The following is a 72089-nucleotide window of genomic DNA, read 5'->3' as shown; positions in this document are numbered from 1 at the left end:
TAACCTAGTTTAGGCAACAGAAAGGAAATGTCCTGAACCCTCACGTTCACAAGGTACCCATAGCTGATCAAGACGACAAAGGGAACCTGTCCAGAACAGCCAAAGCAGTTCCGGGTCTGAGCCCGACCCCATGCCCATCAGTGATTCCACTTCTGCAAACAAAGGCTTTTCATGGCAAGGAATAAGGACAAATTCATCCCTGCTGACTTTCTTTAGGCAAAGCAGCTAAAGCAGGTTTGGTTCCAAATTTCCATTCTTATATGGGAAATGACGTACAATTTTAAGTCAGGCATCTCAACAAAGTGGCAGTAAAACGGATAGCTGCCTTTGTCCCTGCTACCGCGCTCCTTGTCATACACTCTTCTTGAAAAAGTTATTCAGCAGCTTTCTGACAATGGGTTCTGAAAAGAAATGTGTGATCTGAAGCAAACTGAACGGGGTGCTGTTCTTGTCAGAAAGGGATCAAATCCCACGTCAGTCAGAGCACAGCAAACTACCTTCCACTCTGTCAGCTACAATTTGCCTGTTTCCTTCCAGCCAACTGTCCTCAAAAAATAAACATCACCACACAAAAAGCAAATCAAGCTGCAGTACCGCATCAGATTTAGCTTATTCCCAAGTCACCTGTCCCAGATTCACTGGGCCAGATCACTGCATGCTGGATAATAAGGTAGATGAGAACACACACAAGCCACCACAGAGAAGATCATTGCATCCACACTGCCTACTGGAATGAAAAAAATTATATATGGCAAGTTTGTGACTCAAGAAATTCATTCTCTTTATTCGCTGACAAAATGGGTTGGACACTGTTTCTCTAAATTGCCTTCCAAATTAACTCATTTTGCAAATTACTTTTCTCCAGGTGGTCTACACATGGCTGATTTCAGAAATACACACATGCGGAATGGTCCTGTAGATTATAAGGCATTGTTTTTGTACAAACTTCCCTCTTGATGGAAAGAAACAAGAAAAGTCATGAGGGCTACTGAAAACTCTCAGCAGGAGAGAGCCAGAGCTGACAAAGACACTAAGACACATTTAAGGTTGCTAAACCTTCTGCTCTTAGGACAAGAGCGGACATGCCCAATTCACGAGTTATTCCTGGGACAATTAAGTAGAATTTATATTTTAATTCCTTGTTACCTTTACAACACCACAGTGGTTGTGCACAGACATAGTTCTAGTTGTGAGGTATGACATTTTTCCCAGTTTATTTAAGTGCTTCCATGCAGGGAGCGGGCGAAGAGCCTTGCAGACTCTGACCCTTCTGTGTCACGTAGCATCCCTTCAGAGTATAGCTAATGCTAGTACGAATACTGGAGTACAGAGGAGTACATGCAAATCCCAGCTTGCGGTCCTGGGAATGAAGTTCTCACATGTTTACAAGCAAAGTCATCAGCTTGAGGTTTTTTGTGTATCATTTTACATGCAAACATACATAACTAACTAGAGACGTGGAATGTAATAGTGACTCTTGCTGTTAGAAGACCGGCACATATATATTATTTGAGTGATTAACAGATCACAGAGAATGTGCCCCACTTTGACCTCTCCAAAACCGAGCTTTTTCAGTCCATTTCAGATGGCCATCCTATTGCTTTTATGATTAAGGGAGAATTCTGGTACGTTCAGTTCTACTAAAGATATCTAATTATCTACTCTGAATATATGTATAAACACAGTGCCAGTGCCCAAAGAGGATTCTGTTTGATGACTGTCCTGTAATTCACAGCCGTGTTTCGTGCATCATTGTTACAATTCAAGTAAGAATAAGTCTTCATGCAACATAAATACGTATATATTTATTACCTGGATTCCAATATTAGATATTGGAATGCTGAACTGTTTCTTGGTGGGATCTTGGTGCTCAGGAAGCCGGGACTTTGCCCATTCTCCGTGGGCACGAATTGGAGGAGACACCTGTCTCCTTACACCTGCCCGTTTAACTGGAGAGGTTCACAAAGCTGGCAATCGATCCCTGCAGTTCAAATTATTGCCAACAACATCAACAAGATGCTAAAAAGGCTACTCAGTGACCAATCTAACCTCTCTCGTTTGCTTTGTCATTCTCAGGTCCCGTCTTAAATGACTCAATATTTCTTCCATTATTCACATTTGGCAATGGTACTATACTGAATGGGAGTAAACTGCTATTTGTTTCAGCTCTACACTGTTATATCAAGCTAATTTCTCAAAGGTATTTGAAGAAATGTTCTTTTCCAAGATACTGAATATACTCAACTAACTGCGAGCAAAGACAATAAGGTATCTGAGTAGGTCAGCTATTTTACTCTTCCCCGCTACATTAAAAAAAACCCACAACACAATAAATGCTAAAGCTGAGTGCAAGGAGCAAGTTCAAAAGTGAAATGTTCCCAAAATCCAGTAGGTATCTGTAACAGCAGGTTTCACTTAAAGTGGATATCACTTTACTGGTTTTAACAAACTTCAAAGTAAGTGTCCTAATGCTACTCATTTTGTGTGTCTGTTTTACATCAGTCACAATTCTGTACCACGGTTTCACTTCTGCCTGATACTTATCATAAATTTTTGTAACTGGAAAGCACACTTAGTGTATGGATTAAATTAAGAATGGTTTTACAAAGCAGCATGATAGCAGACATTTATGTTATTAACTCACTTTTTTTTACATATCTGCTGATATGTTGTTAGAGCATGTTAAAATATGGTATGGTAATCCATACCACATACATCAGCAAGATAAATACTTTTAACTAAAATAGAATCAGAAATCGGTTTTATGGGGCTCAGTTTCAAGTCACTGAAATGTAGGGAAAATTTTCAAGTAAAACTATTAATTTTTAATTCATTATACCACTTTAATTCAATGGAAAATGACTAATTTTAATAAAACCAAGCGTCAATGCTGATGGTGAAATCTTATACACGCAGAAAGTTAGTCTCCTAGGAACGCAGCCTGGGAGCGATATCTTGGATACTGAAAAGATATTCCCCAACGTGGAAGTTTTACACTATTTGCCTGCAAATGGAGTGTCCTGGATGATGCATAGCCCTTGGTCTTTCTCACCTTGAGAAGCAAGACCACGTGCAATGTCTGCACATACAGGGCAGCTTAGGGGAGTTAAGCACACCCCTGCCAGTGAACTCCCACAGGCCCTGTGCACCAAAGTTCCTTTAGAAAAAGTCAATCCCAAAAGAAGTGTTGTGGGTCTATTTTCCATAAGGAAAAGTAAAGCAACAAATGAAGAAGATTTGGGTGTAGGGTACTGCCCTGATTCTCAGTTATAACTTGTAATTATGCTACCAAGTCCCCTCAGTCGTCTTCCAAAACTAACACTGTTGGGCTCCTCCAAAGACCTTACTGTTTTGGGGTAGAGAATGGCCAGTGCAAAGAGCGCAAACTGCATGTAAAGAGCTGTCATTAAAGGGACTTAGCACATCTGGTACACGAGGCACTTTGAGTTCAGACATAGCCTTGAAGACGTGATAACAACATAGCGACCAATGGGGAAAAGGCACACCATACGCTTTGCTAATGGGACACAAAACTGTCCCATTTTTTCAGTCACATTCCTTCAGGTGCCAGCATCCCTCAGTGCACTCAATCCAGCAGCAGGGCAGAGCAGCAGAAGTACATTTTGCTCCATTTCCTATGCCTTTGGTTCAGTCTGGGTAGGATATTCACTGCTGTCATTCAAAACTTCCCTTGTTTCATCCTGAAACCTAGTTTTTCCAAGGCTAAGGAGCATGTCACTAAGCGGTTGTTTGCAAAACATTTTTGACCTAGGGAACCTTTTTCCCCAACCACCTCCCAAAATGTCGACTCATTAACAGATCGTGTAATTAAATCTACTGTAAAGCCTGTAATTTTGCTAGAAATACTTGATTGTGCCTGGGCCAGCTACCCTGTGCCTCCTCTAGGATATGCACACAATTGCCAGTCACCAAGGATCAGGAGCAGTCACTTCTAGAAGAGAAGGTAGAAACCTTCTTGGTGATCTCAGAAGCAAATGGTCATACCAAGGCAAAATTAAATTGTTCCTTAAGGCTGTAACAGAAACCAGCCATCAGAGCTTATTTTAGGAGCATTTCGTTAATCTAACAGTATGAAAAAGAAAGGCTGAAATCCATTAGAAGGAAAAATTTTAGCAGGCACACGCATATTTGGGCTGCAGGACTGAAACCTGTTGCATTCCCCTCTCCTCTTCCCCCTCACTACGTGGGTCTCATCCCTGGAAGCAGGCAGAGGTCTCAGGAAGGCTGAGAGTCTCCTGTACAAACACATACATCATGCCACGGTGTCACATAGTCACCTGCCTTTATTGTAGCAGCTATGCCTCCAAGGACTTACGTGGAGGGACCTAATGAATAGCAGACTGCACCAAGGCTGCAGTGTTCAATGCCAGCTCTGCCACCGGCAGAACTTGACCACAGGCCAGTCGATCTCCCTCCTTCACGTGCAAAGAGAGGGGGAACAAAAAAAAAAAAAAAAGAAGAAAAAAAAAAAAAAAAAAGACTCTTCCTCCTTGCAGAGGTCCTAAGTGCTGCCAAGTCTCCTCTGCAGTACAGGCAAAACAAGGGACTTTGACTACAAAAAGCTAACAAAATATTTTAGGTAGCTATTACCACTCTTTGTCTCCATCCGACACCCTTTAAATGAAATTGCTGCTGGAGCACCAGCTGATGGTACAACAGGAATATAGCCACAGCATGAACATGCAGAATGCCCCATAGCAGGAATTGTAATTATTTTCCTGTGCCCTCCTCCAAGTACAGTATTTAAAACTGTCAGACATCAGCAGTTAGACACATCCAGAAGTCATAGCTGCCCCCATCCAGGAGGAATTATGATTTATTGTAAGTTTGAGATTATACAACAGTTATTTAGTCATTTTAGAGTACAAACAACTACTTTAATAAGCTTACAGATAAGTTATTAGTGCGGTAGAGAACTCCTTTGAAACAGTAATTTAATTACTCCCTCCCTTGAAAAATCTACAACATCTAGCACACATAAAAGGAGGCATCTCACGTACTAACTTGTCCGACAGTTATAAAAGTGTAGGGAGACATGAAAAGAAGATGCTGAAATATGTATAACCACAGAGTTCCACCATAATAGGAGTCAAAACGATAAGATATCAAGGATCTTCGCAGTCTTTAAATACCGCTAGAGGCCACATAAAAAAAACAAAACCAAAATTGTTTTCGACTGCCTGTATCAGTACTTTGACTCCTATTTAGACTACATGTTTTTCAGGGGCAGAATCATCTCTCTCAGACTCAGGCTGGTCCACATACCAGGCCCCTAACCCAGAACTAATGCCCCTAGATGAGTTACTGCAATATCTGTACCTATTGGTATCTATCTATATAAATAAAAGAATGCTAATAATAAAGAGAAATCAGTTGCAGGTCATACCCCCTTTCTGTACCAGCACATCTACACCACCAGCAGCACGCCTTCAACAGACAAAGCACCTAGATGTGGTGCCTCAAGGTGCAGTAGTGCAGGGCTCACCACACGCCAACCACCCGGTTTTACAGCCGGCTCAGACACAGCATTAGCAGAAGCCAGTGTGGCCATATCCACACCATGTGTCAGGCCAGCAGCTACAGAACCCCTTTTTCTGCTCGCCTTTGAGCTTTTGTTTCTGCCGCTTGTTCCTAGGAATGACTTTTTTCTGACCTGCAGAGCCACATGAACAGGTGGGGACATGAAGATACCGCAAGCCAGAAAACTTGCACGAGTGACGTAAGGTGTAAATTCAATTCAAAGAGTAAAGACAATGCTTTCAAAAGCAGAAGTTCATCCAGTCTGTTTTAAAATGGAACACCAATGCCAGACTTATTTATTTTACACACTGGTTTAGGCAGAAAGCAATTGTCATTGTCAGCATTTGAATCCATTCTAAGAGAAGTTTGAGATGTGCATCCCCTCAAATATGGGTGAGTTTCTCAGATACACCGTGTCTAGAACTGACAGACAAAATTGTATAGACAGTCCTGTGTTATATAGAACACAATTGATCCGAATGACCTCCCCAAAGGTTATATCCTGGTGCTACGCGTACAATAAAACATCATTTCCTGGCTCAGAGACTAGTTCTAGTGCCCATATGGCTTGTACTAACCAACCCACACAGAGAGACTTACTGTTTGGAGATACCTGCTTGCATGTGTAATTCATGCCGTATACACTACATCGGTAACAGTTAACATGTACTAAGTGCACTAACGCGTAACAAAGAAAAATACTGCTTTGTGCCCAATATGAGGGAAACAAACACTTTGAAAGCAGATACATTCCTCAAAGACAAAGCATGTTACAGTAAATATCTATTCCTATTAACTAGGAACGACTCCATTTATGCCTATGTTAGAATTCGGATAACTTATGTGCAAATTTATATTTTCTTTTAAAAATAGGAAACGTCATCATCATTCATCGCTAGGTCTTGAATAAAAACTACTGAGCATTTGGACCGCAACATCCTGCCTATCAGTATACATGAAGAGGAAGAGCAGTGCTAGACAAGAATTTAGCAGCCCCTGACTACACAATGCACCCTCACACTAAGCTCCTCATCCACAGACACCATAGCATACACAGTCCTTGGTTCTCCCATGGAAAGTCTCTGGGGAACAAGAACTGCTAGCTTTTAATAAAAGGAAGGGAAAGTGATGCAACTGTGAGACAGTAAACATCTTTGGCAACTGTCCCATATCATTTTCCCTGGGCTTTCATTGTCTTACAGTCTACAGAACTTACTTTCTTGTTCTTACTATCTGTGCATCCAACAGTCACCCAGAGCCCTGAAGGACTTCAGGTGACCAGCATGAGGCAATACAAACTGCTACATCTTTAGGGATAACCCTTGAATTCAGTCTCTATTTTGATCAGTGCACCAATAAACGATAAGTCTTACACTGACCACCATGACAAGCGCTCTAGCTGTACCAAATTCAGCATGTTACAAGCTTCATCGGATATTCAGTTGCTTTCCTTAATCAGCCATCACCAACTGGACCCCACTCAAATCAATCTTTCATTCATGACTCAGCTGACATCAGGTACTAGGGAAAGCAACAAGCTTTCACTGATTTGGTCAAAGTAATTGCCCACAACCCAATAATTTTATCATTGGAGATACTGTCACCAATTCTCTCAGGGGCCCTATAAACTTAAATGACTATTCAGGTAAGGATCAGCAGATTTCCACATGATGCAAACCTCACAGAGAAGCATCCTGGGAACGCCAGTAATCACAGTCACTCTCTTCCCATCTGTAGGCAAGGCAATACCACAAGGTACAGAGAACTGGGCAATAACGGCAAAAGTACTTCTTGCTCCAAACACTCATAAAATTACACATAAAAGAAAGGGAAGTCATCCAAAGAGAGGAAGATGTAGCAAATTCTTTCATTATATTTTTATATTTCAAGTTTATGGTGGCAAAATTGAGAGCTTATGCAATTCACTTGGATGTAGGGCCTCCATCTGTCCCAGAGACAAGAGCTCTGTCTCTAATTGTAAGATTAGGTACTTGCAATATTACTTCAAAGAAATTCTTGACAAATGTTTTGTCAACATTTCTGAACTCAATATTTGAATGAGCCTTCTGTAGAAATGATATATAAACAAACAAACCTGGTATGATGAGAACCTAATCTTAACACTCAAAAAAATAATTATATGAGGCAAGGAATTCTGGATTTGTTCTAAAAACTAAACATTTTTTAAAAGTAATCTACTTTTCAGGTGAATTTTACTGGAAATATTTTACAAATTTGCAGTTTTCAAAAGACAAACCAAATGCTGACTTACAGGATACAGTGAAAGACTGGATTCATTGGTGGAAGCTGAGCATTTGAGACACATTTTAGTGTCTTTTTTTAAATTCAAGTAGGATAGTTCACTGGCTGTGTAATAGTTCCTCCCAAGGTAATTTGCTATGATGCTAAAAATGGTCCCAGAATATCAGAGGCAAGATTTTATTTTACGATAAAACTAAAAAGCATATAAATTATGGTTGGCAAAATAACCAAGGATAACGCTAATTTATGTAAATATGTAGTATACAATACAAAGAAATATTCATTTTTGAGGAGCATATAATAAGATTAAAAATCCTGCTGATTAAAGGAAATAGCTTTTTTAATGCATTTTGGGTTAGATGCAGAATGTTTCCAACATGAAATAGAATTTTGCTAAATCCAAAATATAAATAAAAGAAAATTAAAGAATCAATTAGAAACAACAAGCTGTATTTCTGATCACAGCCAAGAACACAAATCAGATAAGATAAAAAGGAATTTTATATCAAGTATTGTCTATCACCCACCTCATCTGCCTGTGTGATCACAACTTCTGGGATGCTGCTGCTGCTGTCATCTTTTCATCTTCATGCTGAGCTGCTTCTGTTCCTCCATGAACCGATAGATCCGAAGAACCACAGTCTAGCACTTCACCAACACGCTCCTCATCTTCTGGAAAGCCAACGCTGACTGAAGTCTCAACGCTTTCTACAAAGGCTGACAGGGACTCTTTGTTAGCACCATGCGCACTGTCAGAGGTTACCTGAGCCTCGTCAAAGGTCTGGTGTCTCAGGATGACAAACTTTGTTCCCTGTTGAACAAAGAAAAGACAAGACATAAAAGGGCCTTTCAATAGGACAGTGACTTCTTTAGCTTTGCCATGAACTATTTTTGATACATAAGGGAGCCTAAGCATGTACGATGCCGGAGAGTATAACATTTCAAAGCTTGTACGGTATCTTTCTCAGGGAAAGGATTCTGCAAAACAAAATTATTACAGCAACATTCATCTATTTCCACAGAGAAATCCTTTACACACCAAGAAAAGAAACCCGCACACATTCTGTATCACATAAACAAGCAAGTCTCAGCAAGAGGAGGAATCTTTTGAACGCGCTCACTACTACCACAAGGCTCCGACTACGCTCCCAAGTGGGAGCATCGCAGGGATTTCCCCCCTCCCCCCGCAAACACCTGGTGCGGGCTGCTGCTCACAGCGGCAAACTGAGCTACACAGCTCCGTAATCCGCCAGGGAAACAGGTTCGGCTGTCGAGGAGGGACGTCAGAGAGGTATTGGCACTACACTTAAACTCATCTCATTAGCGTTGTGTTTATACACAAAATACAACACATTACGCATCCAAGTAATTCAAGCTCAGGGCAGTGTTATTAAACTCCTTCCTTTCCCACATATTTGATGTTCCTTCTCCCACCAAACTCCAAGTTTCGGCATTGGAAGGATTCTCATCTAGAGCGTGCAGCGTCCATCTCTTCTGTAACCTGCAAACATTTATTGCTGGACATGTGTGAAAAGGCGACCCTTTTATTTTTTAAAATGCAGTCCACAGATATGCTATGCAACCCTCTTATCCAACATTTGATTATAAAGAGAAATTATTTCATTACAATTATTACTCTGTTTCTGCTCTTAGCTTTTGACTAAAGTAACTTGACATTACTTTTTTTTTTTTCCCTCTCCAAAAAATTGGCAGAGTATGCCTTTCCAAATGACACAGGACATAATTTACTACAAAAGGGAAATGTTCTGTGACTAAAATGACATAATGTTGATTTCCATGCAAAGCATGGTCTCAAGGATTTACAGAAAAGACAAGAATGACCACATATAAGTCTAGAGTTTCACTTAATAAATCTGTGTAGCAGATTTACACCGGTCAGCTATGTACCCCAGTAAAGCCATGATGATTACTCTTCACTCAGAGACCAAAACTGACATCTGCATTTGGGGAGAGTTCAGCTCTTTGGGAACAGCAGAATAACCTCGAATGTGTGCAAAACTCATCCTGAGGGAGCGTCACCACAACACAATGAGCGAGTTCCCCTTCCATAACAGTAAGTTAGCGAGGTATAAATGTTCACTCCTTTATGTGTGCTGCCTAGCATTAAGGTTACTGCTTATAAAGCAGCTGTGCTGATTAAAATCTAAACACCGGGTACTGTTGATCTACTACATGTTTTCATGGTAAAACTTGCAATTACGTCAATCTTTACCCACAAAATCAGCATAAACTCAGATTAGATCCATCCAGTATTTCCTCAGGATGCTGCAGATGCCCAAGTGCTTCTGATACATTCAGAAAAGCAATGCACAAGTTGCAGGACCAGCTCAGTTTCTCAGAAACAGGTCCAGTTCAGTTCCCGCCATCCACCAACATAGATACTGGAGAGCAAGGCCTCCCTGGGCTGTGGTGTGCAATAGCAATGTTGTAGCTGTGACAGAGTAAGGCTATGAGTGAATAAAAGCTTGTAAGAAGCAGCATTGTCTTTTCCTAAGTAACTGATGCAGCAAGTTCTGAACTGGCAAGCTCCTGGTCACAGAAGTCCTCCTCCAGCTCTGGATCCAAAACGTCAAGCTGAAGACAGCGAGGAACTAATAGTCTGAAGGAAAAGCTTCCTGAGTCATCTAGGACTAACTAGGGCTGGGTTGCTACCAAAAGGTTTCCAGCTCTCCTCACTCTCAAGTTAAAAAAAAAACAACAAATCAATGAGGCAGGAAAGAAAAGAAGAAAGAAGATTTCACAGCAGAGAAAGAGGAGGAGAAAGAAACATTATGCCAGTTAGTTAAAAGCTCTCTCTGCTGAACACTCCCCATGGCCTGACTAGCAGCAAATAGCTGCTTGAGTGGAGTCCTTGGCTTTCCTGTCTCAGTCCGGGTGGTCTTGGAGCACCCTGGTGCACTGCACTTCACTGCAGAGCACCACCAGCTACCTGCTCATAGGCAATAACTGGCGCAAGACAGAGAAAAAGCCGCGGTTTCCTCTCTAATTAGAGACAAACTCCATGCATCAGGTTCAAAGGAGTGCGATGCCCGATAGATACTCTGCTTGCATACAGAACAACGGGCATCTGCCCAAAATCTCCCATTGCACAGGGGAGAAAGGAAAATATTGATTAAAACTGTGCTACATTGGGATCTTTCATCTTTAAAGAAATGTCTTGGCCTCAACACAATCAGGTAAGAGCTACGTCTTTGCATTTGACTGTAACTTTAGAACAAACTGGTAAAAGCATCACTGGGGAGACTTTTGTGGGTAACGTATTCATTTTTCAATGCCAAAACCCTAGACCGTCTTTTTTTTGTTCTAGATGCCAAAAATACTAAGCAGAACGTGCTTCTGTGTATGGACTTAATGTCACGCCTAACGACCTGCAACAAACAGCATCTTATTTTTAATCATCCTGGACAGAAGTCTCTTCAGACAGATAGCACCCTTTTCTTAAAGGCCTATTCAAACATACCAGAAAATGCCTTGGGTGCCTTAGATACATGGAGTAGTTTAAACTAAATTCCAGGCTTGTGTAAATGTATTATTTACACCGATTCCGATCATGTAATCTGTTTTGATGGGCAAGTTCACTGTTAAATACTAGCAAATCATATGCCCTTACATCTCCGTGAACGATCCCATTTGCTGTCAGTTGTGTAATACGGGCAACTTTCTTACTAGTCAAGCGGAAAAGACAGGGGGGGAAGAAATCCTGCGCACCCAGTGTGACACGGCACCGGAGGAGCGAGCATTAAATTAGAGTGAGAGGTTATAAGTCTGACAGAAACCTGATCTGTATTCCCTAATTATGGAGGCTCACTTGCACAAAACTGACACAAATGTTAAGCCAAATTAAATGTTGTCTAATTAACTATCATATACAAGACTTCAAAGTGGGATGTCTACATGTTATTTAGCGAAGTAACTGGAACACGAGGACTCGCGAATTATCAGTCAAGGCAGAGCTGCCATCCCAGCTAACTGTTACAAGGTTAAGCCATCTCATTCTCACGCATCCCTCCTGTAAGCGCGCTGCTTGTAATATTTACAGAAAAAGGCACGGCAGTAAACAGTGTCGCACAATGAGGTGGGGGAGTTGGTAGGGCACGATTCAATGGCACTGATCTCCCCAGTGAGCTGCCAGAAGCTGTTATGAATGGCCTGGCTGATGACCGATAAAAAGAGAAAAAAAAACAAGAAAACCCAAAACACCAGTGCTGGTAATTCATGAAAAACTACACACTGGCATGACAACTACAAGTGCCGAGTGACAGCTGTCAAGGTAAATGGATTTTGGGAATCCTTCTTTCTTAAAGGATCATCTACACACACGTCGTTTTGGGAGGAGGGCAGAATCTATTTGATTTTTCAGGTCTGTTCGCTCCCTTGGGATGGAGGGGAAAAAAAACTAATTTACAGTGCTCTTAATTTCAGTGTAATCATTCTGTATTTTGAATGGAAAAGACAGAAAAGTATTTACTCCCTTCAGTTCAGATCACTGTTCTCGTGCAGTGCCAAGACCTTCATGCGGCATCGACACGAGGAAGAGTCTCGGGCGCAGGGGAGGCTGTCTAACCAGCTGCGATATGGCATGGGAGAGCAGCAAGAGATGCCCTTCATGTGGGCTGCGTTATCTGCAAGGGAGACATCCATCCAGATTAGTCCCAGTGCTAATGGGTCCTTACCATAGTCTAGAACTGGGAGGAGCCAGGCAAGAGACAAAGCAACATCTCAGTGTGGGTCAGCAGGCCTTGGCACAACTGCTTTCCCACCGGAGGGGGGAAAAGCTCGGCTGCACCTCTGCGTGGGTAGCTGGGCTCAGCCAACATGGATCCGATTGATTTGAAGGGGTTTTGTTCGTATCACAGAAGGAAACAGCTGCAGCAGTCCGAGCAAATCAGCCACCATTTCCCATACAAATCACTTCTTATCCTGTCTTAGCTTCCCAAAAACATGATTTTGTTTGTTTAGGAGCAGCCACATTAAAATGCAATAGCCAGAGTACTGGAAAATTGATTTGTGAAAATTTTAGAAGATCTACATCCAGCCATGGTTTAATGGATAACACTGACCATACACAATACAACCACACAGAGCTCTACTGTTTACATGCTCTCAGAGCATGGTAGGAAAGGCATGTCACAAAAAAAAAAAAAAAAAAAAAAGAAAAAGGAAAATTGGGCAAGGAAAGTGTGAACAAAGCCCGCTATTAACATAATTCTCCCTAATTGTTTTACAACTGTTAAATTGACAGCATAAAAGGCTCTGCTATTATTACCAGCTGTAGTCTATCTCTGTCTATCCACCCTAAGCTTCCAAACACTCTAGTTCCTCAAAAACAAATTGAGCTAAACATTCAAGCTGAAGTCAAACAAAAAGGAGGATCTTGAAAGTTTAACACCCACCTACCCCCAGGAACAAATACAACCTTGCCAGGACCTATCTTTTCTGTTATCTCCAGTAACAAATCCATCCAGGCTGATTAAAGTTTCCATTGAGCGTTTTCTTGAACCGCAAGTCATAAAATTCCCGGGGCCTCATTCATAACAGATTGCAGCCACAGACAGACTTTCCACGTCACTGTCCCCAAGAGGTTGTGTGTTAGGAGCTCGTTCTCTATTCTCACTAACCATCCTGTAGTCTGATGAAAAACAACAGCGCTACAGGAGCCAACTTTAAGCATCTGGTCTCGCCCACCGGCCACTGCACTGCAGTCACATCCCCGCCTACGGCTGCTTCTCCAGCGAGGCAACCACAGGGCCGCATCCTGACTCTTGGCACTGGACAGGAGGGTGGTGTCCAAGTTCCACTGGTACCACACCATTACTTCACAAAACCATCATACATACTAAACATCAACGTTGAACACAAAGTGGTTGAGCACAAACTATTAAAATGGAGCCCAGTGGCTCCCCTCTATTTTTTACAAAAGATGAAGCTCGTCTCCCCTTCCCATCAAGGTTCAGAAGAGCTTCAAATGTCTGTCTAAGGAAACCTGTCTGAATGGGGGGCTGCTGACAGCACACGGGGGAGACTGTGGCTTGGGGAGCAGCTGAAGGGGTTTTTTCATTCCCTTATGCCACCCCAAATGGTTATTTCCCTATTGTTGATAACACGGGGATATAGAAGTGGTACAGGTCTGGGCATTTTAATATACGCTACTGCAGCTTTCTGTTTCTCAACACATCACGCTTACCAAAAATAAATAGAGAAAAAAATTAAAGCCACTTTTGTTTTTAAATAGATATTCTAAAAAACAATATCTGACTGCACAGAGTGGAGCAAGACAGGAACAAGGAGAAGACACCTGTTTGGGGAAGTGAAAAAAGAACGGAGAAACAGACAGCATTAAAAAGGAAAACAGGGGTCCATTTTTTGAGCCAGGCTGCAGTTTGCCTCCACTCTCACAGCTCCAAGACTTCCAAGATCAACACAAACACGCAAGCTTCTAACACCTGAGTATCAGCATACATGACCTGACTTGTCAAACAAAAGAAACATTAACAAAAATAAAAGCATTTTCTCAAGGGAATCAAACACACCCTGTTTCCCCTCCCACCGCAGCCCTACGCTTGACTTCAGGGCCTCCCCATAGGGACCTCTCCCTCCCCCTTCTCACACACACCTCCTCCTTCCCCTCCACCACCCCGCGAGACCTGCATCTTCTGCCTGCCCCCCCACACCATCCCATGGCCAACAGCCCGTCCCGGGGGTGCACATCCTCACCCTCCCTCACCCAAAATCCACGGGTCTAAAAATCTTCCTCTGTTGTGTGTTTCCTGACCATGCCAACCACCTCAACCCTGTGAAGGCAGGGACAGCAAACACTCACCCACTGTTCCCTCCCCCCGGCTCGAGATCCTCCATCTACATTGTATTGGAATAACTCAGGAGAATGACAGATAACACATGACTAATAATGGCATAATCCAATATCCAAAGCACAGAGAGAGCAGACCACTGACAACTCTCAAAATCTCTCCTAACACGACTGAAAACACTGTTTGCAGCCCAATGGGCAACTTACTGACATTTGGGGTTCCCCGACTGCTCTTTCTTTTCCTACACCAGAAATTTTTATCCAGGCAGAGTTTATGGGCTTTCTAGCTTTCTCTGGATATCTGGCAACCTGGTCAGGACCCAAACCAGATCAATCGGGTTTGGATCAACTCTCCTGTGTCCCCATAGTCCCCAGGGCTTTCGGGAAATGCTCTGCTCATTGATAATGTTCCTTGACAAAACAAGTGGGAATTTTTCCATCTAGCACGCTACAAACAAATGTGGCAACCCACTGCCGAGGTCCCCAAACGGGTCCCTTCTCCATTTGTAGCTAGTATATTCTCAATGATACCCAAGTTTAAAATATCCTTTCTATTTGGATTAGGGATTCAATGCAAAATTAGTAATAAGATATTTGGAAGATACCGCATGACGACTCAAGTTGTGTTACAAGAGACTGTGAGAGAAGAAAAGCAGGTCATCTAATTATTCAAAAAAAAGTTTTTTAAACAAACAAACCCTTTAGAAATATGTAGCTGGGAATTTCTTTTTACCAGTGAACATTACAGAGGGGAAGCTGAACAATTCCCGTGCATTTGACTACTTCATAAAGACACAGCAATCTACTGAAATGCTGAAACAACTTTACCAACCCAGTTTGCACAGACGATACCATAAACACATGCTTGTGAAGATCTAACAAACGTAGCACAGCATGTACAACAGAACTTTGTTAATATCTGTAGTATTACGAAAAACCCCGATGTTTGAAAGCCTTCCTACAGTGAGAAACTGCTAAGGTCACCAGCCACCAGAATTCACTCTGTAGAGGACAGAGGGGAAACACACCACAGCCAACAACCAGCTGTCCTCGTGCTAGTACTTGGTGGCTGAAATACTCTTTTTCTGTTGAAGCAAGAAGCAAATAAAGTGTGTCCCTTTTATCTGTGTCTTCATAGCATCATTGCCTTAGATTTTATGTCAAGGCAGCAACATTACGGTGAGATTTCCATATCCATGGGATCGCATTACAAAGGAAGCCCAAGGCCAAGTTCAAGGAAGGCTGTGCAGTGATCTCCTGTAAAAACATCCTTCCCAGCTTCAGCAGTTCTGCTAGTGGAGAGAATTCTGTACCCTGAGAACATGTTTTCCTAGTGGCCACGTAATCACCTCCCTTTTTGCCCCCTCCCTTCACCTTCTCCCTTTCTGCCCTAATCTCACTTTCTCAGTATTGTTCTGTGTAATTTTTTCCTCCTGTGAATGCTGCAAACACAACAGCCTAAGATTATCATATTTTTAAGGACACAGACTTATTTTGTTTGTTTTAGAGAAACACACCTCAGTGTTTAGAAACTAGTATTTTCAATTCATATTTCAGTTCTCCTTGGCTTGAACTCAGAATTTTTGTAGAGAATAACCTGCTAATCCATGCATTTTTCATTCTTGCGCAAATGATGTGCCTCTCCTTTTCCACACCAAAAAAAAGATTTAATAGCAATCTCAGCCACCCAAAGAAGTTTGTAACATTTCTGTTACAAACTTATTTCAACCTACAATTACCAAATAACTTAATTATCATAATTATATATGAAGCTTTACTGCAAATTAAGATTAAACTGGGTTGCTGAAATAAATGCTAATATATTTAATTGTGGAATGAATTATCTTGGCTTCATTGCTATTCCTCAACAGCAAGTCTTCCAAATAAGCATGACTGAACAATGTCTTTACATAGAGTTACCCAAGCTCACCATGCAACAAACAAAAGCAAATGTAGTGTTTCAAGCAGAGGGTACATTTTCCCTGGGTACCTTGACTTCTAGTGAGTAGCTACAAATTTCCACAGGAAGCTAAAGGTTCTTGATTTTTATTCTCAAAGTTTAAAATTAATCTGATAACGGTTGAAATTTGTTCTACCACGCTACTGGTGGACACAGAGATCCCCCTAGAAGCGTGGACTGAAGCAGAGAGATTGGAAGAGGGCAGGTCTGTTGCTAAAAATGAGAAGCTACAGCCCTAACAAAGCAAAAGGCAACAAGAAACAGTTATCAAACGCGCTTCTACCTCCACTCCACCTTGCCCAGCTCTGCAGCAGGCTGCCTGTTCCAGTATTTATCTTTCTCAAGCTGCAACTGAATTCTAATCAAAGTTAATAAAGGGCACGGGAAGAGGCGACTATCAAACCGCTTGTCCCTCATAACCTCTCTCAACATCAGAGTCCAGATCTCTGCCGCTGCAGTAACACTCTGTATTAGCCAGTGCCTGATCTATGCTGTAAGCTTGTTTAGTATATGTTAAAGGTAGGTATGGTAAATTTGATTTGCAACCCGTCTTGTCTCATTTACGTGATGAAGCCATTGCAATAAAATACTTCTGACACATTACACTGGCCTATGACATGATGCCAATGGAAAATGACATGCTCCACCATGCTGAATATGATAACGTTTATCTGAATAACTAACATCTCCTAACAATTCTAAATTTAGCCAGAAAACATAAGAAAATAAAATGTGGATTGAATAAAACTGCTCTTTTCTCAGCATCTTCCTCAACTTCCTTCAAAATCAGCACAGGGCTTAGCAGGTGGGGTCAAGACACTTTCAAAAGGCATTGGGAAGTTTTCATATGTCTTTTTTAAGTAAACGTACACACATAATTCATCATAAAATGGAAACATTTCAATATTTGTTTTCAATATTCTTTGGGAATTTCTTTTCTGGAAGTCCTGGAATAGCATAGAGTAGATTTAGGTCCATGATAAAAATGAACTTGTCAGCCACAGTCTTTATTTCAGCCATGGGGAGTCAAGGCCCAGGCCTCAGAAGTTGTACATGAATCAACGTTAAGACTTCACGGACATGCAGCATTTTCCTCTGAAAGACCTCAGAATACTTTATAAGCACTAATGAATTAAGTGTCCAGCACTTCTGTGAGATAGGGAAACACCATCCTTCTTTTACGGACAGTGGGCGGAAAGAGGTTAAGTGATTTGTACAGGGTCACAAAATAAATCTGTGTAAAGCAGAGCAAAACTAATGTATTCTGTCTCCAAGTCACGAGCTTTGGCGTGAGACCATTCCTCATCTCCACCTCGGTCATGTGAGGGCTGGTGCTAGAGTCACCAGGTGTTTGAGAGACAGAACCTCTCACACACACAATGCCTATCTCCTCCTAATTGCTCAGGTTTTAGAAATATTCACATTTTTACATATTTTTTGCCACGACAAAGTTTTACTAGCCTTAGAATTTGCAGAAAGGTCAAAGTAATTATGCGTAAATGTGTCACACACGTTATAACACCCTACAGAAACCAGTCAGGACTCTCAAAGGCCAAACTGATGAGGACTCTGTAGGAAACTGGAGAAGGCTCCATCAGAACCATTGTAACCCGGGTGTTGTCTGCAGACACTTCCCTTGGAGACGCGTGTGTTTGCAGACCGCTCAGCGGATCCTGAGAAAGCAGCAAACCCCGATTCTGAAAAATATTTTGTTTTTCCTTGCCAGCTCCAGTAACAAGATTAAATTAAAGAAAATTTTAAATTGAATACCCAGGGCAAGAAACCAACTTCCTGGTACTCCGATGTATTAAGCAACGTAATCTCCCAGAGGAAGCGGTAGAGCCCAGATTGCTCAGAGCGCTTAAAACCAGACAGGACCAAACAATCAGTTCCCTTGTCCTAACTGAGACAGACAATTTCTCACCTGCAAATGGGCATTTTTCCAGCAGACAAGCTCTGCCTTTAACAAGATAGGATTTTTTTTTTTCCCCTTTGTGCACTTACAAACATGACGAGGCAGGCACAGCCAGTGGAAGGGAATGTGGACTGCCAACAAGGATCCTGTTAGCTTCCCCAGCGCGCCCACTCCAGCACTTACCCCGAGCAGATAAGTTCACACACTGGGAGGTGGCACACACTTGTCGATAACAAAATTGATTACAGAAGCAAAGGAAGTCCACATAAACTGAAGTGAAAAAACTCATCTGTTAAGTGCCTCCGTGATCGCGTGCAACATAGTCAAGCGAGATTCTTTTAAACAATTTTTATTTAATGGAAAACATTTTCATTCATCCAGTTTCATTAAATCATCCATTATCTAGAAAAGGCCAGTTTAGACTTCAATTTCAGTTTGAAAGCACAGAAGAAATCTACTTTTGATATGCTAGAGCAAGCAAACCAGAAGAAAGAGTGACAAAAATCAGAAGGGGAAAGAAAAAACCAACCAAACTGATGCTACTTGTTCTCGCTCCTGGCAAACCCAATATGTTTAACACACATGCAGAAATTCAGAACTACTTACAAAATGGACTTGAGCTGATTCTGGTGAATATCAAATGAACTATGAATGGTTTTGCAGTATGTAAAAGACATACTGGGAGACTACTACGATCTGCCAGACAAAACCAGCCGTAGTAAACTGATCCCGAGAATCTCAGGGACCCAGCTGCAGCACTAAACCCACCGAGCGGTGTGGGTCCTGTTACACCCGGCTAAAAGGTTGCGGCTTCAGATGTTTGGTCTTGCACAAGATTTTAGAAACCTGAAAGAATTTCTCAGATGCTTTTTCTAACAAATGTTTGAGCTGGGAAGGAAAAGAAGGGAAAGCCATTTATGTGATGCTACTTGTTTAGTTGGTTCTTTTTTTTTTTTCCTAATTAAAAATGGTCACTGTGCATTATTTACTGTGAGTTTTCATCATAAAGTTTTGTCCCACCAATTGTTCTCAAGCCACAAGGATGCTTGCACCAAAGTAAATCTTTGCTGGGGAAACAAGCCTTGCCTGCGCTCCCACATGCGTGCTCCTGCAAAGGTAATTCTTGTTTGGGGACTGTAAGGAGAGGAAACAGTGCAGTAACAACCAATTATGAGACAACAATGGGAATTTTCTACCATGTTGTTCTTGCACAATCTGCTGGTCACATTCCACAGATTATCTAGTCAATCGTTATTTCACTTTAAAAAAAAATAAATAAATAAATTCACTGTTAGATGGCCAAAAAGTTCAGAAACAGAAGAACTGCAGAGCATCCTGCGCTGTTGGTGTCCAACGCAAGTGGCAGGTCCACTTGCCAGAAAACATCACGTTTTCTTCTGCCTAAACTCCACTGACTATGGGTGTGATACCAAAACCCGTGACTACAAATAACATTAGCCAGACGGGGAAAGACAACCATCTGATTTGGCAATATCAGTCACACATAGCTCCTTTGCATGTGGGCCACGTAAAAGTGCAGGTTGCACCAGGATGCTTAGCAGCATTAGAGACACCTAAGTGTAGCAAATGAATGAAAACACAGCAGGCAGTGCTGCTGAGGGAGATAATCTGATTTCAGATGTAAAAAATGAGGCTGTGAACCAAATTTGCCAAAAGTCAAAGCGGGGAACAAAACCCAAATCCTTTTACATCCTTTATTCACAAGCTACTGAGCTATTTCTGTGCATTTCCAGAACTGTGCTGAAACACAGACCGAGGGCACTGTGCCGCAGGTGGCACCTGTGGCATCCTCCCACCTCCCAGGCTTCAGAGGGGCCTTGAACTGCAGCCGTAGCAGGGCACCCAGCTGGAATAGTTGTGAGCTGCTCAGAGCTGAGCACTTAGCCAGTTGATCAGCCCAACAAATGGCCTTATTGTCTCCTCTCCCCCACGGGCACCTAAATTACTGCCAAATGCAGCAGACGGGGCCCTGAAATTCCTCCGCATCTCCCTGCACAACGACCAGGGACCAGGAGGTGCAGCTCCTCCCGTAGCACTGTCCTGCTTCAGCCATCACCCTTCTCCATGGTGGCACCTGCGGCACCCCTAGCATAGGGTGGATCTACCTGTCCACAGGCTGCACCTGAGGCACGGCATCCTGCAGCAACAGGGTCACAAACAGCCCAGCTGGAGGCGTCTTCACTTCAGCCTCTTCTCTTTCAGAGAGCTCAACACACCTGTAGCTGACTGCAGGAGGAGCCAGGCTCACTCTGCCATGGAGCTCACCGTAGGGTTTATACCACAAACACCTATCCAACAAGCCATGGGTTGAAAAACACACCTCCTTCCTTTTCCCCCAACTCCAAAATCAAGCCAACATCAGGAAGTGATGCTGCATGGCTTCAGCGGGTAACCAGAGATGAAGGCCCAGCCAAGCCCTGCTCCTCTCAGTTAGCTAAGGCTTCATTTCTTTTCCTCAATTCAGGTTGGTGGTGTGATTTCAGCTATTTCAAAGTTCAGCAAGAAACGTGTAATGTTTCTGTTTTCCAAGCATACTAAGTTCCTTTACTACAATGCGTCTGATGGGTCAAACCCCTACTAAATCATGCTCATCGTAAAGCAATACTACCATCACATAAATTTAAGCCTTTTAGTGCAGGCCTTTCATCAACTCATAATGCTGTCCATGCAGCGAAATCTAGATGCTTTCGAAAGCCTAATTGTAAGTTCAGGCTATGAAATGCTCATTTTTCTCTTAAAACCTCTTTTTATCACCATTTCTTGTTGCCCTGTGGTGTATATTGATTTTATATATTATACAGCAAGAGAGATAATTGTGTGCAAAGAGCTGTGTGTCATCTAAGAAAAAGGAAAATAAATAAGTCTATTTGGCAAGACCACGAGACGAGCTGAGTGAGTAGATATCACTCTTCCTACAAAAATACACAGCGGTTGCAGGCTCTACTGTAATCTGAATTGTAACAATTAGAAAAGTAATTGTTAAATTACAAAAATACATCAAACTCACAGACCTCCCAGGGACCCTGTGCATTTGGCTAAACAATATTCCAGCATTCGTCCATCCTCTGCAGCAAAATGAAAGGTGGGTGTCCCCTTTGTCAGTATATCATGAAAACTGGACCAGGTGGCTAATCCTCCTTGGGGAACTTGAACCTTGGCAAAGCATCCACCAGAGGCTGAACAGATGCTTAGGCACTCATTAACCAATTCATTTCGTCGTCACACACATGATGGGAGTGTAACATTAAGAGCCTGACAACCCTGCTTCCACCCCCACAACCCAGAGCCGAGACTGAAAGCCTTCCCCTTGCTTGTTCAACATGGCCCAGGCTGGTTAACGTGAGTTTAACTTTTCCAACTGTCTGGAAACACATACATCAACAACGCAACACAGCAGGAACCCAATTTCAGAGTTTTCTGAGCAGTTGGATGCAGGTTTTTGAGGTCCAGCTTCCCTATTTATAATAAAGCAGTAGCAAAGCCCTCTCTCCACGGGTCCAATCCTGCAAGCACACCTGTGAGCTGCCACCCCTACTGCACTGGCAGGGCCATTTGCTGTAAGCAGGATACCCAGCAGCAGCGGCAGAATCGGGCCCTGAAGACTGTAGATAGCTTGAGGATGGCTTGAAAATTCACATTACCCTTCAATGGCAATAGCAGGATGGCTCTAATAACACTAGCAGTTACCTGAGGATGGGGTAAAAAAAAAAAAAAAAAAAAAAAAAAAAAAAAAGAAAGAAAAAGGAAAGCATACAACAAAAGCCCTAGGAGATATTCAGAGGGGATCTAAAATACTGCGGGGCGGGGGGTAGGTGTGTGTATAAAATATAATTTCAGTAATATAAATACAACAGGGGATACAGGCAGCAAGTCACAAAGAGCAAAGCTGATTTTTTTCATGGCATAGTTTTAGGAGTTTAAGCCATTAAGAAAATAAGAGGCAATACCTAAAAGGGACAGGGGAAAAAAAAATAACCCTACCTCAATGAGCAGCTGAAAACAGAAAACCTCTCTTGTCAATTTGTAATTTAAGGAAAAGAGTCAGTACCAGCAGAAACCACAATTTAAGAAGAAACAACAAGGAAGAGACTCCTGTACACAATTATACTTTGCTTTCAGCTCATTTGCTTTCTTCTAGCATGGCATCAAAAAAGAACGGCTCCATGACCTATGGAGCCCAAGGGAAACGCATCACTGGAACACCATTCAGTACAATACCTTGGTAAAACCAACATGCGATCGGACATTCAGTCAGGGCTGCAGGAAAACTGCCAGCAGTGCCCAGGTATTTTGCAGTTTAAGTCTCATTTTTCACACTAGGTTCACGCTTGTTTAAGCAACAGAAACATCCATCAGTACAGTGCTGTGATGTTCCGTTTGGTCAGTTAGGAACCTCTGAAAACGTTGGCTGTGACTGATACCACACACTCACATCCACTTTAAAAAGGGGAAGCAGAGTTAGTCTGAGTCCATATTGAAAGTTATGCTTTGAATATTTTTATCTATTTTTATTTTCTGAAAAAAATTATCTTAATTGGTAGAATATAACGAAGTGTGCTAAAACTAAATCCTGCCTTCGGCATCAGAGGCTGTTAGACCTGGCAAAGCTGGGCTGGCAGCAGGTCCCAGGGAAAGCTTTTGTTTGAGCTCTGCCCGCCTACCTTCTGCCCAGCAGCCGGAGAGCTGGGAGCATGCTGCCGCGCTCACCAGGCAGCGGCCAAAGCTACGGAGAGCCTCAAAAGTAACTTTGAGTGTCCTTTTGCTAGGACTAACCTTCTCTAAACTTTGTATTTTTTAGTCTATGTTTTAAGGTAAAAGTTGGTGATGAAGTAGCTTATGACGTGCTTCCAAAGAGATGATGCTGGTGGATTTTGGCACAGAAAAGGGCGTTTAATCCCCAATTTAAAGGATGTGAAACCAGCAAGGGTCAGAGACTGCCTTTGTGTTTTACAGCGGTGGGCACAGTGGGTACAGAGACTGGAAGAAGAGATGCTAAAGAGCAAAAATAAAGCAGGAGGGGAAAATGCCTTTACAGCTGCCAATCTCCAGGCAACTAAAGCCCACAGCCCCCCTCCTTCCCCCATCCTCAGACTGCAGGACTTAGAGGAATTGATCCTGGCAATGACAGACAAGATCCAAGCCTCAAAAACCTTAGGAGAGAACAGCTTTGGAGATACGGACTTAAAATAAATAAATAACTTGTCCCAGGCCAGAATAGAGACTTTTTAGATCCCAGATCACTGACACGATAGTCATCAATGGTGCTATCGTGTCAGGGCAGCTGCTTGCTCATCCACACAAGAGGCGCAGCACAGCCTTTAGATGCCAGGACAAAAAGCCCATTCCAGGTGCAGCTCATCCTGCCACGAGTCAGGGCCACCAGCAAGACCCCAGCAGTATTCCCATGCTGGCTACTTGCATCAAAGGCAAGGGAATGGGGGGAAACGCCACGATTTTATTTATGGAAGTAAGAGCTGATGAGAATTTACTTACACCTAGCAGTAATTCACAGTTACATCAAACCCAGTTCTGTGCATTGGACACGAATTACAGAGCACGAGGGGCTCCCAATTGCGAGTCTCCGGTAAGCAGGGTAAAGCTCAGAGAGCTGAAGCGAGCAGGGCACTGGGATGCCAGCACCCGGGGAACCTCAGAGACACCCCACAAGGCTTCAGTGTGCACAAGGTGGGCTCCTAGCTATGCTTTGAGCCCAAATTCATAAACCTGTTAGAGAAAGGCTAATTTTCTCAGAAGCACTACCTGCTCAGGAAACACACAAAACTGAAGCTCCTAATCCCTCAGGACCATTGCTGTGCCCCAGCAGGTCATCAACAAGACAGAGGTGTTTATTTATAATCCTGACCTTGTTCTTAACCATTTTGCACTTACCTGAGTGACTTCCACAGGTTTTGGTGACTGCAGCCAGGTACTTGCCAGGTCACCACCGCTCCCCGTTACACACCTCCACTGAGCTCCATTGACGGCTGCTCATCGCTTTACTGAAGTTCAGCAACTTCAACTAAAACTAGACACTGAGGGGAACCTTCAGCTAACAAGTCAAAACTACTTCTGAAAACCAGGCTGAAGAAAGAACACTGCATTTTTAGAAAAAAAAAAGAGAAGTCCTTTCCTTACAAGTTCCTTCCCCAGCGAGCAGAGGAGCAGGAACCCAAGCTGTCCTGGCAGTGCCGTCTATACCCGCCCAGTGTGGGGCAGGTGTGATTGGTGCTAATTGTGTGCAGCTGGGAGGCTCAGGGGCTGGCCAGGGCTGATGGCAGAATCACCAGCACCTGGGCTGGGGCAACTCCACCCCTGCCCTGGCTCAGCCCAGGGGCCATTTGTCCTGCCATTGTTATTTGAAACATCTCAGGACAAAGACCCTTTCAAATTTCAGACCCAGAGATACTCTTACAGGCTTTGACACCGTTTGCGAAGTTTTGGTGTGAAGCAAAGTCTTTCTTTCTTGGTTTGGGTTTGGTTTTTTTTTTTGGCAGAGTTAAAACAAACTTCTCTGCTCTCTGCAGTGACCGGCAGCAGAAATAAGTGGCTGCAAAGCAGGAGAGTGGCAGCTGGGGCATCTCTGCCTGTGCTGGATGTGGCACCACACAGGCACAATGCCAGTCCTTACCTGCTTCTGTCAAGAAACAGGATGTCCTGGTGCCGTCTAGACAGTATGTCCTTGCTACGTGCTATCCTGCGAGCAGGTGCCAACTGGAACGAAAGCATCTTCATTCCATCTTTCCTGCCTGATTGTCCTATTTCTAGAAAACAAATCAGTGCTTTAAAAAGGCAAAAGCACACCTTGCCCAAAGACAGCTTTCTTTAATTCAAAAGATGCACAACTGGCTTCAAGCTCTCCTCCTTCCCCTGCCATCCCAGAAAAACAAAAACAAAACAGAAGAGACATGGAGTCAAATATGCTTTATTACTTATTAGCTGGTAATGTAATACCTTCTGACAAGCTGAACAATTGTAGCAGGCGGCTGTGGAAGTCGCTACACGGCCTGTTTAGAACGAAACCAGGGATGAGAGACAGCTCTGAAAGGGAGTTTTTGAGCACAGCTCAGCCATCCTACCGTGCCCAAACCAAGTAGTTTTATCCAGTTAATTTAGTGAATGAATCCCTCAGGGTCTCCAGCCATCTACCACTACAGCTCATTAGAGCCCAATATCCGACTTTTCACGTTGTATCACTGAAAGCACTTACGTTTAAAACGTAATTAAACTTAAAACAAACAAGATCTCTTTTCCTCCCTCGGCAGCTCCGGGACCTGCCCCCCAGCCCCTGCCCACACTGACAAAGGCACGTACCTCCGCCGCGTTATTTGGAAAAACACGGCGCTGACTTCCCCCGCTGACGGCCTGACATTTGCCCGACCATTCATCCTGTGAGCAATTAGAAATCTAAATACTGGGTGTAATGCCTGGCTACTGGGATTTAAACTCGCAGATCTCTTACAAACGAGTAATGCGGTGAGACTTGCTGTCCGACGAGGTGTCTTATTGAAATATCCCAGGCTGGTTCGCTTGTCACAGCTGTCGTTTCAGCCATTTGCACTTACACTGTATTGCTTTCATTACAAAAATAGAAATTTGTGTCCTAAGTGCTGTTACATTACTAATGCTAAATATTTAATTCCCCGGGGTTCTAATTATGGTTGAGCACTGGCAACACTGATTCTACTTTTTAATAACAACTGTAAAAGCAATTTGAGCATTTTTCAATTAATTAAATACATAGTGTACGAGTAACCTCTTGTCATTTTGCCCTCCAGGACCTAAGCTAATTTGTGTGGAATAAAATGTTTTGAAAATTAACTGATATACTAGTCTGATCATTGTTGTTCTGTTAAATTATAGTCTGCCAAACGAGTGGTGTATAATAGTTACATACCATACCGTTTCCTTATTTATGACGACGTGGTGGTTTTTTGAAACAACTTCTCCAGCGCATTTCTAGAGAGCCCGTTGGAGAGGGCTAATTAGCAGGCAGGAGATGGTCTATGTACGCGGGGATCAGCAGACTTACAGCGCGGTGAGTCCTCAGCAACAAAAAACAAAGCCTCACTCCATTCTTCAGACCTCATTTTCACCTTCTTTCACAGCTGAAATTAAAAGTGTTAATTAAATGACTTTCTCCTGCATAAACTGCTACGGATTAGTTAGTAGTTTACACTTTAACACATGGGAATTGACTCACAATATTAACACACACAAGTAGTTTAGAAACCAATTTTTCATCTTCAACTTACAGAACCCAATATGAAAAGATTTGCCCATAAGATGAGTTTGTTGGAATACACGGACAGTCAAAAATACCTAGCCTGCTCATGCAGACATCCAGGCATAAAACTAACTTCTACCGCATACCTAACACGATGCTACAAGTAAAAAGTATATTTTTGGTTTAGAACACCGACACACAACAGCACCTTATGCATCCTTGTAAGGGAACCTAACCTCTTCTTTTCCGTGCCCCACATTAAAAATAATGCAAAATCAACTGGGAAGAACGAGCAAAAAACCCCTACATTTTTAAAAATATTTTTTACACATTTTTATTCGTTGCTGATGAATAATGTTCTTTCAGCATGTACTCTAATAGTGTGTTTTATTTTATAGTGTGCAGTTAAGACAAACATACTGCTTGAAAAGTGCTTAAGGTTTAAACATCCCAAAATACACAGGTGAAAGTTTGATGGTTTGAGCCAAATAATACACAGTAAAGGCAATGTTCTACTCTGAAATCATACAAAATATGGAGGATAGATAAACAGCCAGCACACTGCTAAGATTTCAACACTGACAAAGCACTTCAGGAAGCAAAAATGTCTTACTAATGAAGACTGGTAGCACAGGCTTTCCAGCTGGAAGTTGCCTGCGGCTTAATTACTGATGTTTAAAAAGAAGATTTTGGAAAAGCCATCTCCAGCCACCGTGCTACTGTATTGAGACTGTCTCTCTTGTCAGGGAAATGGAGATGGCAGCACTGAGAACTGGAAGCATTCACAAAAGACGAAACGTCACATTTCCAGTACCTTGCCTGGTTCCCGCTCCCAGCTCGTCCTCGGGCCGCCTCTGCTCAGGGTGGCCACTGCCGCCCACCACAGGGCCACAAACCTGCTCAACCTTCGCACTCTTGGCACTGCTTGGCTTTGAAAGAGGTGGGGCTGTTTCTGACAGCATCTGTCAGGCTCTGGGGTCACTCAAAAGAAGGATCTGACCCTCTGATATTTTATTATGCCCCCTCTTTCAGGAAAGTGCTTAGTGCCTGTATCTATCCCATGCATGGGCACTGACAGCCCCATGTGCCTTGCTGTGCTCAAACAGACATAAAATTGTTCCAGTGCGCTGGAAAAAGAAGGGAAAGGAACAGAAAAAGAAGATCGTATCACTAAAAATTACAATATTGGTAATTATATCTGTTCAATAGACTTTTTGAGGACATTTATTTATAACGCGTTTGGTCACTGTGTGTCGTAATTACAAGTCTGTTTTTTCACAACTTGCAAAGCATTACGCATGCGGAACATTGCACTCATCATACTAGTTAAAATGAAACCAAGCCTCAGTTCACGTTAAGTAAGATTCCTTATGTGCTACACCAAGACACTCACACACTAAGGGCTGCAATTCAAACTAAGCAGGATTGCATTTCAGTTTAAAAAAAAAAAAAAAGTTTTAAAAAAAATCAATAAACCACAGATTTTTTTTGCCGCCAAGCAAATTAAGATTCTCAGTCAGCATTACAACACTATTTTTTTTCCAAAGAAATACTAAATAGAATATACAATCACTGTCAAATAAAAGTGCTCAGGTCTTAAGCATTTGTGTGTAGGTGTGTGTGTGCATACATAAAACATACACATGCCCAAAATACGAAGAACATTAGCAATGTATTGCAATAGCTCTCTTCTTAAAGACAGATTTATATAACGGTGTAAAACTTGAAGTTATCTTTACTACTATTAAAAGCTCCACGGTATCTCTTGGTATTTGACTTCAATAAATCCTGGAAACATTCTGCTCACATACTGAGTTTTCAGGAATGTGCAGCATGTGTCAACTTCAATAAAAGTGGTACAGTTCTTTAATTACCCCCTTCACCCAGCAGCTGCTTTAATGAAGTATTTTTCTGAACATGTAAAAATGTAAAATACCCCAAAAAATCAGTCATCTATGTGCAAGGACTGCTCAGCATCTAACAATAATGGATATACTGGAGGACAAAAATGTGAGTCATGCCAAGCCCATAATTCTCAGTGACTGACTGTAAAGCACTTATAGTCGCCATTAAGCTTTTAAAACTCTAACCCTAATCAATCGTAAACGAAGAAATAAAGACCTCATGGTTATTTTTAAAATCTTAAACACTAGTACATAACATGAAATAATTTTTCTGCTTTTTCTGATTCACACAGCATTCTCCCAGGTAAAATACGTACTTCTGCATGAAAATAGGCTAGTACATACAAGTTAAAAAATAACAACACCTATTTAAACACATGAGCTAATTATACCTGGCATTTTGGACTTCAGTGGTAACACACTGCTTGCCACAGAGCAGAAAAAATCCCCGTCAGCCAAAACCAAAGGTGCACAAGATTCAGAAATCTAAGTGCAGACAACCTCTCCCCTTCTCCAAAGGCTTGTGCTCCCGAGTCTCTTCATGGTGCAGGAGAGCCAACACCATCTCCCCAGGCTGGGGAGGACCTGGAAACGTACAACATGCACACATTTATTTCAACCTTGGTGACAGCACAGCAACAAAAAGCCCATTAATAAGAAAAAAGGCAGATAACCGGATGCAATCAACTTGCGATCATTTTTTTTGTAACGTGCTAGTGAATGGGTGCCAGCTAACTAATCGTAGTAGAGAACAAACCTAATTTATACACAGCAGGATGCTGTCAGATTATTTTAAACCTAATAATTATTTCTAGCAGCAAGGCAATGTTACACTTTGTAGAAGACATTTGCTCTGAAAAAAAAGGTTCATGTGCTGTTTGATTAATTTGGTGGGAAGGGCGGGGGGGGGGATGGATGAACGAAAGAAACCCACCTAAAGCCGATGAAACGTAACACTCGGCAGAACCAAGCAGCCAGGTGAAAGAGGAGCTTTGAAAAAGGCACGGTGTTAGGAGACGGGCACTTTGCCAAATTAGTTAAGCGATGCCGCAACTCCCCCCCAGATCTTTTTTTAGAGAGAAGTGTAAGTAACTCTGAGTAACTTCAGTGGAAGCTGCTATGCTGTGAAGGTATTTGTTACACCAAGATGCCTTCCTCCCTCCCAAGCCAAACGGAGGTCTAAGATGACCCAGTCTGACCCCAGGTGTAGCAAAAGCCACAGAAGCCCATGACGAATTCCCCTACCCCACCCAGCCGTTTGTTCAAGCATATACCTCTACAAAAACATTTCATCTTCATTCAAAATCTACTATTCCCTTTCCAATCGTTTCTAATGATTCATTGGTCTTATTAAAAGTTTGCACCTTAGAGTTTGTCATGAACTGATTTTTATCTCTGTGTATTGTCAACACCTATTGCCTTGAAAATGTTTTGCTATGTCTGGAGTTTGAAAACAGTCATAAAATCAGCTGCCACATTACAGACGTAAAGATTATCTTCAGGAATGCACATTTTATTCAACCAAGTTTGAACTGAAGTTAAAGGAGTTAGAAAGTAACCATATAGTATCAGTTAAAAAGGTAAACTATGTTTTGTCCAACATATTTGTGGAGAACATACATAGAAATCATGTGTTTATAATAACAAACACATGATTACGCCTGGGATCTTGATAGATTCATACTGAATGCGGCAATCACCAAAGAGCCAGGAAGTCTACTTGAAACCAACCTATTATTTGGAGTATTTATAAGAAAAAAAAAAGCTGTCTGCTCTGAAATTGTATTTTGTTTTCTTTGTAGCGCTACATAAACAGTATGACAGTCTTAACTATAGTATTTGATCACTTTAAATGCCTGGATGTAAAATTTTACTCATTGGCGTAACATATCCATGACAGTGCTCAACATAAGACATATGTTATTTTGCAATACTGCTTTAACTACGTATTACCACTTAAGCAGGCAAAAAGATTATTAGGCAATCGCAAGCATTTCATTAAATATTTTAACCTCAGTACTACAATAGTCCATATTAAGATAAAAGAATTATATGAACTATGGGCTGTCTCAGAGAGCTGTGGAGGCTCATTTCATGCTCAGGGGAGGACATCTGCCAGTCCTTTGGAAGAGGGACATCACTTCTGAACTCGGCACTCGGATGTGGCTCAACCCCAGGCTGGTGGCACAGGGCACAGCACTCACACCTGGAGCCACACACCCCTTCACCAGAAAGGTGCAGAGATTGGATCGGGAGCAAGTTGAGGATTTTGGAAACTATGCAGTTGGCGCTTTGCCTCCTTGAACTATGCATGCACCAAGCAAGTACAGGCTAACAAGGCTAAGACAGAGTTTGACTGAAGAGTCCAACATTTTCTCAACATATAGCAGTACGTAGCCAAGTAAACTCAAAACTTGGCAGAAAAGCAATAGGTTTCACACTCTATCATATCATTATCTTTTTTACATAAAATTTTAAAATAATAGCGACTTGTAAGTTTGTGCACATTCCCAAATCTCTTTGCAAGCCTTATTCCTAAAACTCGCCATGCCTCATCTCTTCATGTCACTATTTTTCAGACCTGCAGTTCAGGGGACAGCAGATGCAGGCCCCGCTCTGAAGGCGCTGTGATGTGCTGCTGAGGATAAACCAGCCAGGCAGAGCAGCGCCTTCTCCTCACATACCAATTCCTTTCCAGGCATAGTACATTATTTTACTCCCTTACACATGGCACGTAAGAGAGGCCAGGACATACTTCCTCATTCTTTAGCACAGGGCTAGTAAAAAGCTAGTGGATGCAATGCCAGCTGAGCTGGAGGCTGTGACTGAACCAAGTTCTTTTCATCCAGCAGTGCCCCCAGAGGAGACACAAGCAGTGCTGCTGCGCTCAGGTTTCTGACAGATCAGGAAACCTCTTGTTCTTTGTAGGCCCAAGCCGTCTGCGGGACAGCACCTACACTCCACCGCCTTCCCGCAAGAACGGTCAGTGTTGAAGGAGCTGTTTAGTGCCCTGTTTTCACCCAGTATGCCTTCCAGTGCTAGAGCCCATCCACACTGTTCTAATTTTGGCACACGGAACATCAAGAGCTTGGACGCCTCACCAGACTCCAGCACCTACTGATGCAACATCAGACAGAGAAGCAGCAGTGCAACATCGTGCAACATCAGACAGAGAAGCTTCTCCTGCTGGACGTGTTCTCCCCTCTTCGCTAAGACCAGCTCAGGGCACCGCGTGTCTAAAACAGGTCACTTGAGGCATGGGTGGGTTGAGGCAGCCTCTTTGATGAGTAAAGCCAGACAGTGTGTTCTCTAGGTAATGGAAACATTTGCACCATCCGTGCAGCTTGAGCAGATACATTTTCCTGCAATAGGTGTCCTGTCACCTACACACGCTCACACCATCTCTCCGCACTCACAGTGGCACACACAAGGAATAAGTCAAAGAGCACAGGTTTATTTTATATTATCCATTACGTCCCTGAAATGTGAATATTATACATGACAGAACTGCACAGCTTTGTAACACATCCACTTTGTACCACAGCTTAGAGATGTAGCTGCACCTGTTGAAAAGATTACACCACCACCAGCTCCCACCACCCCTCCTGTCAATACACCACCCTTCCAGATACACCGTCTGTGCATTCCCTGCCCTCCCATCTAAATGACCCAGGGTGCTAGTTAACCAACATTTGATAGCATGAGTAACTTGGGCTGAAATAAGTCTGGGTGTGCTCAGGGAAACAGTTCAGTTTGCTTCCTTAGGAGGGGCGATAACCTCCAGGAGAGAGCGAGTGAGCAAGCGTGCATGAAGCCTCCTTCTTTAACCAGCACAGCTGCTGACCAAGGAGGCTGTATCTCTTGCCTTCTCTGAAGTTAATCCCAGCAGTTTAAGGCAGACTTGTGAAAAAAACGTGAATCTGAAGTTACTCTAAAACGCTACTCCAAGGACACATTAGTTCCACTAGAGTCAAAGTATAAACCAGACGCAATAGGTCGAGTTCTAGTCGAAGAGATTGCAGAGAAAGTAAGAGCTAATAATTCTTAATTTGGCATAACATGACATTCCCAACAGCTTCTGTCTCGCCTTCCAGTAATTGCGTCTTGGCAGTGTACATATTAAAAAAATCATAGCACAAAAGACATTTTCTGTTAAAGAAAAAAAAGGCAAAAAAATGCAAAAGTACCTTTCTTTGTAATACTGTCATTCTGAAAACTGAAGACGCTTTCACTGAAAGGAAAAATATGCCGATCAAAACACGAAAGGGACAAAACTTCATTCATTCCTTATTTGTTTAAGAATTACTAAAAAGAAACATTTTTGCGGGAGGCTAAGGCAACAGTAATTTAGACAATAATAAATTGAGCATTGTAAGAATAACTATTCCATTGAATAAAAGAACTCTGGCAAGAAACTTTTCACATGGCATTCAACAGACATTCAAATAAATGAATGAAGTATGCAAGTTAAATTACTTCAAAAATAAAGACTTTCCAGCGGTTTACCATAATGACAATATTGTATAGAAAGATACAATAGCTCTTTGTAGCCTAAAAATTGTCAGTTTTATTTTACAAAGATGACTTCCAAGAGCATCTTGTCATGACAATCGAGTTTTGAGGAAAAAACAACCTGTCATTTGATAAATAGATGAATTTAACTGTCATTAAAACCACTTAAGCATTCCTCCTTCCTGTTATCCTTCTCATCTCGGCAGTAACTGATAAGAAGATTTCAGGGAGGCTCAGTCATTGATGGCAGGATCTAGAAAAGAAACAATTTTGCATACAGTTATCATTCTCATTCACAGCTTCTAGTTATTGCATTTCACTAACCTGCATTTAATTGGCTTCCTTCTGCCACTGGCAGGAGCACAATGGACCGTCTGCTTCATACAAATCACCACTCACTGCTGCAGTTACACCTTACACCATGAAAATATTATAGTGGCTGCCTCCTATCGTGTTAATAGTGCATACAAAGGTAACATTAACAAGGTCCTGTTATCCACCAGCTATGAATTGCTAATACCAGCCACTGCATTAGCCAGCTGGAACCGGACATTACTCGTTATCATGCAGTTCATTACTTATGGAACATGGCTGAACCTGACATTGGTAGATTTCTCTGCAACTTCTGGAAAATATACCACTTGTCCACGGAAACATACCACCAAAATAAGTGAAGAAGGACCAGATGCAACAGTTACAACAGAATTAAGAGAAGACAACGACTACAATAGCATGTTTTCCCAAAGACCATTATCCAAGATTTTGTTTGGCTAAGCAACCAGCTTCTTTAAGAGGAAAGGAGGGCATAGATTGGTCAAAGAAAAAGACCTGAGCTTTGCATAACCAGACGAGCTCCCATGTGTCTCTGGAAGGCTGTGTGCACGGCAATCCCACTTCCAACATACAGAGTAATTAATTGTATTCCTACATTAAAGCTACGATGGCACACCTCCACCTTGGCAGATTTCTAGCTGGCTTTAATCTTTCCCATCTTCCACATGCCAGGTTCCTCACACCAACTGGCCCTCGGTGACAGCTGAGTTTTTAATGCAATACATCCTGATGCAAACAGGCTTTGCCCTTTCTTCCACCTTTGGCTAGACTACGCTGCCATTTAGTCACTGCACTGACGTAACAACTGCACTTGCTTCTACTGCACTGCAGCTGTACGTCTCCTGACGTGACAACAGGAAGCAAGGGTCTTCATCCCTACAGGAATGTAGCTGCCTTTTTGGTTAGCAACTTGCATCTTTTTTCATGCCGAGGACAGAGCATATGGTCCTTCAAAGGGATATCAAAATAAATATGACAGGTCAGTGCAATCATCACACCGAATGAATTCAAACGATGCCGTATCTAAAATGAAATGTGTGCACATAATAAAGATTCAAATAACAAAAAACAAAACAAAACAAAAAAACCAAAACAACCCTACCCTTTATCCCTCTCTGAATTATTTATGAATTTTGCAACTCCAGCTGTTGCCACCAGCCCAAGGACATTACTTCATTTTGGGAATGACACTTCATATTAAAAGATAAGTTAACAAAACGAAACAAAAAACCCTATCCTTACAAGGCCGCAGCAAAGCATAATACATCTTTTCCCAGCATTTACAAAGGAAAATAATCAACAATCAATTCAGTTCACGTTTCTCAACTTGTTTCCATAATTCCAGACACAGATTTCAACACTCATATATTAAGTCAGCTATGCCTTTTTAACCACTGCAGTTAGGCAAGACTTTCAAGGAGTCTTGGATCCTCTTTGTATTTTTTTAGGGTCATCGCCCTCTAACAGTTCACCATAAACCATATGCCACCATACCAAAGACTGTGTGATACTATCGGCACTCAAATTAGTGAAAGCTTTTAGTACATAATATGGTCATTCCAAGAAAATGTGAATATTCTGCATACGTGGAATTGCTTTTGATAAAATCAATTATTTGTTCATAAATTAAAACAAAAAGAAACGCAACTTCAACATGTGTAGCTTAGGGCACAAAGAATTAGTTTCAACTAACCATGACATTTAGATTAGCAAATTCTACATAGTGCTGTCTGTCCACTTACAGACTGCTCTGATTCAGGCCCCATCACATATTAGTTCTTAGATTTCAAACAAACAAATTGAGGAGGGGAGGGCTTAGCCAGTGAGCATGATTTCCATTGCCTACATTTATATGCCCTCCCCCCTCCCACACCCTTTCCATCAACTATAACAAGTTCATAGTTTATCTGTACAGCAAAGAACATGGAGGTGGAATAAATAGGAAAGAATTGAAAAATAAAAATCAACCATTGGTTTTGGTTGCCACCTTATTCATAGTGGAATCTGACAATTAAATAGGTATAGAGATCTGACCTGTTACCCAAAAACACCCACACCACTAACATTGCACCACCTTCCCGCTACAAGAACATACTGAGATGCTGTCTTCATGTCAAGTGTCAAGGGACATATGACCCCTAAATATTAGTCCTTCATGATTTATCAACAGCCTCTTCTCCACCACAAAGGAGATTACTCTGTTCTTACCTTGTGACCTTCATTTCACAGTGTTTTCTGCTTTTATTTTTACATAACCGAACAGCAATTGGGTTTATGCTCTGCTCCTAGGAGATGCCAAATGCCACAATAACTTTCAACTGATTAATGATCTGGGCTGGTTGGTTGTTTTGGTTTGTTTTTTTTATCTTCCATAGTCACCCGAAAGTGGACCAGCAATTGTAGCAGTTCTAACCCTAAAAGGAGATGTGTGAATAAACTGCAGAACCTTCCAAGGTACCATCAGCAGAAATCTCCGGTATCACCCACAAAGCTCGCAAGACATTTGTCAGCTTCCTGCAGCCAACAATGCACCATTTGCCACAAGGGTCAAGCACACAGTTCAGGTCTGAACCAGAACACCAGGCAGGCGGGTATTTTATAAGCAAACTCGTCTTTGGGAAAGGCAGCAAAGCAAGAGACGTTATCTGTCTTGCAAGTGAAACAAGCCAATGGCTTGTGAGCAGAGTCCACTTTGGTTTAGCCGTCAGCAGTACCTCCAGCAGTATCCACTTTTGTTTAGTTTGGTACCCCTGAGCTCATGCAATGTTATTCAGGAAAAGGAGATGTAGTTAAACATTTATTTGCCCTTCAGTCTGCATCATAACTGGCACCCAGCCCTGAACAGTCTCTCTCTTATTCGCTACCGCAGGAAAGCTACCGAAAGAGGACCTTCCCTTCCCATGTCATGCTGTTGGCCAAAGAAACAAAAGGTACAGAAACAAAGAGAACAGGCAGAGAACTTGGGATGTGCACAATACCACTGAGCACTTAAATGCTACCCTTTGAACCTTAACTTCCAACAGCCCCAAATTCACCAGTTGTCACTGCCATATATTTGAGGTTATTACTCCCTTACCATTAACGATTCTCCAATATCTTGCAAACCCCAGGTGTTATGCACAAACCCCCTCAAAACTACAATTATTTACAGTTGTAACCCACTCAAATGTACATCACATCACTTTTTTTTCTGAAAATTAACAAATTAAAAACAGGAACATATCTCACATTCTGGGGCTGCCATTTAACTCTCAATGCCACAGGTTCTCAAGTGCCTCCTGAAATACTTTCTAGCTGTACTAAAGGAATGACATTTGGAAAAATCACCTGTGTGCAGATAGAAAAACATCCTTCTGAAGATTTTTCACAAGCTAGTTGGATGCAATTGAAGTCAGTCCTCAGAAAATAAGGAAAGTCGTCTTCGTGCCCAAACATGCTCACTAAATGCTCCTGGCTATGACATTATTTCATAATTGACACACACACAAACACCTCAAGAAAATACCTTTTTGCCTATGTCTGGATTACACAGCTATATATACCCAGTGCTTTTGCAGAGCCTTCCCTATGTTGCACAATGCTCTCGAATACAAATGAAGAATTGATCCTTTCAGATGACGATTTTTTTTTTTTAGTGTTCGATATTTTTAATGTTAAAAAAATTGTACCTCAACATGGTCTTTAATCTAATCCTTACCCTGAACAATTGAAGTACATCCGTATTAATCTATTAGATGCTTTTCCACACCACACCTATGGCACTGCATAAATTACTGTAATTTAAATGAATTACTGCTTGAAAATTCTCATTTGGTAAGAAACATGCAGTGTTACAAGGCACCAGAAAGAAAAATGTGCACTACGGTAACTAAGTTTTATAACATAGTATATCTAGGTTCTCATAAACCAGCTATTCTAAATTGTTAAAGGACAAGAATATTAGACCGATCACATAGAACACACATCAATATGTCCAAGAAGTCAATAATATGAAATTAAATCTACAGTTTATTTAGATACATTTCCATGCCCATATATGCAGAACCCACTTTAAAAATGCCATTAGGCTGGCTGAAGAATATTATTGCAAAAGACATTAACACCAATAGTAATTCTATCTCTGCCCTGGATAACTTGCATTTTTCTCTTTAAATGTCTGATCTGCTGAAACACATTGAAGAAAAAGTACTTGGGGGAAAAAAAGAAAGAAAAAACCCACAACCAAATAGAAAAAAACCCTAAATTATTTTGTTACATTATTCCACATATTACTGCTGCTTAAGGATGACTTGTTTAAGACTGCAGATTTCAACTACCTAACAGTAAAGAATGAAAAGCTTCTTGCTACAAGCTAAAAAGAAAGTCTTTACTATGCTCCTTGAAGAGCTCATTTTCACATTACTCAGGCTTCATTATGCTGAATCAATATTCGTTTAGTCACTGGGGTTATTGACATATTTTAAAATAAAAGTATACCCTTCAGCTACTGCACTCATTACGGGTAATTTGTCTTGTCAGGGAGCAGGGAATATTATCCCAGTCTTTCAGGGGCTGACAGCCCATGGAAATACCTCCCCTTGGTTACAACTGTAAATAATTTTAAGGTAAAATATTGAAAAATCAATGACTGTTTCCTGCAATCTGTCACAAACAAATCAATCATAATCTGCACAGCCAGAGAGTATGATTTGAAGGAGATGAGAGCAGATGTAATTCTTGGCTGGAATCTCTCATTTCAAAATCACTTCACATAATGGTGTCATCATTTAAACACTTAGCAGTCACTGCAACTGCCACTCATAACATCTAGTTGGACAAAACCGCAAGGAAGAGGAGGAGAAATGCCACTGCTGTTATGTAAACAAACACTTTATTTAAACGGTTGCAACATTAGCAAATTTCACAGATAGAACAGCTAGGCTTGTCTCTCCACAGAAGTCCAAGACGCTTTTCTTTCTCAATGGAAGATTGTCTATAAACTAGCCTCTCACAAAGCCTTTTAAAACAAAACTAGGCTTCACAAAAGGTGAGCAATAATACCTGCTACTAATACTATTTCTAAAAATATTTCAATTTCATTCACTCTCAATTGCTTATAACAGAATTACGCATCAAATTCTCAAGAGATTAAGAAAGGAGAATTGTCTGAGATACTTTTGTCTTTTTAAGAGCAATAAGGGCTTCAATGCTTCTTTGTCCTCTACATATTAAATTTCACATCTAATTTTCATTAAGCACACACCGACGCAACTTTAGTGTAGGTAACCACTGCAGAGTACAGGAGAAAGAAAGTCATAACCTACACAAATTAATTGATAATATATTTTCAACTTGCACTCAAAGAGATTAACTGTTGTATATGGAATTACATTTGTATAAAGGATCAATTTATACATAAAGAATTAACTACTCTGCAGTCAAAATGCTATAAACTGATCTTTGTAAATGTGAATCATTTGTGTAAGACCAATCTATTTTTATAGAGTAATACTAACGCTTGGACTGAAATTATTTCCTCATTTGTCCCCCCACCTCACCCCAGACTACATTTTCACCCTGACACCACAGCGTTCGAGAGACTTCTGTGCAGATCAGTCAAGATGAAAAAGCAGCAGACAGGATGAAATTGTTGTGCAACCGCAACCGTGGGCCTAAGCCTGCACTCCTTGTACAAACAAAATTCGCAAATGCTCAAGGAGTGTTTCACTCTGGAGTCTATAATTTGAGCTCTTAATCTTTAATGTGCAGAGCCCGTTATCACACATTCATTTTAATCACATTAACCTCACCAACTCATATTTCTGAGTATTTATCTCACAACTGTGAGAATAAGAAAAAAAAAAACGCAATCAAAAAGATGAAATTATTTTCTCTTTTCTTGCAAAAAAAAAAATTCCCTTAATACTGTTTTTAAAAATATTGTACATCTAAGTAAACCTCTCCAAGGTTTGCCTTCCTTTAAAGCAGGCTTTAAATCTCTCTATCTTCTACACGGAAAATACATATCTCTAACTCTTTATTGATACACATCAAAAACCACTATTGTTTGTAGCAGCTGGACAGATTCTCTTTCTTAACAAAATAAACTATTAAAAAAAAAAAAAGAAGAAATGAAAGTCTTAGCCCAGAAGAAACAGTTACTGCCTTAGAGGCTAACTAAGTGGAGGAAAACTGCAAATACCAGCCGTGAAGTGAATCAGCTTATCCTGGGGAAAGGCCACTCTATTGTGAAAGGAAGCAGGAGGAGCAGAGGGTAAGTAATTGCTGAAAACAAGAGTAGCTCCTAGAAATGAAGTTGCAGTACCTCACTTTTTTCCCGGATGAGATCTATAATGAAGCTATCCGACAGAGAGAAGCCTCAGGCTCATCAGCCCTTTTAAATCTCCTCACTGGCCAACCGACACTCAGAGAGGGAAGACCCAGCTTACTACGTTAAGCCATTCTGGGAGGGAAAAGCAGTGTGGCACACTGAATGCACCGGCATCCTTCCCCCGTGCCGTTCCTCTGAGCCAGGTTGTTATTTCTTGTGACAAACACCTAATTAGGTGGGTCAAGAATCACAGAAGATGGAAGAGATCCATTCTTCCTACATGCCAGACCTCCTATTCATAAAAATGAAGGCAATGACTCTTCCCCTCCATTGTAAGGCACTTAATAAATGTTAATAATAATTAAGACAGTCACATCTCCCAGACAACACTGTGAGACATTTTCTTGCAATATTTGAGAACTATTGGGCTCAGGAGGGAGCTCCCACAAGTTCCAGGCAGAAAAAAGACTCACAAATTCCATCCTTGGATGCAAGAGGCCACAGAGGGCTGCAGCACAGCAGACATTTCACAATTGCTCCCCAACAAGGGAAGCCCTAAGAAGAAAGGGCAGCACACGCTGTGACACTACAGATGTTTATGGAGAGTTCACGGATCAGCACAACAAGTACTATTTTCTGCTGGATAAAGCATTAAGATGCTGTAACAGCTAAGAGGACTGCAAAGTCTTTCTGGTTAAGAAGTTGAACTAGCTTCAATTTCTTAAACTAAAAAGTATTTTTCTTCATTGTATCTTTCTCAAGAAAAAAAAAGAAGAACTACAGGTTATGAAAGAGCTGAAAAAAGAAAAGACACTGGCTTAAAAAAAAATCTAGCAGCATTTCCTCTAGAACCCACCTTTTTGGTTTACTGCTCTCACTCATAATGTTCATTTAAGGCAATAGTATATGTTCATTTATTTAATGCAGCTCCACGTGATCACTGAAGAATAAAGCAGTGCAATATTACATCACGCTATATTACTGACATTACACTATTATCAATACTCTACCTAATGAAGTTGATAAAGTCTTTGTGTTATGGAAACGGTGTGTTACAGGTGTTATGGAAAGAATAATAATCATGCTTTGAAATAGCTCCCACCTTCCAACTCTGTTCTTCCCTTCTTCGTCATCGTTTAGACCATTCTCACTGAGCTCATCTGGAGAGGACAAAAAAAAAGAAAGAACAAAAGAGCATACTTATTACAGTGCTGGTCATCTGCACCATGTGATCCTCTCAAGAGGACTAAAACTGATGTATCTGGAAACATTAATTCTGCATTTTGTGAGAGACAGAACCCAGTACCACAAAGGAAAAGTGCCACTACTGTAATGCCTTACTTAATGAATCATAACATACATGAAACAAATTACTTACCATTAACTCTGAATAGGACTTAATATGGTTAAAAAGAGCTGCAAGCCCAGATGTGATCTGGCTTCGTATGAGGTCTCTTCCTGTACTCAGGCAGGTACAGGATAGGATGGACTGCTGGATTCATTTTCCTCACCGTGAGCCTCACTGCTCCTGCTCTAGGGTGCATGCTGTAAAGGCAAAAATGGACATATGGAGAACGGGGAAATGGAACAAAAAGATAGTGTTTGTCACTAATTTAGACAGCAGGTTTCTCTTACAAACAACGATTACAGACTGAACAATGCAAAGGTTTCTTCACCCATTGATCTAGCGTGTCTGTTAAATCCCACAAGACCCTACGTCAGTACCACATCCCACTGGATGGTGTTCAATTCTGTATTTTCTAAGAGGCGAACCTAAACAGGTGCCCATGGAAATCAAAGATCTGTGGAATATGGAAATTTAATGGCATTTAGCTAATGAATCAGTAACAGCATTAATAACCTGCTTTTGCTCAAAAGCACAACAGTCTAAGAAATTATATGAGTACAGATACCAATTCAAAGCTGAACGTTTCTGAGAAAAGCAGAGGGTTCCAGTTAGGTAAACAGAGGCAAAGAGGTTACTGGAACAAATCTAGGTCATAGGATGTGCCACAAACAGAATGAGAAAACAAGCCCCAGATTCAAGATCCCTAGTCCCTTTCCTACTAACAAGTCCTGCCATCACCTTCTCAGCCAGTATCACAGTATCAAAGTCTCTCAGCCATTCTGCAGCCTCCTCTCAGACAACTATCTGGGTGACCTCAATTTAAGTTTCACGTAGGGACACAGTAGCAGAGTTTATACCACAGATAATATCAGATTAATTTTAACTGAAGCAAGAAATTAAATACTGAAATAAATTTAAGAAAAAGCAAAGAGCAAAAAATACTTTAAAAATAGCTTTTGAAACTTAAGCTTTACAGAGCTGTCCTCTTCCTAAGAGACATTCGTGGACTCTTGATGCCTACAGAAGCTGGGAGGGGGTAAGGTGCTCCCGAGACAACAGCCAGGAAGTCAGCACAAAGAAAGTAATGCTTGCACCGTTAATATCATAGAGAAGTTGTAGGCACCTTTTTATAATGACAGAGTATTCTTAATAAAAGCTTCAAGCAGGTTTTATAGCTGCATATTATCCAATGAAACCAGTAATAAACAGCACTGTAGCATTATTTAGTGCAACTCCAATACACCAAGAGTCGCAACCTCAGTTTTATTTATCACACAGGCTAAAATGTTAGTTCTTGGCTTTACAGTAGCAGCCAAGCCTGTAGCTATTTTCTCCCAGCACACTGCCATGTGGATATTGATACTTTGCTACAGGATATGAAAGAAGAGCATAGTTACCTAATACAGCTTAATTGAAAACAGAGGACCTACATACTATACCATGCATTATTCTATACAAAATTAAATCTGAAGGGCATGAAAAGTTCTGTAGATGTCAGCAGAGAATATTTCGGAGGTAAATGCCAGGTTCTTGATCTGCAATAGAAATGCTGAGAAATACTGTGGAAAAAGATGTGCTTATTAAAAGAAAAGGCTAGTTTTTGCTCTATTGTGGAAAAAAAAGAGCTCAGGAAGATGCATCTCCTTCGGGAAGAGCAGGAGAGCGATCAGTCACAAGTTTATTAGTACAGCAAAGTCTCTGTTACGACGATCCGCATTCACCTTGAAAGGTCCGACTGGCTTGTTTCTTTCCCCTCAAACCATGATTTATATTAAAAAAGAAGATTCTAGCTCTACAAATACATTCACTTTAATCCAGAGAAAACTGCTTCAAGAATCATTTGCATCTGCATTATCCACATTAAGGAACAGAAACTAAAAAGCTCTAATCTTAATTAAAAAATCAGAAATTATGAACTCTTACAAAAAATTCTTTGGGTGTAAGGCTAGAAAGGCTACCTGGCTTTACGTTTCTCCTCAGAGAGGTAATGCTGAGGTCTTGCAAACACCAGTCATAAGGGCTGCAAATATATGTAAGTAAAGCAGATAAAATACAAACCCTTTTGAACACAACGCTGCTATTAGAAGTCACCCACCTGTAACACCCACACTGGAGGTCAGTTTCCAGCTATGGGAGCTCTCACCATGCTGCAGCACCTGCCATCCAAAGGGAATTTGCCACCATATATACGGAAAGCTACGGGCACACGCACATCCCATAAAACGGCTTGGGGAGCCACAGCCATCCTTCCCGCTGAGGAGCCAACTAACAGTAGATGTGGCTCTAAGTAAAAAACTTGTTTAGACATGAAAGAGAGCAGTTTTTCATTTTTTCCACTAAAGTCAACCATTAGAAGAGTCTATTTTCTGCACATACCCATGGAACTGTAAGCAAAATAAACCCTAAAGACATTCTTAACTTAGTCCATATTATGCCAACAAATTCAAGCAAATCGTGCTATTTAAGGTAATTACAGGAAACTTCAAGGAAACTGAAATACAGGCTCAGGTTCTCCCATGATACTGTCAAGATCTTTGGAGTTACATGCTCAATACAATAACTACATGCTTAAAAGGCTTGCCAGCTGCACTTCTGTGTATGGTTTTATTACACATACAGGTTTGCTGATACAATTTAAAAAAGGACTGAGACCGATAATCAGGTTTCTTTTAGCAGACAAAAAGTGATTTTTACATAGAAAGGCTTGCTGAAAAAAACCAAAAGTCTACCTAATACCCAATTGCTAGACACAGGAAAGAAGAGTTATTCTAGATGTTCGCAAGTTTACACCTCGCTCTCAAACCGCAAACACAGGGAGTGCTAACAAGTAGAGTCTCGAGCAAAGTAAGTGCAGGCAGCAGAAACAGCTGAGAAGCTAAGGGTGCCTTGCAGAGCTCTTCCAGAGATCATTCACCCAGGCTAAGAGCCACCAAACACCCGTACCTCCACTGCAAGTGCTGACCCTGTAACTCCCAGTGCCTCATCTGAGGGAAGCAGCAGCCACACACACACACACGAGTTAAGTATCTGCAGGAAAGCGCCCCGAAGTTTTACTGCCGATGCATCAGCCAGTATTTTAGATGCATTGTTTTAGCTCTTGCTCACCTAATAATATATTGATTTAACATAAAAAACCACAAGTCCCTCCCTCTGCTTTGCACGCTAATTAGTTTTACTTCTATGGTAGTGCAAAGGTGAGAAAAGGAAATTTTTTTCTCTTCATACTTAATTAAAAAGATAAATATTCATGTGCTTTTTTTCTGGTCATTAGTATGAGTTATTAATACTTTAAAATACACTGTATAAAACATCTCTTGGCCGATGTTTCCAGCAGCAATTTCCAATACATCTGAGTCTTAGTATTTTGTTTACAGGGACAGCTTTAAACAGAACAGAGAGTAACTGGGGAGGGATTATTATTTTTTATTTATTTTATTTTTAAAGAGGATTCCCTTTAACTTCACATACTTGGTAATATATTCACAAATTGAAATGGAGAAACAAATGATTCAGTAAGTGTCTAAGGTCAGGTATTCTGATAAAGAAATATCAAAAAGGTTTTGAGAAAATAGCCTCCTTCTCATCTACCCCTGTAAAAAGAAAAAAAAAGTTGAAATGATCTCCTAATGCATCTCCCTTCATAACTCATGCCGAAAGATGACATTTTCTCAGGATCTTAATTAAGATAATGATGAACACCTGTGTCGGCATTCTTTGGCAAGACAGCATTATCCATCATAATCTTTTAAGTACTCTCAAAAAAAACCCAACAAAATCGTATGACGGAACCAATCTGTTGCCTCTCCTTGCACTAAGTTTTACATCTCAGACACACACAAGAACGATTAGATCTTTAAAGACTGCAATAAAAGCAGGATCGTTAGATTTTAAAGTTTCAACAGAAAGTAGCTATTAAAGTAATTAAATTAAGGTGTATCATATCCAAGATACCCAAGTTTAACTCTATCTACTACAAGCCACCTGCAACTGAACCACTTAGTCAGAGACAGCAGTGGCTGTACGTTTAAAAATCAGTTTGCTGTTACTTTCAAGATCACCCTGCCTATTTTTCCACCTCCGAGAAAGAAAATATACAGCTGATCCCTATTATATGTTCAAGCACTAATTTATTAAGCTATTTTACACTGTACCACACATGTTTGCACACCGTAAATGAAATTATGCAAATGAAACCAGTGTAGAAAAACAAATATGCAAGTTCAAATATTGCTACATTTTGGGTCACCACATTTTGTGCAGTCATCTCAAATACAAGTTCCCCTCATGTCAAAAACCCTACTGGAGTCCAACTACTAAAGTAAACAAAGACCGCTCTAAACAGCTTTGCAGGACCAGCCTGTCTGACTGAAAGCTGTAAAAATAGTGATTTTAATTACTTCTTTATACAAACTGAATTTAAATTCACAAGTCTTAATTTAAATAAAATGAAGAGCGCACAGCCAGCCTATAAATCCTACCCATCGTTAAGTAAGAATTGAACAATAAATGTTTCTTCCATTGCATTAACAGTTCAGCTTCCAGGAAATTATGACAAAAATATATACAGTATAGAATTTTAATATCATTTCACTGACTGCTAGAAAGCAGACAAACACCTGATAACAAGAACTTATCCATACCTCCAAATGTACATATCTTCAGTAAAACGAAGAAAAGAAGCAAATGTATACTCAAGCCCCACATTTGTTAATAGAACTGACAGAACTACATAAACAAGAGTAGCGAAACAAACCTCTAATTTCTCTTTAATCAAAGATCTGAAAAGTCCTGCAAATCAGATTAGTCTTAGGCTTTCACATTTTAACATGCTTCTATCAGACGAAAAAGTTGCTGTGACTAGTCATTCAGTGGAGCTATCAACGTGCAAATAAAGCAGAAAATAGAGACATCCTTAAGAAATGAGTCTCAAATTTGATACAAAGTGAAGGTGACAACCACAGCAACAGAACTATAAACTAAATGTTTCAATATCTTGAAGAATTATCTACAGTTCTTTTAAAATTGCAAAGAATATAATAGTGACATAACGTAGTGAGAATGTCGGTTTGATAGACACTTACAATCCTAGTGACATAAGAGTCCTATCGCTACCATTTATTAATCAGCTCTGGTATTATGTTGCAATGCACGAAAGTATGCATGAACTCACCTCGGTTTCCAAAATGTACACCTACAGAAGCAAGACTAGTAGAACATCAGAAATAAAGAGGATAATTTTACATGACATTAACCTTACCTCCTCCTCAAGAAAGTCAGATGCCATGGGAAGATGGTTAAAACTTCTGCTTCTCCCTACAAAGAAATGGGCAAGGAAAAGCAGTTACTCATTCTACTCACATATAAAATGAACGTTAAATGTATAAAACTTTACCAGATGATATCTCACTCCTCGAACAAGGGGTATTGTCAGAGGATTATGGCAGAAGCGCTTTTGAGTGGAAAAAGAAATGCGGTGCTTTACAGCGATAGCTAAAATTAACCCAGGGACAAATATCGGTGACACCATGCAGCTGAAAACTGATGAAAGTGCACACCTGTGTGGATTCAGCATGTAAGAGAGCGTGCGATCCGGTGTTAGACCCTGCCCGCTTACCGGGGGCACAACCCACACGGATTTTAAAGAGACGAAACACCAGACACTTCCACATTAAAAAACAAAACAAAACAACAAAAGGTAAAAAGAAGCGAAAGGAGGGAAACGCCAGACAAAGCGCTGCTCGACAGCAGCCCCGAGGAGGGTGCCGAGACCCACCTCGCCTCGCCGGGTTTCCGTACGCCGCTCCCCGATCGCCGCCTTACTGCGGGGCCCGGCACGGCTCAGGGCGACATTGGCCCCGGGAGCGCGACCAACACCGGCCCCGCCGCTGCCGCCCCCCCGGCAGCTCCTGTCCGCCGCCGCCCGGCAGGGGGCGCCCCAGTGCGGCGGGGCAGCGCCACCACAGCGCCCCGCGGCCCTGACGCCCCGCCGGGCGACGCTGCCGCCCCGCTGCCTCACCTCGCCGGACGGGGCCGGGCCGTCCCGACCCGCGGCTGGGCTGGGCTCGGCTGGGCTGTGCCGGGCCCGACCAGGCGTTGGCCGCCTCGACCCGCAGCGCCTCCGCACACCGTCCTGTCAGCGCCGCTTCCGGACTCCCCGGTAACCGCGCCGCCTGCCGCCGCCGCCGCCACCCCTCCACACCCCCTCCTCCCCGTGCTGACGGACGGCTCCCCGGGCCAATGGGAGAAGGGGGGGACCCACGGCCGGATGGAAGACAACCAATCAGGCGCCGGGAGGGGCGGGGGCGGGCCTGGCGGGGCCGCTGCCTGCCGGGTAGTGTAGTGCGGGCCGCGCCCGCCCCGCCGCCCCCGGCCCTGCCGTGATCCCCCCGCAGACACCGGGCAGAGCGCGCCGCCCGCCCCGGCACTGCCCGCCGGTCCCGCGGCGGGGCTGCTCGGGAAGGCTCAGCCTGTGCCCCGCCGTTCGTCTTGGGGGCTGCGGCTGCTGCCGCCGGGACTGAGCCCCGGAGGGAGGGAGCGGCGTCGGTGTCGTCTCTTCGGCGACCCGGGGAGCTCCTGCCCGTTTTAAAACACACACATACACACCCCTCCCCGCGTCTCCGCGTCCGGCCCGCTGGGGCCAGCGGCGAGAGGAATTAGGTCTGGGAGATGGCAAAGTTACAAGATGAAAAGAAAAAATAAAATAAGATAAACCTAATTAAATCCCCCGCCCAGGGAAACGGCCGGCGGGTGCGTGGCGGGTCCGGCCCCGCTGGTCCCCGGTGGCCGGGGGCGCGGAGCTGCGGCGGAGGAAGCTCCCCTCACCCGCGAGGGAAGAAATAGAGAGGGGGGAATAAACCGGGATATGTTCCTGTTGGGAAATGTATCTGGTGGAATCACAGGAGATTACATCTCCCGATCGGCGGGGGTTTATCCCCGTTCATATGGTTTTAATCTGCTTTCGCCTCGGCCCTGTTGGGAGCCGGGGAGGGGGAGGATACCTGGTGCGATCCTCAGATCCGAACGGATTCTGCCGCCCCATCTCCGCCCCTGCCGCTCCCCCTCCGGATTCCCCTTCTCCCAGGACCGGCGCTGGGAAAGACTAGATCACAGCGTCCCCCCCGAGCCCTCCGCCACGCCAAACCCCGCGCCCCGGCGACCCCCCGCCGCCGCTCCGCTCCCGCCGCCGCCGCAACAGGTCCCCACGGCGCCACCGGCCGCGCATCCCTGCTCTGCCGGACCGGACCGGGCTGCGGCGGTCCGGAACGGAAAATCGCCTTTTTTTTTTTTTTTTGTTTAGAAAAGAAAAACTAACACCACTGTACACACCCCCGTATATCCCCCCTCCAGTGATTTAGTGGAAGGAGGGGCAGGGGGCAGAGAGCAAGAGGAGGGGTGGCTGCGCAGAGGGGGAGCCGGGCGGCTAATAAATCTTATTAAATATCTATTTTTTTTTTCATATACTGATTGGCTTGCATTCCGGCGCAGCGCGGCTCCGCACGGTATTTAGCACATGCAGAAAGTTGGAGCTGATCTTAAACGGCTCTCGGAGGTGACGGCAATCCAGGAGCCGGCGCACTTGAGCCTGTGAGCGCTGGGGAGGGCCGGGGGAAGCGCGGAGCCCTCCCGCTGGTTGGGCCCGGCCGCGGCAGCCCAGCGGGGTCCTGCCAGTCCTTCCACTGACAACACCCCGCGAAGGAGGAGCCTCGCCGGGCCGCGCAGAAGGCGTCAGGAGCTGCAATTTCCAACTTAGCATCTTGGCAGGACCCTTCGGAAAGCGAGAGCGAGGAGGAAGGGGGAGAAAAAAAAAAGCCCCCCAGTGCAAGGGGGGGAGAGAGAGGGGGAAGGAAGAAAAAAAAAAAAAGAGGGGGAAGCGAGGGGGGAGAAAAAGGAGGAAGCGGTGCCAGGCTGCAGGCGAGCGCGGAGCAGCAGCCCCGGCGCAGAGCAAGGTGCCGCCGCTGCCCAGCTGGCGAGGGCGGAGAGGCGCCCGCGAAGCCCCGGCCGCAGCGGCCCCAGCCCGGCAGCGCGGCGGCTCCCTCCCGGCGCCTTGGGCTCCCGGGTATATGTGTGCGCCTGGCCATGTCGTATCCTCAGGGTTACTTGTACCAGCCGTCAGCGTCCTTGGCTCTCTACTCCTGCCCGGCGTACAGCACCAGCGTGATCTCTGGACCCAGGACCGATGAACTTGGGAGATCTTCTTCGGGCTCCGCTTTTTCCCCTTATGCCGGATCTACCGCCTTTACCGCCCCTTCCCCGGGTTACAACTCCCACCTCCAGTACGGCACCGACCCGGCCGCCGCCGCCGCCGCCGCCTTCACTTCCTACGTGGTAAGAGCAGCCGCGGGCAGCCGGCACCGTGCCGGGCACGGCGGGATCCCGCGGGCGCCGGCCACCCCCCCCACCCTCGCCTCCCGGGCCTGCTTTTTTGTTACGATTTTATTTTTGAGATATCGGCGGGGACAAAAGGGAGCGCGGCTCCCCGCCTCGCCACCCAACTTTCCCGCATCGCCGCCCTGTGCTGCCGCACACTGTTGCTGGCGGCAGGGCCGGGCGCGGGGGGAGCCGCCGGTACGGCCCGGGCGAGACGGGGCTGGGGCAGGCGGGGACGGACCTCATTCCCTCAAAATAATATTTTTTTAAAATATTTTTCTTCTTATAAAACAGCAATCGCAATTCCGCAACAATTACCTCGCTATGACTGAAAAGGGAATGAACAGCAGCGGCCGGCGATGGGAAAAATCCGGGCGATAAACCCGGGCAACTTTCCCCTGCACGGCGATAATTAGGCTGCTTAAATATTGCAGAGCTCTAATCCTATGGCCGCGAGCCGCTCCGCGGGCGCTGCGCGGGGAAGGGAAGGGGAAGGCAGGGCACTGCGCCGCCCTGCGCGCCCGCGGGGCAGCGCGGGGCCAGCCAGGGGCGCGGGGCATCCCCGCCGCGGAGCCGCGGCCAGCGCCCCGCAGGTCCCCCAAAACCCGGGCAGTTTCGCTCAGCTTCTCCCCGCTGTTTAGGTTCTAGGCAGAGTTCCAGTCTCTTTTCTTCTCTTTTCTTTTCTTTCTATTTAATTTCTCTATTTTCTTTTCTCTTTTGTCTTCTCTTTTTCTATTTTCTGTTCTCTTCTCTTTTCTATTTTCTTTCACTATTTTTCTCTGTTCTTTTCTTTTCTCTTCTTCCTTTTATTTTTTTGTCCTCCCGCCCCTGGCCTGGCAGAGGAGCGGCCCGGCCCGGCCCGGCCGGTTGCCCGCCGCGATCGCAGCCCGGGGGGGAAGGGAAGGGTTCCCCCGCCGTTGACCGCCGCCTCGCCGCGCTGCCCACTTGCTTTTCCGCGCCTGCATTTGGGGGGAGAGGAGCTGGATTGCGGCCGGCGGCCTCCTGGGGCCGGAGCGTCCCGGCCCCGGCGAGCCCCCAGGCTCTTCCGCCCCCTTCTCCCGGGAAGGAGCCGAGGGAGAAGCCGAGCAGGGCCCGGCGCCGGGGGAGAGGCGGTGGGGCGCGGGCAGGGGCGGCGGGCAGGCCCTGGCGCTGCCCTTGCCGTGTCATTGCCGCCCCGCGGCCGTCTGACCTCGGCCCCCCCCGGGCCGCTCTCCCCTCTCTCCCCAGGGCTCGCCCTACGACCACACGCCGGGCATGGCCGGCTCCCTGGGCTACCACCCGTACGCGGCGCCGCTCGGTTCCTACCCCTACGGGGACCCCGCGTACCGCAAGAACGCAACGCGGGACGCCACGGCCACCCTCAAGGCCTGGCTCAACGAGCACCGGAAAAACCCCTACCCCACCAAGGGCGAGAAGATCATGCTGGCCATCATCACCAAAATGACCCTCACCCAGGTCTCCACCTGGTTCGCCAACGCGCGGCGGCGGCTCAAAAAGGAGAATAAAATGACCTGGACCCCGCGGAACCGCAGTGAGGACGAGGAGGAAGAGGAGAACATCGACCTGGAGAAAAACGACGAGGACGAGCCCCAGAAACTGGAGGAGAAGGGGGACCCCGGGACGCCGGACACAGGTAGGGCAACGGGCTCAGCTCGGCCACCGCGGCCGCTCCCTCGGGGCTGCCCTCGGCCCGGTGCGGTGGCGGCGCGGCCTGTCCCTCCGAGCGGGCAGCCGGGGCGGGGGGAGCCGGAGGGCAGCGCTGCGGACCGGGCGGCGGCGGGGCCGGTGTGGTGGACGGGGGGGGCGGCGAAGTGGGAGGGCGGGTTTGGGGGCGCAGGGCGAGCCTGAGAGCTGCCCCCCCACCCCTCTCTTTTCCCCCCTCCCCAGGAGCGGCGGATCCCAAGGCAGCGCCGGGCTGCGAGCGCCTCCAGGAGTCCCCCAGCCCCCGGGAGGCCGAGGGCAGCCTCAGCGACTCGGATTGCAAAGAGCCGGCGGAGGAGCGGCTCGACGGGCCGCCAGCCCCCCACAAGCCGCCCGGCTCTTCCCCGCTGGGGCCGTGCCCGCCGGGCCGCGGGCTGCCGCCGGCGAGCGGCGAGGAGCCCCCGCCGTACCGTCCGCCCTCTGCCGCCGCCGGGCCGCCGCACGCCGCCGACCTGCACCCGCTGCTGCCCGCCGCCACCGGCGCCTCCGTCATCCACTCGCCGCAGCAGGCGGCCCTCGCCAAGCCCAAGCTCTGGTCGCTGGCCGAGATCGCCACCTCGGCGGACAAGGCGAAGGAGGCCGGCGGCGAGGCGGCGCCCCCCGGCCCCGCCGTGCTGGGCGGCGGCGGACCATCGCGCTCGCCGCCGCGGCCGCGCTCGCCGGCGGCTCCGTGCCCCTTCCCCAACGGGGCGGTCCTGCCGCGGCCGCTCTACTACACGGCGCCGTTCTACCCCGGTTACACGAACTACGGCTCATTCGGGGCCCTGCACGGGCACCCCGCCGGCGGCCCCGCCGCCGCCGCCCCCGGCGCCCACTTCAATGGATTAAACCAGACTGTCCTCAGCAGAGCCGAGAGCCTGGCTAAAGACACTAAAATGATCAGGAGCCAGTCCCAAGTAGACCTTTGCAAAGACTCACCTTACGAACTGAAGAAAGGTATGTCCAACATTTAATATCGGCTTCTCCTCCTTACCCCCCTCCCGGGACTGTGTTTTTGTTCTTTATTTTTTTTTTAATTTATTGAGAGAAATAATAAATTGCTTTGGCAGTTATTTTTCCACTACCAAAAGAAAAAAAAAACAAACAACAAAATAAAACAAACAGAAAAAGACCAGCTCCCTGCCCTCCCCCCCCCCTCCCAGCACCCCGTTCAAAAGTTTATAGAGTCTATTGGAAATGGCTGGGTGGAAACCGCCCAGAAATGTCTTAACCAAGTGAAAAGCAAAGGAGTGACACGCTCTCTCACACACACACAAAGAAGAAAGATTTGTATTAAATCTTATTCTGTATATTTAATGTAGCTTTTTGTATTTAAATTGATAATACAGTATCTTTGAAGTAAATTATGAAATCAAGACACCTGTACAGGCATTAATGTTGTTTTCGTAATATAAATATATACATTTCTGTGTCTTTTTCCGAATTGTTTCATAGTTTTAAAATATATATATACAAGTTTAATTTAATTTTTTATGCCTATTGTTTTTTTTTCCTTGGGTGTGAGCTAAACTATAATGCAAAAAAAAAATAGGTTATACTTATTAGATACAAAAAACTGCAGCCGCCTTTGTAAAATGCAAATATTTAATTAAAAGAGATTTTTAACAGAATCAAAACCACTCCTTTTTTGCAACGGGTAGATACGTGCATAGCTGCGGGAAAAAAAAAAATACACGTTTTAAAAGAAACGCGAGGCTCCGTTCAGGACCTTATAGCAGTACCTGAAGCCCTTTTCAAAGTGCCTGACGATTTCTAAAAGGTCGGGCTCCGGCGGCAAGAGCCGCCCGCGGGGCCGGGGCGAGGCAAGCGGCGGCGGCACCGGGACGGGGACAGGAGGGACGCAGTTTCCGGAGGTAAAGGCTTAAATCAGGCCATGCACAAAAGCACTTGTTAGAAACACCAAATCGAAGCGCAGTCCCATCTTTTAACCTAATTACTTCCAATCAGTGTCGCGTTTTATGCAAAGCAATCAGCTGGTGAACTTTGCTAATGAGTTCGATTTTCTGCCAGATTTAGCCCGCGTCGCTGCCGCAGAGGTGCTGCGGCGGTGTCCGGGGACGGGATTGCTCGGGGCGCCGGGGGACGCCTCGGCGCCGGCCCCTTCCCCCCCCCCCACCCCCCGCGTTTTGCACCGCTGCCCTCGGCCCACGGGACGGCGCGATCTGGGCGGCCGGCCGCGGGCGCGCAGCCCCGCGCAGGGTCGGCCGCGGGCGCGGTGTTTCCCGGCGCTGGCAGGTAGGTGTCACACTTGGCCCGGCTTTGGCTCCCGCCGCCCGGTCGGCGCTGCGTGAGCCCCGCGGGGCCGCCGCGCTCCGCTCCGCGCAGCGTCCGCGACGGCCGCCGGGGCTGGAGACGGGCCACCGGGGCGCTGCCGGCCACCAGGCTGTCCCCTGCCTATGGGGACAAAGCGCGCCCCGAGCCTTCTCGGCGCGTTTCTGCCGCTCCGCAGCCCCAGCCAGGGGCAGAGCGGGTCCCTGAGCGGGCTCCGTGCTCCCCAGCGGAACCTCGCACCGAAAGTCAGTCCCCGTCGGTGCGGTGACCCGAGCAGCCCAGGTCCCCTCCCAACAAATAACGGCGGGGAACCCTTCCGGCACCCAGCGCCGGGGACGGGTTTTTCCCAGTTCAAATCGGATTTTGTGGGTGGCAGCTGTACGCGAGCGCATCGCTGCTGCTGGTGTGATGGGAATATCGCTGGGACCGCTGGAGCCGGTGCCGAGACACCCCTCCGTTTTGTTTGGGCTTTTTTTTTTCCTTTACGAACCAGATAATTATTTTGTAATCTCTTCAACTTTGTCAGAGCCATTTATTAGCTGTAACAGGTTTATTCATGCATATTTACTTTTTACGGGATTTTAAATAATAGTTTGTATTTTATGTTTTAAAGATGCAGTCCATGTTCACTTGGCTATACGATCTTTGTAGATAATCTGGTTTAAAATCAAAATTGTTTCAAACCGAATGTGTAAAGAATCAAATATTCTTAGGGTAATAGTATGTTATTTTGTCACTTTATAGATTATAAATGAATTTTTAAAAAACGCTCGAATTCCTCGGTTGGGTCTTTTATTTCCAGTCGGGGTGACCTGCACGAAGGCGTTATTTTTCGCGCAGCAGTGAGCTCTATTTGTCTCACCTGCCTTGTTTGAAACGGGAGAAAGTTGGCGCGGTGAGGGGCAGGGGCAGAGCTGGCCCGGGCAGGAGCAGCTCCGATGTGCGGGGCCGAAGGCAAACTGCCGCGGGTCGCCCCTAGCCCGGGCTCTTCCACGCACCTTTGCTCCCGGCGGACATCGCCTCTGACTGAACTCGGGCGGAATTCCCGAGCGCCCTTCGCTATAGGGAGCCGGCAAAGCCCCTCCGGAGACAACAGGTCCCGCAGCGGAACGACTATGTCACAATAAATAGGTTTTAATTATTCATCTAGCTATGGAATTTATTTTTTTTTAATTGTCGCTCTACCTTTCCCCAGCTGATCTTCCTATCTCTGAAAAAGCTATTTTGCAAAGCAGCTTAGGAGCTTCGCTCGTTCAAAAGACCCATTCCTTATAATCGGGGCTATTTTGAATAGGTCTATCAGCGATCTCAATACGGTTTTCGTTTGATGTATAAATTCCTAAGGGAATTAACCGTTTCCTTTAGGTTGCAGCCTGTCGCCTGTTTTAAACCATAACTATTATTGTACTCCCATCGATTTCATACAACAATTTTACTCTTCACCCTTTTCCCCTGCTACGGGAGATGTAATGTACAGCCTGTCTTTAACATAGGCACGATTTTCCCAGTTTCTTTTTTTCTAACAGAGCAGGGGGGAGGGGGCAGCGTCCGCCTATTTTGCCTCTGGCATGTTAATTTGTTGCTCAAAAAAATTTTTTTTGAGGATATCTTAAAATAAAAATAACGTCTGCTGCCAATTAAAGCTGCCGTAGGTTACTCGTCAGCAGCCTCCGCAGAGGCCGGGAGCGACGCTTCACGCTGGGAGCGGATCCCTGCGCGGGCGCCGAGCAGGGCCGCGGGCCGCCCCGCGGGGCCACCGCTTCCGCGGAGGTCTGGGGGCAGGAGGGTTTCGTTGCCGCCGCGGAGCGGTTTGGGCGCAGTCGAGGGGGAAGAGCGGGGCTGGCGACGGGGCCCTGAGGGCTGGGCTCCCCCCATCGCGCCTGGGAGCAGGTGCTTGCCCACGGGCGCAGGTGGGAACGGCCCAGCCTCCGCGGGACGACGCTCCGCGCCCCCGGGAAACAGCTCGCCCCTTTCCGCCCCGCTCTTCCCCACCGCCCCGGACGCAGGGCGGCAGCCCCCGCCGCGGCCCTTGATGGGGTGTGGGCGGGCCGCGACCCACTCCGCCGCCCGCCCCGACCCCGCGGGTTAAGCGGCGCAGGTAACAGCGGGGTGCGGGGCATAGGCCGCCCTCTCCTGCAGGTGACAGTCCAACATCCCCCCAAACCCCCCCGCCGCGGCCGAGAAACACGTTGGCTCGGCTGTCCCGGCGGTACCCACGCGTGGGGCCGCAGGAACAGCTCAGTCTCCAGGCCGAGCCGGCCGGGAATCCCGGAGGGGGCGTGCGGAGGGTCCTGGCGGAAAGCTGCAGCCCGTCGGGCAGAGAGCGCAGCTCCCGTCGGGGAAGCCGAGGCGGCGCCCCCCCTCCACGCCTGGCCCAACCAGGCGCCCTCTCCCCGAGGAGGGAAGAGGCTTTCCCACGGAAACCCCCCCCCAAGTGCCCCGGGGCCGGACGTGTCCCTCCCGGTGGGCCCATCGCCTCCCCGGTACGCCCGGGAAGACGAGACCCGGGGCGGCATCCAGCGGTCCCATCCACAATAAATTCCCCTCCGTCCTGGGGGAAAACGGACCGAGCTGGGGGTGCGGCTGGCAGGCGGCACAACCCCCGAGCCCCGTCGGGGGCGGCGGGACCCCTCTGTACCTCCATCCCCGCTTCTCAATCGCGGAGACGGAGGGCGGGAGAGGCGGGGAGCCTGGCGCAGCCCTGCTGCTTCCTCTTTCACGCTTAAAAACAAAACAAATCCTAATTTAGACCCTCAACACCCCGGACCGTGTTTACATCCCCCCCGCTGCTGTCCCCGCGAGTGTTGCTTTTCCAATTGTCCCGATTAACCTACGGGGCTCCCGCGCGGCGCGGAGCCTCCGCGGCGGCCGGGACGGCGCGCTTGCGTCTAATTGGCTTATTGGGCTTGTCCCCCCCCGTCCCGGTAAGAGGATCTGAACAGCATCTTCTCTTGTCGCGCCTACGAACGACTTGAAAGCCCCTCCGCCAAGAGAACACGGGAAATCACACGGTCAGCAAGTTTAAAGGAGGCGACTGAAAAATATCACAGGCGTTTGCAGGAGGGAAAAGTACAGGAACTTCAACCCAAACCCCCTCTTTCTGCCAAACTCCAGAGAGGGCACATATATTATTATTTTTTTTTAAATAAAATAAATAAAACAGGAAAACTCAGCCGCACAGCGGCGGTCCTCAGCCGGGCATTCCCGGCCCAGCGGCCCCCGCCCGCCCCAGCAGCATCCGCCGTGCCCGGGGCAGCCCGGGAGCGGCAGGGGAGTGCCAAGGGAGCCCCCCCCCCCCGCTCCCCTCTTTCTGTGACCTGCCTAGATTATTAGTAAGGACATCTGTGGCTGGCAAGGGAACAAGTGTTACCAAAACCAGAACCGGCTGTTTTTCCAAATGAGCAATATGTTAATTCCTCATCCCCCCTCTGGTTTCTTTAAAACCTGGCACAAATACATCAATAGCGGAGAATAAGGAGCCTTTGCAGAGAACAAGTGGCAGTTTTGAATTTACCTTTTGTGTGCGCCTCAGATGCAATCTTGAGGCATTTTTTCCCCTCTCTCCCACAGAAAAAGAGTGTTAATCTGCCCTATCTTGGGACCCAAAAGGATTGGAGTGGAGTAGATATTCACTGGAATCACATAGGGGAATAAGGGTCTTGCTTTATTGAATCATCAAATCCCAGGAATGAAGCTCTTAATTAATTATGGGTGCTAAAAATTCAGGCCAGCTGTTTCTTTTTACTTGGCTCTGACAGCGAAAGACAAAGTCTACATCGAGATCTTCTAAGGCGCATTCAGCATAAATCAGCGCCCTCGGCGGCGCTCCCGGCCGCGGCGCGGCCCGGCGGTGACAGATGGCGCATTGTCCCCGCATTCCTCCACCACCCCTCCGCGGGCGCGGAAGCGGACGCCCGGCCCGGGGACCTTTCTCTGCCGGGGCGAGGGCTCGCCCGGGGCCGGCGAGGGACGGGCCGCGACTGGCCGAGGTGCCGGCCCTGCCCGACGGGGCGGCCGCGGCAGAGGGCCCCTGCGTGGGCGCTGCGCTGGGCGCCTCCTTCCGCGCCTGCCCCCGCTCCCAGGCTGCGGCCCAGGCGGGTCACCTCACAACCCGCCCCCTCTTTTTGGGGACGGTCGCGTTTGTTTAATACCCGTTACTCAACGGGAGCGCCCCGCGTTATTTTCACGGACGATACGCAGGGGCGCCCGCGGCGGGGCGGCAGCCGGGGGCCGGCCGAGCCCCTCTCGCCTTCCCTCGCACGTTTGCTGGCAGGGAAATCTTTGCCGGTTCAGCCCGGCGCGGAGGCCGGAGCGCGGGGCACCCAGAAAGTCCTCGGGGTCCTGCCCCGCCGGAGCAACTCCCAGCCCCGGGCTCCGCCGCCGGGCGCTGCCAGCCTCCTCAGCCAGAGATCTCTTCACCTCCAACTCCCAGAAAATAAATGTCCTCCGCACGGCGTTACTCATCTGTTATAATTAGAGCATGTGCGAACTCGCAGCGTGCCGGCAGCCCGGTTCGGGCTGATGCAGGCACTTGTGCAATAACCACCTCTTTCTGTCGCGGCGGGGCTGCGCGGCCGGCCCGGCTCAGGGGCCCGGCTCGGGGCCGCATCCCGCCCGGATCGGCTCACCCCTGTGGCCGGGGCCGGGGGGGGTCTTGGTCCAGACACCTCTTTTTCCAGCGAAATGGGCTTTTATTTGCTTTAAGCAAACCACAGAGCTCTCCACGCTCATGCCTGATGGATGCAAATGTAAATGTGCACTTATTTAATTGGATCAGGTCCCAAGATAAAAGAGATAAACGGCTCCCAGTTTGCCAAGTTATTTTCAGAGGCATGCAGTGATGTGTGGAGGGAAAGTTAATGAAGAGGAGAAGAGACGCACAGTACTTAAAATACCTCGGGTCTAGACTCGGGGAGGGGGAAGCCTCGGACTCCGCCACGGCGGAGCAGCGCTAGCCTCCGCGCCCCGGCCCCACTCTGGTCCCCGGCACGGCGCGCAGCCCGGAGCGGCGGGTAATGGCGGGTAACCGGCTCACCTGAGCCGCGGCGGGGCCGGGGGAGGCTGCGCCGTAGGAGGCAATTAATTCTCTGCCCCCCCTTCCCTCCACCAAATTGTTCTCCGTTACCACTGTCTCCCCTTGTTCCTCCCCGTGTTCTACATCCGTATGCATGAGACATTAACAGACGGTTATTGATACAAACATAGTTTTTGTTGCTAAAGGCCTTCCAAAACAAATTCTCCGGCTGAATGCCAATGTATGCATGTTGGCTGGTGACAGCTGATTAGTGAAATGATTTACGGCCAAGTTAAAAAAAAACGATACTGTCAAACGCAGCAATTTGAAAAAAAGATAAGACAGCACAGCCTCAAGGCTTCCCACTGTAAAGCCACCCAACAAATCTAAACCTACACTACAAATACCTGAAACACTCAAGGAATCAATTGGTCGCAGATTAAATGCAGCCTCTATTCTGACTCGCCCTGGTAATCCGCAGCTCTCCACAGGAGTAGCCCCTCCGTTTGTGCCTCCAGCCTCACCTGCGGCAGGGCCCGCTCCTGCCCTGCCACCCCACTGGCCTCTCGCCGGCCCCGCGATCGGGGACTTAGGCCTCCTTTTTGTTTCAAGACTTTTTCTCTCATTAATTGATTAAAAAAATCCCCCCTTCCCTCATTTCTCTGTAGCTCTTCTTCATAAAGAAAGCTTTTGCTCTGCAATAAAGTAAGAGACTTTGATCCCAGATCATCCTCTTAGGCCTTCCAGCTGAAATCAGTGGAGAAACTATGTGGAGTTATTGTTCGCACTTGCTGCACTTCTGATTCAGAAAGGGCTGATTTATTAGCTTGTCAAGGGAAGCATTGTTCAGGAAGGCAATCAAAAAGCACTTACCTAGCTAAACTAAAATTACTGCCTTTTCAGTGGCTAATTTGTATAACTCCCATGGAGGAACTTGGGAAGTGTTTGATGAGGCATAAAATGATGATTAATGAATTTATTGGCCTGCTGCTCATCAAATAGGAGTAGTATATCTTTCCTCTATTGGGCGTTGGGTCTAATGCTATATGTCTGTGTAAAGCAAGTCCAATATGATCTCCTTTTTAGCCCCCTTTTAACCCCCATGACCTGAAGAATATCTCCGTGTAACAGAGGCAACATCAGGGGACTGCAGAAACAAAGAGCCTGTTTGATAAAATGGTAAATGAGAAACGCGAGGAAAGTTGCTGCAGGGACAGATCTGCTCAGTTTTCGGCTTTCAATCACTTTGACTACTGAAGTGGGAAGAATGTAGAAACTAGATAAGGTGTGAGAAGCGAAAAGAAAATGACAAACCAATTTTAACTTCCATAAAGGATCCAGCCAAACAACTTCATCGCTACTTGAAAGAACGAACGAGTGCAGGAAGTGCCAGGATTCCTGAGCGATCAGGCATGCTGCAGCCCCTCACCACCCAGCCGCACAGGGAGAGACAGGCAGCATGCCCCAAAACGGGCCGTATCCAGGGCTAGCCTGTAACCTAATTGGTGCTCCGATCAGATTTGATGCAACCATTTTGAGCCCATAAATTTTATGTTATTTTTCCTCCACTGAAATAGCTTGGGGCTTTCTCCTCCGATCGGTGTTTAATGCTTGAATCACTATTTTGGGGCTAAGGGCTTCTGAGAGAAATGACATACTTTCCCCCTTTTAAAAGCCCGTACTAAATTACTTGTGATTCAATGCCCACCTGCACACACATGTGACCAACGAGGTAGCTTACGCTCTACACATTGCCACTTTGAACAGGTTAAGAACCCCAGAATATCAGAAACATTGTTGACATTCTCAAAAAACGTGTTAAAATAAATTTGCCTGAGATTTGGAGTCAGAGATCCTCCCAGGATTGAATCAATTTAGCTCTTCGCTTCCACACACCATTCCCTGTTCCAGCAGCTCTGAAGCTTGTTGAGGGATCTGCAACTTGCACATCTCCCAGCGAAGGTGCACACGCCTTAGCTGGAGCCCGCTGCCAAAAAGGCAGCTTCTCTCATTACCTTCTGGGGCTTCACAGAAGTACCCTCAGGCTTGCGTGTCAGCAGCCCACTGCGCTGAAGACTGAGAAGGTGCAAGAGGAACGTTTTGCAGAATCCATGTAGCGATCAACACTCGCTGAAATGATGTGGTATTTCAGGCTCCAATAAAGCTCAGAGGAGCAGGAAATGGTAGCACGGAGGTGCCTGGTAATCACAGCAGCCTGTCTTCCCTCTCTGCGCCTTCCTTCCCTTTGTGCTTCTGCATGTAAAGCCAGAGCATGCCCGTTTCCCACTCCTTCAGAGGGGAGTCACAAGAACTAAAAGCAGGCTTTAGGTGAAACTGGGGGAAACTCCTTCCTTTTGCTGCCTCTTTGTGTTACAATTCACTCTTGCGTATTTCTCCCTTTCCATGACCCGTTCTGTGCTGGGCCGCACCAGAAGATGTCTCTTTCTGAAGGCCTCCATGAGCTGCATGGGAACTTGTCTGAGGCTGGCCAGAACCTAACCCTGACCCCATCAGACCAATGAGCCACTGTACCTATTCTGTAGTCTAGTTCTCAGCCACAGAAGGCAGAAGAAAAGCTCTCAGTAACTTTAAGGGACTTCACCTCATATTCTCTGTGAAGGGCAAATTCGGCTGTCCCATGCTAGGCAGTAATCGTCATTTCAAACATTCTTGTTTGCAAAATACAAGGAATACCAAGAATGGTTAATTTTCCAGATCTGTCTAGAAATGGCTTCTGGAATGGTAGAAGGAACAAACTCCTGGCCAATCTTTCAGTTCCCACAGTGGAGGCTGTGGGAACAAATCAAAACAAAACTTTCTTGAGGCTCTACATTGGCTTCCTTGACAAAAGGAAAAAAAGCACCCACCTTATGTTTACAAGATCAGAAAATATTTATTTTAATGCTACCAAATTAGTATTTGTCTGAGACACTTTTAGCTGAAATGATCCTCCGTAAAATAATGTTTATAAACATCGTTGAACAAATAGCACTCTCCTGACACAAGCCTACCATCAACGTACCGCTCAACAAGTTTTATCTGCAAGTCCTTGACCTGTGACTGCTTTTACAAAGGCTCTCTGTTCATTAGCAATTTCAGGTCACTTTAAGTACTTGTGTCATGAACACATAACACAGCTGTAAAATATATATATATTAAATAGCAGCATTAATATAGGGGCTTATTTTCCTCCACTTGGCTCCCAAAAGCAACACGATCTTACACATCGATGAAAAAAGACATAGTTGTATTTGCATAATTACAGTAATATCGTAGGTCTTTAGTGCAACAGACCTAAGAGTCTGATTTATGATTAAATATGTATGGCTAAAAGTTACCATGCTGGGTAGTGTGCATAGCATTAGACAATGACAGTTTTGGGGCATAATTGCTTTAATGTGGGCAATTAAGACTAAGTGCATGTGATTTTAGTGTCTGCCCTACATTCCTCTGAATGATTACAATGATCAATACACATGATTTGTAAGTCGCTTCCTATTGATCGAATGGTAAAATGTTTGACCTTCCTTTGAGGAAGTAATTTGCTAAATTATGACACCACGTAAAGTCTTTCTTGGTTCAGAGGTGAGGGGTAATGGTGCTCAGAATTAGAAAAAAAAATAATACCATTTTTCCCCCTTTTCCTGAAAGTAAGTCTCTGTAATGTCCCTGCCAATTTGCTGACCTCACCTGTGGAGGGAGGAGTCTGGCACATTTGTCTTTGAAATTATCAGAGGGGAAAGAATAGAACTGTAAACTCAGTCCATCTCTACAAGAAACCCTCTTCATGAACTTTACCCATTTACACCTCTATGCAAAATATCAGGAAGCTCTTGACCACAAGATCTCTGTTGTTTGCGAGCAGCTGAAGAAAAATATGCAGCAGCAAAGTTGGGGAAACTCTGTGAGTGCTGCGAGCAGCTGGGACACGTGGCAGGGCTTCCTGGGCTGCCTGCCAGGCTTAATTTTGCTTTGCATGCAAAGTACCGAATAGCCTTTGCTATATCACATTAGCAGGTACGAAAAGAAAAACAACAAAGTGCTCATGAAAACATGTTAGCTGATGAACGGTAACTTAGTTATGGCTGAAGCACCTCCTCCATACTACAATTGCTACTGTGTGCTTTCAGGATGGCAAGTACATCAAAATTAATAGGTACCAATGCACCAGGGGCTGTTCCGTGCTGCCCAAGGGAATGGTGATTCTCCCCATCCCCAGCAAACCACATGTACCGAGCAGAGCGACCACATCGAAAATTTATATCACCTAAGGGATTCTGGTACCCCAGATGGGGTTGGGAAGACCCATACAGAGCCCATTCTCCCTTTAGGAGCCACTTCACCAGTGTTTTCAAACAGCAGTAGTGCTTCCTGGCATGCCCTCCACCGAGTATACATGTGCTGGACCGAGTTTAGGGTTACAGATGTCATAGTTCAATACCAGAAATTTCCACACTCCTTTGCTTTTGTTTTTGAATTTTCTGGGCTTCAAGCTTCTAGCACTTCACTCCATTAGGGTCTGGTAGCAGTGCGGCCATGCACGGCCCTCCTCAGCCCAGTTAGATTCAGTGGAAAGGCCTAAGGTCCTAAAGTAGCCAGCTGGATCTTGAGTCTCACAGTCACTTGCAAAAGCCCTCTTTTGATTAGTTGTGCACACCAATCCAATTGCACTACCCAGGCAAAGTCAACTGCTCAGCCGTCCAACTAACAACTGTCCAAAATCTACCTTCCAACTATTCAGATTTCATCTTTTCATACTAAGCCACAATGTGTCTACAAACTTTCCAGATTTCATCCTTTCACATTGAACTGCACGCTCACTCTTTCCACTGCATCTCACAGAGAAGCCTTCACAAAGTTAGACATTCTTCCTACAGCAATACACCAACATCAACAAATGCCTGCATGAAGGCTTCCACAATAATACTCCAACATCAACCAGGCCCTGCATCAAAAATTTCATGTTCTGCACAAGAGTCCACCACACAGTAACAGCTGACGAATATACACTATCCGCACCAAAGCCAAACACAGCAACGACTGGTGCAAAGCTAAACTCCCATGTGCAGTGTGATAACGTGGGCGTGAGCCAATGCAGAGATGGGCTCAGAAGTTGCAATGTGCACACCCCACGGTTTAATACGGCACTTTATTGGGGAATGCGTGTTCTCTCTGGGAGAACTGTATGACCAGAAGCCGTTTAAGGACAAGATAGGAACCGTTTTCCAGGTCTCTGACACCAAAAGTAATAAGCAGTACCTGTGTTGTGGCACTGAGTTTTTCTGTCCGTTTCCTTCGCTGTCCATTTCCTCCCCTGTCAATTTCCTTCTCTGCCCAATCAGGCACTGCGGGAAAGAGAGAAATATTTAGGACAGGATCAGCAACCTCACTGTCCCTGTCCCCAAGCACAGTTACCCCAACCTTCTGGACGTGCTGGGAAGCCACTATCCCCTACTTTACCAGGATGCATTACCTCAGCATTTTCTGCCCAAAACACACCGTTGGCCCATCTGATGTGCTTCAAGATGTGATGTCCCTGAGGTACCTCAGCGTTTCCCACCGAAGGCGCCCCCCCCAGGCTCCGCCCCACCCTGAGGTACCTCAGGGCTCCCCACCAAGGCCCCCGGTTCCATCCCCTCGCTGAGGTAACTCAGAGTTTCCCTTTGAACCCCCCCCCCGGTGCCATCCCCTCCCTGAAGTACCTCAGAGTTTCCCGTTGAAGACACCCCACACCCCCCCAGTGCCGTCCCCTCTGTGAGGTACCTCAGCGTTTCCCGCCGAAGCCCTGCCGGTGCCATCCCCTCCCTGACGTCTCTCAGCGTTTCCCGCCGAAGACCCCGGCACCGCCCGGCGGCAGCCACCGCCCCTCAGGCCCCGACGCCGGCGCCCCCTCGCCCCGCGCCGCCTCAGCGCTGCCCGCCCGGAGCCGGCGCCGTCCCCTCAGCCCCACCGCCACCATCCGAGCCCTGCCCAACGGCCAGCCCGGGGACCCTGTCCCTCAAAGCCACTCTCATCTTCCCTGTCCCATTCCAGCCCTGCCCCAGCCCGGCACACACCAGCGGCCACACAGGCTCCCCTCCCACCCGGGGTGCTCTGTCCTGCTTCCCCCCCGGCCAAAAGCAGCCAGCTGGATCTGGAGCCTCCAGGTCGCTCGCAGAAGCAAACTTCTGATTAGCTTTCCACTGCGACCCAACTGCACTGCACAGGCAATTTGGCGCCAACTTTGCCACCATACTGCAGCTAACGGGTACCTAGAAACTGTCCAAAACCTACCTAAAAACTGCCCAGACTTCACCCATTCTCACTAAACTGCTGTCTCACTCTCTGTACTATGTGTCATAGACTCACCTTTGCAAAGTTAGCCACTCTTCCTGCACTAATCATCAACAAACTTCTGTGTATAGGCTCCCATGGAGAGCTCAGGGCCAGCTCTGCTCCACCCACTGGCAAAGACATTGCCACCACTGTGGCTGAAACGCTCCAGCAGCTGGTGCGACATTCAGATTGCATGTGTGGATCCACCTGTGCTTTTCCACCTTACCCAAACCCGAGGCATCCCCCACACTGTGCTCAGCCTCCCCTTTCTTCTCCCCAGGTCCTGCACTCCCTGTGCCCCGCACCCTGGCCGCCGTCAGGGACAGCAGCTGGGACACACGCCGTCCTTGTCTACAACCTGCTGGCTTCCACGCTGCTGGTGAAGGCAGTATAATGGACAAGAAGGACAGAGATGCTGAAATAATTACAATATGAAAGACGGAAGATGAAACATACCACAAATCATGTAGCTAGTGAAAAACGTCCTATTTACTGGTTGCTGTGCCAAGTGCACATACCACTACACAACGTCCCACTCTTAAATCCTTTTTGTAAGGAGAAGAGAGCATCAAAGAGTTCATAAATTCCCCAAAACAGCAGTACCGAACAATGAATTAAAACTACAAAGCACTTAGAATTCATGGGTAGAAAAAAGTTCAGTCAAACAAAGGGCAGACAGTTGTTGAGAAACTGAAGGTAAATCTGCTCGCCAGACCTGAGAGGACAGCCTCTCCTGCAGCTCACCAGCCACCGCTGAAGCATCCCTTGGGGGAACTTCTTTTTTCTAGCCAGAGATGATGCTGGGGCACCAGTTACAGATAGGCTTTCTGCGATGAACAGGCCTACTCTGGAAATTCAGCTCTGAAAGTCCTCACTTCCCCACCCCTAACCGTACCCTGGTCCTATGCCTGAGCACCACGGGTGAAGTATCCGGCTCTAAACCATAATCAGCTTGTATCTGGATTTTGAACATTCCTTTTAGTTTTCTTCCAGGGGCTTAATGATCATCACAGAAGCTTAAGGTTCCCCAGATGTCTCATTCTTGAGAAACCTTACAGAACAAACTTACAATACTACACAGTATACTATTGTCACTCCTTGCTGCAACTAAAAAAAAAAAAAACACAGCCAAGGATAAATAGTAAATAAATAATTCTACACCCAAGTTCCCATTTTCTTATTGATGGTATCATTCCCTTGGCAGTAACCCATCCTCAGCAGATCCCCATGCAATTAGTATACAAGCATTTGGGTCCCATTTCTGGATGACCTGAGTTGAGCTAGAGCTGATGGTTTTTCACTGGGGAGTGCATCAGGACAAGAGGATGAGAAACTGGTGGTGGCAGTACTAATCAACTGCTAAACACGAGAAAAAAATATTACGAGTCCCAGGCAGAGTACCTTGGTGATGAGAAAGCTGTTTATGCTCCATTTTGAAAATTTTCCCAGCACAATGTATTCAGGTAGACGTGTTTTCATTACTTCCCATTTAAACTAATTCTTCTTTGGCTATCTCCTTTTTTCACATCAGACGAGTGGACTTACTCTGCATTTGAATTAAATGTTACCATTCTTATTCTAAGAATGTGCAGAGATGGAGATATCCATCATCTCATGAGAGACTCATTGAGGAACCAGCACAAGAAGGAGAAAGCTGCTCTCTGCAGACCAAGACATAGGAACTGTGTCAGTAAGCACCCCTACATGTCTCCAACCCATCAAGATAAATCTATCAGAGAAGGAGAAGGCAGAGAGGGAGAGAAGTGCATCTTAGACAAGCACAAATTGAAATTAAGCTATAGATTGGCACTGCAGAAGGCCCAAAGGCGGTGCCAAAGCTGTGGCAGAGCCCGGGACTCTGGGCACCAGTAACTGGGCATGAAAGGCAGTGGCCAAGGAGACTTATGGGGGGACTCCTGCCACCAGCACAAGGCTAGCGGCCCCTGGCACTGCCCAGGCCCTGGTTTGCGGGGCGAACCACAACCCACAAAGCAGCTTACCCTGCCATTGTGTAATAGATAAATCTGTGGATAATTGCACAAATCGTGCTAACCTGCTGGCTGGCTGCTGGCACATCAGTGCACACCAGAAACAGAAATAGCCCGGTCTCATGGTTCACTGAGGGAGGCCTCGCTCTCTGCCACTGAATCTCTGCCAGGGGAGAAGCTGGGAAAACTCAGCAGAGCAGAGACAATAACAGAACAGCAAGATTCGTTCATGTTGCGGTGTTGCCCTGCGTGGGGAGACAGGAGGAGAAAACAGACTAATTAGTCTCACTCTGCCTTTTCTTGTTCCTTCTCTATGGGCAAAACTGAACATCAGGGCCCGGTGTGCCTTAGTAACATCGTCTTCTCCAATTTAAAAAAAAATTTTTTTTTTTAAAAACACATTGTGCAGTGGAAGTCCTGACCTTGAACTGTGAATCAAGCCATTGGATATTCTTTGCTTAAACTCTCCAGTTGCTGAGGTCTGAAGTCAAGCTTTTCAATTCAAAAGATAAGAGCTGCTGCCATAGTTTTCTCTGATTTTTTTTTTTTTTTTTTTCCTGGAGAACACTTTCCCAGGTTTTGTTCAGCCTAAACCTGCCAGGCTCTGAATATGATCTGTATTCTCACAGGCCCACTACACAGGCTCCACCTGACCTGGAGGCAGCACCTGGATCTGAGTTGGCATCTGGCAGGGATTCAGTCACCTAAAAAGAGGTTTCTATGGCATCTTAGACCCCTCTGGGGCATCCCAGCTGTGCCCACAGGGCACAGGATCTTTGAGAGACCAACACTGGGACAGCAGCTGGTGGCCAGGGCGGTACTGTAGGGCACCTCAAATAACAGAAAAAGGTGTGGGTGAGTGAGTGAATCTCAGCCCTAAACACTTACGGTCAATACCAAGAAAAGGCACTTTACATTAATTTCCTCCTAAAATCAATGCATAAAACTAATCAGAGGACTGACACTCTGAAAGTGCTGATCTTGCTCCACTGACTGTTAGGAGAGCCCAGGGGAACTAAACCAGGTGTCTGTGTTGTAGACATCTAAAGCCAGGTGAGATGACTTCACCCAAAGCTACATACAGATGGGCCCCTCCCTGGTAGTTACCTGTCTTCAGAATTATAAAATAAACTTCAGTGATCTGAAGCTAACAAAAACCAGATCTATCTACTGTAAAATAGATATAGTATGAATTCTTTTTACTGATTCTAGAAATTGTGTTAATGAGTATTTAAAAATAATCACTTGTGAAAATCTTTACAGTCCAAGTATCTCTACCACATAAATTTAAGTACCGTTATAGTACACAATAAAATTGGATAGTGGTCACTGTAATAAATGGACAAGATCTCAAAACTGTTATTTACATTGGAACCTTACTCACGAACACTTCCATTGGTTTTCCATTGAAATATTTATGGAATAAGATAAAACTCCATGACCCTTACTCAGGAATGCCCATAATCACATACTTAGCTTTAAACACAGAGCCACTGAAGTTGATGAGACTTCAACACACAATTAAAGTGCATTGTTGAGTCAGGACAGGTTCCTCACACAGGAGAGGAGGAGGAGAATCTGGGCCAAAAATGTAACTGTTTCCTTAAGGTGGGAAATAACATCAAATATTTGATGAATCAAATGACTACATTAAAACTAGCATTTACATACCTAAGTTACTAGTTGTGATGAGAACAAAAAAAAAGGGGAAATATTAAAAGATGTCAATATAGGAATGGGAAAAGAGAAACTTTGAATGCAAAACTAGTAGCAGGATTCATGGGATTTTGCAAGTTCAAAATGTAACTGACACATTTCTTTGTTGCTGTTAATTTTGTTTTGCCTTCATATTAACTGCATCACTTTGATGAATATTTTTAAAATAAAATAATGGCTATCACTCAGGCTGCTTTGAAGTATTTCTGAGTTGAATGACTGGTAGCATTTATTGATTTCATAGTGTGACACTAGAAGTTTTGATATGGGATTTTAAAAAATGATATTTGAAGTTAAAAGAAGACATCTTGATTAAAGCCAGAACAAATTGTTTGGCTGAGATTCAAACTCTGGTTCACATGCCTTTCCAAGCTTGTAGATTCACTTGCTTGCTAGGAAAACCCATATGCTTTCAATGGATGAGTTAAAAATTCATGCCATGGAAGAGCAGGAAACTGCTTCAAAGTTGGGAACCAACAGAACAGCTTAAACCATAAGGGAAAAATATATTCATAGACATTAGATATAAGAAGGAGGTAGAAAGGTCTTATGTTTAAGGGGTTCAACTCTGAGCTACAGACAGCTTGACCTTGAAACAAATCCCATAGTCTTGCGTGCATCCGTTGTCCATATGCAAACTACTGGTAATATCGTTCTCATCTTCTACTTTGCAGGAAGCTGTGAAGATGAATAGCAGCTATATGATGCTGTAAGTCATATGGCCGGCTAGAGAGATGATCTGTTGGGTTATCAGTTTAAATCTCAAAGAGACTGCGATGAATGCTACTGATCTGGTGGGTGCAGTCACTCATTGCCAACAGTCTTCTGGGTAATTCTAGTTCAAAAGGTACATCAGAGGCCCCACCAGACAGGGAACCGAGTCGCTGTGCTGACTGCTTTACTGATATGGTTGACAGACTCGTGGCTTCTCAAAGCAAGGGGGGAACATCTAGAAAAGGACTGACTTGTACCTGATCCAGCAGAGCCCTACAGCTGTCTCCTCCTCTCCAATCCAGTAAACCAGGCCCAAAGAAATAGGAGCGTAAGTAGGAGTTCTTCAGAATGAACCAATACCACTAAATCTTCACAGAGTTCATCTGCTCAAAAGCCACCTGAGTCCGCGTTCTTTAACTACCTGACCTAAAGCACCTGCTCACAGGGCAGTTTCTGCATCTCCAGAAAAGACCATCACTTCTTTTCTCGACCTTCATCTGTTGGTGGTGTCACTGGGGATGAGACTGACTTTTAAAGGAAACATTCACTAGTGCCATTTGGGAGGGTCATGAAGAAAACATACCTTGTCAGTTTTGCAATGGAAAATGTAATAACTCACCAGCAGGCTATTGACCGAGTTGTTAAACTCTGGGGGAAAAAAAAACCTGTTAGGTGAGCTGGTTAATATCAAGGCTCACCACTCACTTCTGCATACTACAGACCATGTCAAAAGCTTTCCAGTAATCAGTAGAGCTTAAGAAAAGTCTCTGATTAACTTTTCTTTCATCTTTCTCTTTTCCATCTGGTGTTAAAGATCAAACCTTCAGTTCCTCTACTCTTTTAAGCCTTGCCTGTTTGACAGCAAACTTCTCATCCATCTTAAATCTAGTGTGGGCTAGAATGTCTTTCAGCAGTGGCTAGAGGGTAGATATATTATCAGATACTAACCATATTGCTCCTTCTCTTTTTAGTTTAGCTCTGTATTTGTTATTGTAGGATATATCTGGGTTTTCTGAGTGTTCAGCTTCTATCCTTCTACTGCAGGATAGTGCTGTGCTGCTAATGCTTTGCAAATCACTGCGTCATCCCTTTGCAGTTTTGGAATGTCCTATCTGTGCTTTGCATAGCTTCTTCCAACTTGACCAGCACCCCAGGATACCTCTTCTCTTGGGACTTGCAGCCTCTGTGCTCCTAAAGGCACTACGACATGTCTTTGACAGTGCTAGGGCTGTAAAGCTTTAAACTGCGCTGCTACCGATTGCCTGCTGGGTAAAGACAGCACCCACCCCTTCGACAGAGACTGCGGCAGGACAGGGATGCTCAGCCACCGTTTAGAAATCCTGTCTTCTCGGTGGGATATGGGTAAAGACTGCTGGAACCACTACGATTCACTTAGACCTGGCCCTGATCCTCCTTCCATGGTGCTCTTAAAGCTATTCCTTAGTAGCAGATGAAAAGCAGCTGTAATTAATTGCTACGTGGCTTACACCAAACAGAAAAAGAGGTAACACCTCCCCAGCACATTGGGGGCCATCAAGGGCCACCAGTTGATGATATACAGTATTTGTATAACTGTACATAGAAGACCATCAAGATGATTACACTTCTCATTATTTCAAAATTGGGCATCTTTTCAGGAAGAGAAATTCCAGTTTATTCCTGGCTCTACCACCTAACAGCACTTGTAAGCTATGACTTCATAGTCCATGTGAGTGACCAAATCCATTTCAAGCATATTTATCAGGCTAATTACTGTACCAGAGATTCATAAAATGTATTCATGGCTTTGCAGGGGGAGGCAAAATGTTTGAAAAAGAAAGATGCTAAAAGATGTGGGAGGAAGCAGAAAGCTGCCTCAGGCAACTTACACCGGAGTGCCAACGACCACCTTGTACAACAGCAAGCCTGTGAAGGCCAGGTCTTTATTAGTGAACAGTGCAGCCCAGCAGTAGCAGATCTGCAGACACTTCATGTGCACACTACGCTTATTTCAGGGGATTTACTTGTGATTAGCTCTGGCCTGGTCCTGTGAATATTATTATATTAGGTGTAGTCCTGGAGAGCATTTTCTCATGTGGTTTAAACTAAAGGAATAAATACAGTTTGTGTGCCTTCAGACCACTCCATGATATGAACCAGAGTAGCAACTGGCAATAATCATGAATTTTTCTTCAGTGGTGCTCTCCTGACCCAAAGTTCTGCACTAATTACACACTCTTTCTTTACCTATCATAGGATATATTTATTAAGCATCTGTGCTCAGCAGGCATGACACATACTGGGACAAAAGCTTTTTCATGCAACCTACCATCTCCCTCAAAAATGTTGGCCTGCAACTCCATGCCTACGTAGAACAGAGGGATGTAAAGATGCTTTGCAAACCAGTTTCAAATCTTAAACTTACAAAAGAAGTAATCAGACTGAACTTGAATACAGCTGGTCAGTGAGGAGAGTTAAATGGGGTCTTTGGTATAATGCCATATGTTTGCAGACCCTCTGCCTTGCTGTTCTGAGCCTGGACTAAAGGATTTGGGTGCTGTCGCAGTGTGAGCAACACCTTCCTGCTAGGAAGAGCGTAAGAAAGCACTTCTGGAAATGATCGGTTCTGTGTCAGAACCAAGGTAGCTGTTGTCTGATGGTGATCAGTACCTAATACATCAGGAGAAATGTAAAAGCACATTATTTGTTAGATGTAAACAGCCTGCTTTCATATCCTGCTCTCTAGTAGTTAGAGACTGATTTACATCCTAGAACACGAGGTTCAATATCCTTTTCACTATTTGTTGTATTAATTATAACATTAGGTATTTCTGATTTCCATATAAGCATCTAAATCTGAACCCT

General features: G+C 45.3%; 1 protein-coding gene and 1 long non-coding RNA gene across 3 annotated transcripts; one reads left to right on the top strand and one right to left on the bottom strand.

Moving 5' to 3' along the window:
• Positions 1 to 32204: 32204 nt before the first annotated feature.
• Positions 32205 to 47302, bottom strand: LOC128908774 (uncharacterized). 2 transcript variants are annotated; one of them, XR_008466093.1, is made up of 5 exons: positions 47176 to 47302; positions 46417 to 46472; positions 41190 to 41356; positions 40914 to 40971; positions 32205 to 33421 (listed from the first exon to the last, which is right to left on the bottom strand). It is a non-coding gene; the product is annotated as an uncharacterized LOC128908774 (long non-coding RNA). The 2 variants fall into 2 exon arrangements; XR_008466094.1 differs by lacking the exon at positions 47176 to 47302 and adding an exon at positions 46933 to 47066.
• A 1770-nt stretch (positions 47303 to 49072) lies between these two features.
• IRX5 (iroquois homeobox 5) lies at positions 49073 to 52589 on the top strand. Its single transcript, XM_054199597.1, has 3 exons — positions 49073 to 49484; positions 50754 to 51159; positions 51414 to 52589. Exons 1-3 carry the CDS (start codon positions 49236 to 49238, stop codon positions 52178 to 52180), a joined length of 1422 nt encoding a protein of 473 aa, XP_054055572.1. The 5' UTR covers positions 49073 to 49235; the 3' UTR covers positions 52181 to 52589.
• The last annotated feature ends 19500 nt before the right edge of the window (positions 52590 to 72089 follow it).

Source organism: Rissa tridactyla, chromosome 4, assembly GCF_028500815.1.
Source record: "Rissa tridactyla isolate bRisTri1 chromosome 4, bRisTri1.patW.cur.20221130, whole genome shotgun sequence".
Taxonomy (NCBI): Eukaryota; Metazoa; Chordata; class Aves; order Charadriiformes; family Laridae; genus Rissa; species Rissa tridactyla.
The sequence above is the reverse complement of the archived record's forward strand: the minus strand, read 5'-3'. Positions and strand labels throughout refer to the sequence as shown.

Excerpts from the sequence above, each read along its gene's own strand:
- IRX5 (XM_054199597.1), top strand. The coding sequence starts at position 49,236 with ATGTCGTATCCTCAGGGTTACTTGTACCAGCCGTCAGCGTCCTTGGCT. Across the intron at positions 49,485-50,753 it reads CCGCCTTCACTTCCTACGTG|GGCTCGCCCTACGACCACAC; the intron begins GTAAGAGCAGCC and ends CTCTCTCCCCAG. Across the intron at positions 51,160-51,413 it reads CCCCGGGACGCCGGACACAG|GAGCGGCGGATCCCAAGGCA; the intron begins GTAGGGCAACGG and ends CCCCCTCCCCAG.